Source organism: Phoenix dactylifera, chromosome 1 (genome assembly GCF_051530095.1).
Source record: "Phoenix dactylifera cultivar Ajwa chromosome 1, Ajwa_hap1_PhDact_Kaust_v1.1, whole genome shotgun sequence".
Taxonomy (NCBI): domain Eukaryota; kingdom Viridiplantae; phylum Streptophyta; class Magnoliopsida; order Arecales; family Arecaceae; genus Phoenix; species Phoenix dactylifera.
The window spans coordinates 64581633-64637133 of record NC_143190.1 but is presented as its reverse complement, the minus strand read 5'-3'; the positions used below and the strand labels follow the sequence as shown (position 1 = coordinate 64637133).

Here is a 55501-nt window from a genome sequence, read left to right as displayed (position 1 = left end):
ATCATATCCCAAGTGATCATAACTTCAAAGAGCTGATATATTTCTGTCATGATCCTAAATGATCTTAAACTTAAGCTTTGATACTAATTGTATCGCATTCCGAATCCGGGTGCTGGGTTTGGGATGTAACATTATCACTATCACCATAAAAACTGATGGAAAAATTAATGCACGAGGCCCACTGGGATTTACGCCTGCGTGCGCCTGAGCACTCCCTCACTGGCACCAACGGGTGCCAGCGTCGCGGAATTTAATTCCGCTGTCGCATTTGGATTTGGAAACGGCCGGGCGCTAAAGGAAGAATTAAATGCGTACGCGGCCGAATCTCGGGCCGCGTGCGTATTTGAAAAATAAAACGTTCGTTGGGCGTTTTTGGTATTGAGCCAGCGCCCGCATGCACATGTTGCAAACGTTCCGTGTGAAGGACGTGAATGCATCCGCGGAATGCATGGACGCATCCGCAAAATTACCATATTGCCCCCGTAAAAACTCCTATATAAATCCCTTGATTTCATCTCTTTTCTAATACAAAAAATTTGAGAAAAATAGTGAAAAAATTCTGGAAAAATTCTTCTTCCTCTTAGCCACTTCCGAATTTTGTTTTTACATTTTCATTCAGTTTATTTAGTTCTTTTCATTCCGCTCTTTGCTGGATCTGCAAGTCCGATCGGATTCGCTTTGACTTCTTCCGAGACGTGCCGAAGAAGAAGTTGTAGGGTCGTCGTATCTCCAAGAAGGATTGCCGGAAGATCCGTATATGGTGGTAAATACTTCTTTGGGACAGCGTCTACACGCTTCGACCTGTCTTCAATCAGGCTACTTTCTTCTACTTTTATTTTTAATTTAATATTAGTAGATTTGTAGGATTTGAAATTTTATGATATAAATTTATTAAATGCATAAATTTATTTTGTGCTAGATTAGATTTATTTTGCATTGAAATAAAATTATTTGGATGCCGAATAATATGCATGTATATTATTCCCTTTAAGATTTTCCATTAATTGAATTAATAGATTTATTTTTTATTTATATGATATATTGCTAACAATCCAAAGAAGTATTTGTTTTTATTTTTTGTTAGTAATATATAATTAATTAAATTTTTTATTACGATTATGGCATATTAGATTTTAATTGCAATAATTGTTTTTGCTAGCACATCATTAATAATAAATTATTCTAAAGAGGTAATAATTTGGTTAACCTCCAAGAGGTTTATTATACCTTCATTTGGACTCCTCAAGGAGTAATTTCTAGATCCCATTCAAACGAAAAATTCAAAAATTGGTTGATACATAATAATTAATCTATTGAATTGACTTATTAGATCTCAATCAATTATTTTAATAAAGGAATAAATTTTATAATTCATTGAATTGACATCTTAATTACAATAATTGATTTGCTACCACAAAATTACTAATCAGTTATTCTAATAAGAAAATAAATCAACTATAAAATATATAATTCATTGAATTGATAAATTAAATTTTAATTACAATAATTGTTTTGCTAGCATTAAATTTAGTGATCAATTATTACTAATTCGGAAAATTCAAACAAAAAATTCAAAAATTAGTTAATCCATTTAAATTTGCATTTAGGTTATTTTAAATATTGAATTTGTATGATTTCTGGTGATTATATCCACTAACTAATAGTGTCTAAGAAAAGCTTGTCAAAAAGGCATACGTGCCTAAGAAAGGCTGGTACTTAAGTGAGCCTAGTGCTCCACCACCGATCTGGAGCTGATCTGGCTATTAGTTTTTTTTGGATATATCAATTAGACATCCAAAGTTCAATATAAATATTAGTGCAATCTTTTGACATAAATTTTTTGCCTTCAATCAGGTTACTGTTTCTATTCTGTAACCCTGATCCTATGGCCTCAAACACTAGTGGCCACCTTAGTGCCAAACCTGAAAAATTTGATGGCCATAACTTTAGGAGGTGGCAGAACCAAATGCGGTTCTGGCTCACCACATTAGGGTTAATCTCAGCCATAGGTGAAAGTACTACCGAAGTTGATAACGGGTCCAACCCAACTACCTCTTCCAACACTGAACATTCTGCCTCCACTAGCACACCCTCTAGGACACCTGATGAGATAGATTATCATTGTATCCATAGAATCCTAGGTGCTCTTTCTGAGAGGCTGTATGATATCTATTACACAGCCAAGAGTGCTAAAGAACTCTGGGACACCTTAAATAGCAAATATGGTCTTGAAGATGCTGGGGTAAAGAGGTTCAAGGCCTCCGACTTTAATAATTTTAGGATGGTGGACTCAAAGCCTATGAATGACCAGATCCATGATTTTGAAACCCTGATCCACCAGCTTAGGGCTAATGGAATAAATTTGGATGAATCATTCCAGGTAGCCTGTCTGATAGATAAACTACCTACTTCCTGGTCTGATTTTGCTAAAACCCTGAGCCATACCCAAGGAGTTCTCACCCTAACCCAAGTCTTGAACTCCATTAGGATTGAAGAGCAGCATAGGCTCAGGAGTAATACCACTACTAGACCCAAGAATAATGCATATAATGTAGAGGCCCCTTCTAAAAAAAATCAGAATCGACCCTTCCGTAAGAATTTCAAAAAGAAACCCTACAACCCTAGAAACCCTAACCACCACTACAATGGAAAGCCTATTCAATCCCAGGAGCAGAAGAAGAAGAAAGAGGAAAGTGGTGCTCGTTTCTGTTATGTGTGTGGTCGGACCAACCATTTGTCTTCCCAGTGCTTCTATAAGAAGACTGCACCTCTTCAATCTAAGAAGAAGGGTCCACACACATTCAGTGCTCAAGTCAACATCGTGACTTCCGGCGCTGGCTCCTCTGAGACAGCTTTCAGGTCTGTTTCCTTCACTCCTGAAGGTAACATGACTTTACAAGCACTTGATTGGTGGATTGATACCGGAGTTGGTATTCATCTTTGTTCGGATCGCTCTTGGTTTTCTTCTTACCAGATCTCAAGTGGAGGAGCTGTGATAATGGCAAACAGCTCGGAGGCGCGTGTGCTAGGAGTAGGACGTGTGGACTTAAAGCTTACCTCTGTAAAAGTCCTGTCCCTGCACGGCGTCCAACATGTTTCAGTTGTTAGAAGAAATCTCATTAGTGGTTCCTTGCTTGTCCAGCAAGGCTTTCGTCTTGTTTTTGAGTCCAATAAGGTTATAATTTCTCATGGTGTAATATTTATTGGAAAAGGATTCCTTAGTGAAGGATTGTTCAAGTTGAATGTAATAGCTCCTTCAATAAATGAAAATCCTTTGATTATAAATATAGAACCTCCTTCTATTTGGCATGGTAGATTAGGTCATGTAAATTATAATTCAATTAAGCAACTTATGAACCTAAATATAATACCAAAAAGTGATCTTAAGAACCATGAGAAATGTCAAATTTGTGTAGAAGCCAAACTCCCTAGGAAGCCTTTTAAATCCGTTAATAGGGATTCAGATCTATTAGAGTTGATCCATAGTGATGTTTGTGACTCTGGTAGAACTTCTAGGGGAGGTAACAAATACTTTGTGACATTCATAGATGATTTATCCAAGTTCTGTTACATCTACCTAATTAAAACCAAGGATGAGGTCCTCAGCAAATTTAAAATTTTTAAGATCGAAGCTGGGAACCAACAGGAAAAGAAAATTAAAATCCTTAGATCAGATCGGGGAGGTGAATATACATCTAATGAGATAACTCAATTTTGTGAAGATCATGGAATCATTCATGAAGTGACTGCTCCATATTCTTCCCAATCAAATGGAGTAGCAGAAAGAAAGAATAGGACTCTAATGGATATGGTGAACTCCATGCTTATAAGCTCAGGAGTGCCAGAGAATTTGTGGAGGGAAGCTCTAGTTTCAGCCTGTTATATCCTTAATAGGATTCCCTCTAAAATAATGATCTGACCCCATATGGAGTTTGGAAACATAGAAAACCTAATCTTAGCTATTTGAAAGTGTGGGGGTGCTTGGCAAAAATGAAAATACCTGATTTTAAAAAAAGAAAATAGGACCTAAAACAGTGGATGCTATATTCATAGGTTATGCAGCCAATAGTAATGCCAATAGATTTCTAGTGATTAATTCAGAAGAAAGTGATATTAGTAATAACACCATCATAGAAGCCAGAGATGCAACATATTTTGAAGACACCTTTCCACTTAAAACTAGAGTAGATAGTGGTATAGCTAGTAGCTCTAGTAGAATAAGGACAAGTGAAGTAGAAGTAGAAGCAGAACCTAGAAGGAGTAAGAGATCTAAGGTAGAGAAAACATTTGGAGATGACTTCTATACTTTTTTTATAGAGGACTCTCCAACTACCTTTGAGGACGCAATGAAATCCTTGGATTTTTCTTTTTGGAGAGAAGCTGTGGATAATGAGATGCAATCAATTATCCAAAATCATACTTGGGAATTGACTGATCTTCCTCCTTGTTGTAAAACTATAGGGTGCAAATGGATCTTTAAGAAGAAACTTAGGCCTGATGGCTCTGTAGATAAATTTAAGGCTAGATTAGTTGCCAAGGATTTTACTCAAAGACCTGGGGTAGATTTCTTTGATATTTATGCACCTATAGCTAGGATTACTACTATTAGGGTCCTTATAGCATTAGCCTCCATTCATAGATTAGTGATTCATCAGATGGATGTTAAGACAGCTTTTCTAAATGGAGACTTAAATGAAAAAATTTATATGGACCAGCCAGAGGGATTTAAAACCTCAGGCCAAGAAAATAAAGTTTGCAGACTAGTCAGATCTCTTTATGGTCTTAAACAAGCACCCAAGCAATGGCACTTGAAATTTGATGAAACCATACTAACATTTGGATTTGAAATCAATAGTACAGACGAATGTGTATACCACAAGAGAGTTGGACACAAATTTGTGATCTTGTGCCTCTATGTAGATGATATACTGATCTTTGGAACAGATCTTCAGATAATTGATGAAGTAAAACAATTTTTAAGTCATAAGTTTGATATGAAAGACTTGGGACAAGCTGACTTAATTTTAAATACTAAAATAATTAGAAGTGCAAATAGTATTGAGTTATCCCAAAGTCATTATGTTGACAAGATACTCAATAAATTTAATTATTCTGATTGTCAGCCTATCTCTACTCCATTTGATCCCTCTACTCATCTTAAGAAGAACTTAGGAACTCCTGTCCTTCAAAGCCTATATGCTCAAATCATAGGCTCACTAGGATTCCTAACAAACTACACCAGGCCAGACATAGCATATGCTGTAAATAGACTTAGTAGATATACTATTAATCCAAATAGAGATCACTGGACAGCATTAGAGAGGATCCTCAGGTATCTTAAGCATACCAAGTCCTATAGTTTGCACTTTAGTGGGTTTCCTGCTGTTCTAGAAGGCTATAGTGATGCCAACTGGATCAGCGATACCCTATATGTTAAATCCACCACAGGATACGTCTTTCTCCTAGGAGGTGTTGCTGTGTCTTGGAAATCCACCAAACAAACCTTAATATCTAGGAGTACCATGGAGTCTGAACTGATAGCTTTAGACACCACTAGCACTGAGGCTGAGTGGCTCAGAGATCTACTTATAGACCTTCCTATAGATGAGTCACCTTTACCACCTGTCTCCTTACATTGTGATTGTAAATCTGCAATAGATAAATGCAACCAAGAAAATACTAATGTAAAAATGAACAGGCACTTAAAAGTACGTCATAAATCATTAAGATATAAATTGAAAAATAATGTTATTGCCTTAAATTTTGTAAAATCAGAAAACAATTTGGCTGATCAGCTTACAAAAGGTTTATCTTGGTTCTAGAGTCATCGAGGGGGATGGGGCTTAGCCCATAAAGATAGATCACCACGGTGGGAACCCAACCTTAAAAAGTTCAATGGGTAGAAACAAATCGGAGTGTAACTAAGAAGAGCACTATTTCATGTTTTCCTCATTCCTATGGCGCTAGTGCTCATAAAAGCAAGCGGTAGGATGAGTTCGTTTGTATAACTCTTAATGAGTCCGAGATCCAAGAGGCAGGAGCTTCCTTATTAGGACTCACCTATATGTGTAGTCGTGAGGCCGCGATTATGGAAAATGGACGATTCCCTAAAAAGCATATTAAAGATATCTGCGCATGGCCATAATAGCGCAACCTACTTAGAACCCAGATCGGGCTATATTATGTGTGCTGTTGATTTAATCTGAGCCATGGACCGAGGTTCAAGGTTAAGACCACCTTGGCTCCACAGATGTAATCAATTGTCACTAAGTGAAGGTTCAAACCGAAAGGTACCTACACCTATTACATAATATAAGATATCCAGCATTTTGTTTTGATTTTAAAATTATTTAAAAATTAATTTTTGTGGAGGATTGATGGAAAAATTAATGCACGGGGCCCACTGGGATTTACGCCCGCGTGCGCCTGAGCACTCCCTCGCTGACACCAACGGGTGCCAGCATCGCGAAATTTAATTCCGCTGTCGCATTTGGATTTGGAAACGGCCGGGCGCTAAAGGAAGAATTAAATGCGTACGCTGCCGAATCTCGGGCCGCGTGCGTGTTTGAAAAATAAAACGTTCGTTGGGCGTTTTTGGTATTGAGCCAACACCCGCGTGCGCACGTTGCAAACGTTCCGCGTGAAGGACGCGGACGCGTCTGCGGAATGCGGGGACGCGTCCGCAAAATTACCATATTTCCCCTGTAAAAACTCCTATATAAATCCCTTGATTTCATCTCTTTTCTAATACAAAAAATTTGAGAAAAATAGTGGAAAAATTCTGAAAAAATTCTTCTTCCTCTTAGCCACTTCCGAATTTTGTTTTTACATTTTCATTCAGTTTATTTAGTTCTTTTCATTCCGCTCTTTGCTGGATCTGCAAGTCCGATCGGGTTCGCTTTGACTTCTTCCAAGACGTGCCGAAGAAGAAGTTGTAGGGTCGTCATATCTCCGAGAAGGATTGCCGGGAGACCCGTATGTAGGGGCAAATACTTCTTTGGGACAGCGTCTACGCGCTTCGACCTGTCTTCAATCAGGCTACTTTCTTCTACTTTTATTTTTAATTTAATATTAGTAGATTTGTAGGATTTGAAATTTTATGATATAAATTTATTAAATGCATATATTTATTTTGTGCTAGATTAGATTTATTTTGCATTGAAATAAAATTATTTGGATGCCGAATAATATGCATGTATATTATTCCCTTTAAGATTTTTCCATTAATTGAATTAATAGATTTATTTTTTATTTATATGATATATTGCTAACAAACACAACCACCACTACAGTCATAATAATCACCACCATCACCGTTGCCATGATTATGGTGATGGTGGTGGAAAGTGGGTCGAAGTGGAAATTGGGAATGGAGATGTTGGAGAGGTATGGGATGGTAGTGTGTCCCCAACATTGTTTGAAGGATCTCAAGGGCGAGGAGAGGTGCAACGATGAGGCCGATCTTAGAGGTAAAGTTGGGAGAGGTTTCAGCTTTTGGGCTGTAAGTCCATGACAAATGGTATTAGAGTCGGATCTACTATACGTCACAATATTTATTAATTACATGAGTCCCTTACTAAGGGATACTAGGGTCGAAGAGAACCCAATAGGGTTGAGTAGAACCCAGGCCATGGGTAGGCCTCTTCTCTTTCAAGTAGGAGCCAACTATGAAGATGACGTTATAAGATTGGAAGGGGAAGATCATCATAGTCTCATATTAACAAATAAAAATGGTGTTACATGGGTTTATTAGCCTGGATTGGTCTTCCTTCGAACGACCTAGGCTTTTGAGTTATAAGTCAGTGATTAAGAGGTGCAATGTTTTTGGTGATGGTGTTGGCAGTGGTGACAAAGTGATGATAGATGGAGAGACCTTGTTGGATGTAGGGAGGGAAGCCATTAGTAGGGTTGGGTCGAGGCAACGATGGAGTGGAGGCAGGGGATGGGTGAGGCATGGGCGGCATTGGTGAGGAAGAGGAAGGGGGAGACAAGGACATGCGGATGGAGAAGGTGAGAGGGCCCCTCGCACTTTTCTTATTGGCTGGCAAGTCCCAGGATCATGCCACATGGACCATCCACGTCATTTCAAAGCGGTCGATTTGGTCATCATGCTTCATCACCGCCATGTTCTGCAGCTCCGAGTAGGTGAAGAGGGCGAAGGAGCCGGACCTGATTTGAAACTTTCGGAATGTTATGCATTTCAGGGGGGTATTTTAAAAATTTTGAAGATTTTAGATGCGCATGTGAGTCTTTGATTGAAGTCCAATACAGATTGAGAAAGTAAATTTATGGGCTAGTTTGGAATTTTTTAAAATAAAAAGGGGTAAGTATAACTGAATTTTTTTCTTTATAAACAAAAACAGATTTAAAAACTCCAACTGGCTCGGGACGCGGTTACATCGTCAGCAAGCAACGGCACCCAACAGCCAAACCCCGCAATGATCTCATCCGACGGCGCCGCGCTCCCAATCGACTTCATTTTTTTGTCTCCATTATCTTATTCTGTGCCTCTCTCCGGTACCACTAGTTGAAAGTGCGCCCAAGCTCGGCAGCTCCCAGATGGAATCACCGCCATTCATCCTGCCGCCTCTTGCCCGCCTCCGCTCACCCTCCTTCCATGTCGGAAACCGGCGACTGGAAGCCACCGGACGCCGACTCGGCCGCCCTCGGCCGGGAGCTCATGGACTTCGATCTCGACATCGACTGCTCTCCCTGGTCCTTCGACCCCTGCTTCTCCGTCTCCATCCCTCCCTCCTCCTTCCTCTCCTCCTCCCCTCTCCCTACCCTCCCTCAGCTCTCCTTCCCTCCTCCCCCTTCTCCTCTCTGGATCTTTGAGGACAGAGCCGCCGAGATGTCGAGTTCCCTCGCGGACTGCACCCGATTGTTCAACGGTGATTCTTGATTGACTTTTTTTTTAGCCGGGTTCTCTCGTTTTTTTGCTGGATTTTCCCCACATTTATTTGAGATCCACCGGTCGTGCTGCTTGTCTGTTTGGTTTGTTTTGATAATTTCTCTTTCTATAAGTTCTTTTGTGCAATGTTTGGTCAATGGATTCCGTGCTATTTTCGCTGCTGATCTACACAATCGGTTCGTTTCATTCCGTCTGTGATTATATTGGATTGCAAAGTTCTTGTTTTTGTTTCTTGAGACTCCACTGCTATGAAAAATCGTTGCAATTGAGAAATTTGTTAAGCCAGTTTGCTTCTGTTGCGATTAGTTTTATCGTTTTTGAGTTGATGAATTCTATTAGGCACTCGTAATATTTGCTGTTGTTCAAAGATGAAATGGTTGGTTGTAGTCCTGTGTAATCCAAGATTTTCTCTTGGTTGTTGTATTTATTAATGATTAAATGTTTTATTTTATCACAATCCTTTGGTGGTACGATTGGTTTGTGTGTGGGGTTTGTTCTCACAAGGTTGTGAGTTCGAGTCCTTCTTTTCGCGGTTTTTGTGTCACCCTTTCTTCCCGCAATTTTTAATGCGTCCACGCGAAGGATCACGACCGCGAGAATGCATCCACGCGAAGAGTCGCGCCCCACAGGCATAAGTTTCGTAGAGGTCTATAAATAGACGACTTCTACAGATTAGAATTTGAATTTTTTAGACAAAAAACAAAGGATTCCTAATTTCTTTTCTTTCTCTACTCTCTCTTCCTACCAGTTAAAATATTTCTTTCAAAATTGTTTAACGGGCTTGCTGCATATTGATTCTGGGTTCGAAGCCTTCTTTGATCCGTGCAAATCATCGAGGCAGAAGGCGGCGAAATCTACTTCAAGAAAAGTGACCAACATACCATGCCTCAGCATCTCGGGTTCCATTTTTCTACTTTTTTTTTTAATTTTTGTTTTAGCCTATTACTGCCTATTATTTATTGAAGTAGAATAGTTTAGTTTTATTTCTGCTTCAAATTTATTATCAACAATCTTGAAGTAGATTTTCCCTACGTATAATAGGCTAGTAATTAGAGTTACCCTAATGGCCAATGCAAGTGACCCGGTTCCTTCTGAAAAGTTTAATGGAACTAATTTTAAGCATTGGAGAGAGAAAATAGAAATCTTCTTAACCACGCTTGGATTATTTTCCATAATTTTTGACTCTCCTCCAAATGAGGATGAGAATGAACCGGCTAGGACTTGTAATTTAGAGGAATTTAAGAAGAAAAACTACTTGTTTAGGGGTAGGATTTTGTCCTATCTTTCTGATCCCCTTTTTGATGTCTATTGCACTCTGAAAACCTCTAAGGAGATTTGGGATGATTTTAATAAAAAAAATGGTATCCAAGATGCCGGAATGGACAAGTATACTGCTAGTCAATTCCTGTCTTATAAGATGGTAGACACCAAGCCCATAGTTGACCAAGCTCATGAGCTAACAGTGATTTATCATGAATTAGGCTTAAGGGGAATGGGTATAACTGAGAGCCTTCAAGTTGCTTGTACCATTGACAAGCTTCCACCTTCTTGGAAAGATTTTGGGTTGTCCCTAAAACATAAGACCGAGGAAATGAGCATGAAAACCCTACTATCTGCCATTAGGATCCAAGAGCAACATTTTGAGAAAGACAATGAGCAAATCATGAACCCTGACTAACTAACATGAACTTTGTAGAACGCCAGAATAAAACCTATAGGTTCAAAAACTCCAAATTTGAAAAGGGTGGAACTAAGAACAAAGAAAAATCCATGAAGCCAAAACACCAGATCAATAAGAATGATCGGAGGCCATTTTGCTACAATTGTGGAAAATCCGGTCATATGGCACGAGTATGCCGGATGAAGAAGAAGTATCAGAACTATGAACATGCACCTCCTCAACCTGCCAATTCACAAACCAACATGGTGTTATCCAGTACTGGTCCTACTAGTACTGATGATCGGTATGTAACTTTAAGTCCAAAGTTAAATTTGGCAATTCATTCTACCGATTGGTTAGTGGATACAGGTGCGAATGTTCATATGTGTACTGATCGTATCCTTTTTACTGTTTATCAGATCCGGAGCGGCTTAACAGTGACTATGGGGAATTCTACCTCGGTACGAGTACTTGGAACTGGGAAAGTACTTCTAAGACTTACATTTGGGAATGTGCTTCCTCTATTTAATGTGTACCATGTGCCCGAAGGAAGGAGGAATCTGATCAGTGGATCTCTTCTGATAAGGAGTGGCTATTCTTTGTTATTTCAATCTAAGAAAGTGATTATAACAAAGAATGGAACATTTGTAGGCAAAGGCTATGAGTGTGATGGCTTATATGTAATTAATAAAATGAATGATGTACCTTTGGATATTCCTTCTTATAGCAATAATAAAGTTATTCTTTCAGTATGTTCTTCATTTCTTTGGCATGCTAGATTAGGACATGTGAATAATAATACTATTAAAAGAATGATTAGTTCTGGTTTATTGCCTAATGTTTCATTAGATGAAAAAGAAAAGTGTCTAATTTGTGTTCAGTCTAAGCAACCTAGAAAACCATTTAAAATGGTAAATAGAATTTCCACCTTATTAGAATTAATTCATTTAGATGTATGTGAACTAAATGGAACTTTGACTAAAGGGGGAAGAAGGTATTTCATAACCTTCGTAGATGATTATTCTAAGTATTGTTAAGTTTATTTGATGAAAACTAAAGATGAAGTAATTGAGATATTTAAGTCTTATAAATCTTTAGTAGAAAATCAACTTGACAAGAGAATAAAGATTCTCAGGTTAGATAGAGGAGGAGAATACACCTCTAATGACTTGAATGAATTTTGTAGAGTTAATGAAATTCTACATGAAGTAACACCTCCCTATTCACCTCAGTCTAATGGAGCGGCTGAAAGAAAAAATAGGACTTTGCAAGATATGGTAAGATCTTTGCTTGCCAACTCAGGTTTACCTGAGGTTTGGTGGGGGGAAGCAATGCTTACTGGATGTTTCCTGCTTAATAGGGTTCCATTTAAAGGTTCTAATGAATCTCCTTATGAATTTTGGAAAGGAAGAAAACCTAACCTAAACTCCCTAAAAGTTTGGGGTTGTTTGGCTAAGGTTAATATTCCTTTAATTAAGAAAAGAAAATTAGGACCTAATACTTTTGATGCTATATTTCTTGGTTATTCTCTTAATAGTGTTACTTATAGATTCTTAGTCATTAGTTCTGACATTAATGGCATAGAACACTATAATTGAATCTAAAGATGCTTCTTTCTTTGAAGATATTTTTCTTTTTAAGAATAAAATAGAAAAGCATATAATAGATAGATCTAATAATGAATCTTGTAATTCACTTTCTAATGAAAATGAAAATGAACTTATTGATGTTAATGAACTTGGTAGAAGCAAAAGAATTAGAAAAAAAGAAAGATTTTAGATCTGATTTCTATACCTTTATGGTTGAAGATGATCCTAAAACATATAAAGATGCTATGAACTCATTAGATTCTATATTTTGGAAGGAAGCTATTAATAGTGAAATGAATTCACTTATGACTAATGAAACATGGTTTTTAACTGATTTACCACCTGGTAGTAAGGCTATAGGTTGTAAATGGATCTTTAAGAAGAAATTAAGACCTGATGGTTCAATTGTAAAATATAAAGCAAGATTAGTTGCTAAGGGCTTTACTCAGAAAGAAGGTATTGACTACTTTGATACGTATTCTCTTGTGACTAGGATAACCACTATCCGTACTTTAATTGCACTGGCTTCAATCCATAATTTGATAATCCATCAGATGGATGTCAAGACTGCCTTCCTCAATGGTAATTTAGAGGAAGAGATTTATATGGATCAGCCAGAGGGATATGTGGCTCAGGGACAGGAAAGAAAAGTTTGTAGGTTAGTCAAATCCCTTTATGGTTTAAAACAAGCTCCTAAGCAATGGTATAGAAAATTTGATGAAATAATTGTTTCTTATGGCTTTAAAGTAAATGAATCCGATAAATGCTTATATTCTAAGTTAGAAAATGATTCATGTGTTATCTTGTGTTTATATGTTGATGATATCTTAATATTTGGTACTGATATGAATATTGTAACTGATATCAAGAATTTTTTATCTAATAATTTTGATATGAAAGATTTAGGTCAGGCAGAGGTAATGCTTGGTAATAGGATTACCAGAATACCTAATGGTATAATCTTTGATCAATCACAATATATTGAGAAAATTTTGAAGAAATTTGATAAGTACAACTGTAAACCAGTGAGTACACCTTATGAGTATGGTTTGAATTTGAAGTGCAACAAAGGTGATCCAGTGGCCCAAGAAAAATATGCTCAGATTATTGGGACACTGATGTATATTGCAAATACAAGTAGACCTGACATTTCCTATGCTATAGGAAAGCTCAGTAGGTTTAATAGTTGCCCTAGTCTTAGTCACTGGAAAGCACTGGACAGATTACTTAGATTCTTGAGAGGTACCATGTCCTATGGTTTACATTACTCAAGATTTTTCGCTGTACTTGAAGGATACAGTGATGCTAGTTGGATCACTGATTCAGTGAACCGAAAAGGAACTAGTGGATACATATTCATGTTGGGTGGTGCAGCTGTTGCTTGGAGATCATCCAAACAAACTGTGATCACCAGATCCACTATGGAGGCTGAGATTGTAGCCTTAGATTCTGCATCTCAAGAAACAGAATGGTTTAAGAATCTTATGTCAGAAATTTCTATTATGGAAAAGCCTATGCCTGCTATCTCTTTGTTATGTGACAATGAAGCTGCAATTAATACTTGTAGAAATACTGAATATAACAAGAGAAACAGAAGACACATTAGTATGAGACATAAGACAATTAGATACCTAATTAAAAATGGTATCGTGACTTTGGAATTTGTTAGATCTGAAGGTAACCTAGCAGATCCTTTGACTAAAGGACTAGCTAGAAGCAAAGTTATAGAAACATCAAAGGGGATGGGACTGAAATCAATAAGGAATCATTGACAATGGCAACCCAACCTATTCTGACTGGAGATCCCAAGACGAAAGGTTCAACGGGAAAAACAAGTTGTTTAATGATTAGTTAGCACTATTATTAAAATGACTTTATGTCATTTGGTCTCTCCCTATGATGCGAGTGCTAAATACAGCAGAGGTATACGGAAGAGTTTAAAACTCTGAATGAGTCCGAGTCTATGACAAGGTGCTGTGCTGCGAGCACCCTTAGAGGATTCACCTATGTGAGTGTGACTGTGTGGCCGCAGTCTATGGGGATAAGGGTTTAACCCCTAGAGCGCTCATGAAACTAAGATATTGGTGCATGAGGCCGAAAAGCACCACCTATGATGAACCCAGTATTTGCATTTGTCATAGGTGAAGTATATGAAAATCTGAACCAAAGGATTTGGTTCAAAGCTTTTTAGCTATCACTATTCCTTTCAGATGAAAGTATACTTTCACTAGGTAAAGGTTCAAAGCCGCAAGCTACTTTTATTGAAGTCGTGACATGAAAAGCCCGGTATGACTATTTTTTATAAAATTTTGAAAATATTTTAATCAGGTGGGGGATTGTTGTATTTATTAATGATTAAATGTTTTATTTTATCACAATCCTTTGGTGGTACGATTGGTTTGTGTGTGGGGTTTGTTCTCACAAGGTTGTGAGTTCGAGTCCTTCTTCCCGCGGTTTTTGTGTCACCCTTTTTTCCCGCAATTTTTAATCAATCGCATGAAGCATTTGCTGCTTTTACGACCGTGCAAGCTTTGCACTAACGTAAAAGCAAGTGCTTTTACGACCGTGCAAAAGGGGGGGCGTGTTCTTGAGGGACGCGAACTCGCGTCCACGCGAAGGATTGCGACCGCGAGAACGCGTCCACGCTAAGGATCGCGACCGCGAGAACGCGTCCACACGAAGAGTCGCGCCCCACAAGCATAAGTTCCGTAGAGGTCTATAAATAGACGACCTCTACAGATTAGAATTTGAATTTTTTAGAAAAAAAACAAAGGATTTCTAATTCCTTTTCTTTCTCTACTCTCTCTTCCTACCAGTTAAAATATTTCTTTCAAAATTGTTTAACGGGCTTGCTGCATATTGATTCTGGGTTCGAAGCCTTCTTTGATCCGTGCAAATCATTGAGGCAGAAGGAACGAGAGGTTGTTGTATCTCAGGAGTAGAACGCTATCCAAGCCTAGTGCACTGTAAGGCGGCGAAATCTACTTCAAGAAAAGTGACCAACATACCACGCCTCAGCATCTCGGGTTCAATTTTTCTACTTTTTTTTTAATTTTTGTTTTAGCCTATTACTGCCTATTATTTATTGAAGTAGAATAGTTTAGTTTTATTTCTGCTTCAAATTTATTATCAACATTGGTTTCGCCGGCAATTATGAAATTTACACATCCAGTTGGTTTCCGTAAGCATTTTGTTCCTCTGGCAGTTGCTGTTTGCTTATAAGAATATTATAACATCTGCCTTTAATGTGCTCTTTGACTAGAGATTCTTCATGTTCATTGTTATTTTGTCTAGAACAGTATGGAAGCAGTGTTTTGCACTTGATGTGATTTTATTGATTATTATCCAATTTTGCTTTCAAATCTTATATGATCATCCATAAGAAAAGCGGCCTTGCTCTTTGATTCTCAGCTAATGTTGACGTGAGATACGGGAAGGTTAATGCGAACAATAGCCAAGCAAGGCAGCTTCCAATGCCAGCAGTGGAGGGGAATGCTGATGATTCCTGTGTGATAAAGGAGAGGATGACTCAGGCACTTAGGTACTTCAAGGAATCGACGGATCAGCATGTACTGGTTCAGGTCTGGGCACCCATGAAGAAGGGAGATCGATGTTTTCTCACAACATCGGGGCAACCCTTTGTTCTTGGTCCTCAAAGCACCAGGCTACTTCAGTACAGAACAGTTTCTCTGATGTACATATTTTCAGTTGATGAAGATGGTGAAGGATATTTGGGGCTCCCAGGTCGGGTTTTCAGGCATAGACAGCCGGAGTGGACACCCAATGTGCAGTATTATAGCAGCAAGGAGTATCCACGCCTTACCCATGCCCTCCATTACAATGTTCAAGGGACCTTGGCCTTGCCGGTTTTTGACCCTTCTGGCCAGTCTTGTATTGGTGTGATTGAGCTTATAATGACTTCACAGAAGATCAACTATGCTCGTGAGGTTGACAAAGTCTGCAAAGCTCTCCAGGTTAGTATTTTTTTTAACCCCTGCCTAATTTTCACTGCGTCGATGTCATGAGTTTATGCTGAAATTATGCAAGGACAGTTTTCCTGTAATGGTTTATTTGGTTGACTACTAGGACATCCATTATGTATGAGCATAAAATATCACTGCTTCATCACTATAAAAATAGAAGATAATTATGTATGAGCATAAAGAATCTTGTTTGTGATATGCTATTTGTTTTAGGTGTTGAGAACATATAAACTATTCTTGAAGCTATCCATTAGAACTGCATTGGTGAACATGCAAGCAAACACCAGCTTAGCACTTCAGCTGACCATGTTGCATTATAGCATGAAATAGAGTATCATGTGTCCAAATTGTCATAAGAAAAATAGGAATTCAGGGTGCTTTGGGTATGTAAAAGTAAGGCAGCCTGGGGCAACATGCAGGAACCTGCTGGTTTGTCTCACAAGTAGGTATTTGGGGTTGTAATGTTAGTTGTCCTAATAAAAAGCTGTCTTGGTTCTATTATGGTGAAAATCTTGGTATTCCATCCTGGACATAACAAGGACCCATCCTAGGAGATCCAGAAGCCATGCCTTAAGGAGTTGATTCGGTGTTTTCTTACCGATCCCTATATAAATGTGAAAGGGATGACATGATTTTATACATTGGTTACAAGGGCTTGCTGAGCTTCCTTTTGGCTGTCATGTTATCCCATTTTTGACTTTGGGAAGAAAAGGCAGGACTGCCTATGTTTGTCTCCCATAATCATTGATAAAGTATAACTAGGTTTTACATGTTACTTATGGCACTCTTTTCATATTTATAGCTGAGAAGACAAAAATGCTCAGATTTCAGCTTCATGGAGTCTAAACAAAATTTGTACTTCTGCTTAGGGGTGGCAATTTTTACCCGGATCAGCCTGAAAGAAATGAGTTTGGGATCTTCAGTGAAAGTTTTTAATATTCAAGTCAGGTTTGGGTTATAGAAAACCAACTTGGGTTGGGTTTGGTTTTGGCCTCCATGCTAGATGGGTCACCATGGCTGGACAAGATCTTAATGGTGGGCCATTGGCTAGTCAAGCCTGGATTGGATGATTAGGAAAGCTGTACAGTTAATGCTGAAGAAAAGGAACAGAAGATATTGAAGAGAAATATGATGTCTGGTCAAAGTATGCCATATTGTGCCGAACCAAATGGTACGAGACGTACTGTACCATACTGGTTCGGTGCTAGTATGCGGTACGAGGGGTGTACCAATACTCGGTATGGTGTACCGACATAGTAACTGGGTGGCACCGGTATGGAGCCCGCTACCAAGATGGCATACCTTGTGTCTAGGTTTTATCATGTTTTCCTTTTCTACTAGAATTTTTCCTCGCTCTTTATCACTTTATTTTGACTTTTCATGTTTATCTTTTAACATATACAATCAACAAGCGTAAGACTAATTGGATCTGCAGATAGCGTATAGATCTTTATGATATAAGTGGGTTGGACACAGTTTTATTCTTTTCAATCTGATTAGGATTGGGTTGTTATGGGTTTATTCTTTTTTAACCAGGTTCGACCCATTGACATGCCTACTCTTTGTTTCCTTTTTCTTCTATCAAGTTTAGTTCCATAAAAAATATTCTGCATTCTGTTTATTTAGGCAGCATTGCTCACACTGACTTGTTATGTTGCTCTGGTTGATTCCACTGAACTCTGTGAACAACACATTCTCATCATCCTGCAGGCAGTAAATCTGAGAAGTTCTGAAATCTTGGACCATCCAAATATTCAAGTGAGTCAGTATTCCGTTGCTAGTTTTAGTTAAATATCATTTCTTTTTTATTCATAAATTCATGAATATGATATTATGTCAAAATTAGATTTCTAATGAAGGACGCCAGTCAGCTCTTGCTGAAATTCTGGAAGTACTGACGGTTGTTTGTGAAGCACACAAACTGCCTCTAGCTCAGGCCTGGGTTCCATGCAAGTGTCGTACTATTCTAGCACATGGAGGTGGTTTGAAAAAAATTTGTTCAAGCTTTGATGGAAGTTGCATGGGACAAGTTTGCATGTCAACAACTGACGTTGCATTTTATGTTATTGATGCTCACATGTGGGGTTTTAGGGAAGCTTGTGTGGAACATCATTTACAAATCGGGCAAGGAGTGGCTGGCAGGGCATTTGCATTACGGAGGCCATGTTTTGCAGAAGATGTTACCAAGTTCTCTAAGAGTGAGTACCCCCTTGTACACTATGCACGGATGTTTGGATTGGTTGGCTGTCTTGCCATATGCCTACAAAGTACTCATTCGGGAGATGATGATTACGTATTGGAATTCTTCCTTCCACATGACTGCAAGAACCTAATTGAGCAACAGGCTTTATTGGACTCTATTTCAGCCTTGATGAAACAATGTTTTCGCAGCTTGAAAGTTGTTAGCGAATTAGAACTCCAAGAAGGAATATCTTTTGAAATTATCAGCATGTTTGCAAATGAGAATCATGGATTTGAACCTGATCATATCTGTAGTCAAATTTGTGATGCTCATCTTCATACATCCCCTGAAACTTACATCCTGGAGGGCCACGATGATTCACAGAATGAGGGAAATGTAACTTCTGACTCTCATGTGCTACATTTGCCTACACATGCAAATGCTGAAAAGGCCAGTAACATACATTTTGACTCAGGTGGTGGTGGGGCATCTACTGCTCGATTGAGCAACAAAAACAATGGAGCTCCAGAAAAGAGGAGGGGCAAAGCGGAGAAATCAATCAGTTTAGAAGTTCTCCAACAATACTTCTCCGGGAGTCTGAAAGATGCTGCAAAGAGTCTTGGAGGTAAGATCACTTGCTTAAACTGATGCCTGCAATCTTGCTTTTGTGTTCATACTTTTTTTTGTGCATGCAGGCAGTATATATGGATTTGTAGTAGCTGAAATAATTTGATTCTAGAAAAGGATTGTTAGAATGATCTATCCACTGTCATTTCTTGAATATCCTGATAAAATCTTCCCTCTGCTAACTGTTCTTCATACGTGCCATTACCGCCGCCGCCGCCGCTGTCGCTACCACCAGCACCTTTGAAAACTCGTACTCTTTCCGTTTTATCTTTCCTATTTAGTTATAAAGTTGCGTCCATCTGTAACCATTGGTTTTCTGGGTCACGTTGTAGTGCTCTTTCATTGCATCTTCCCTGTTTAATTATAAAGTTGTATCCATCTGTAACCGTGGGTTTTCTGGGTTCACAGTTTGTCCTACTACAATGAAGCGCGTCTGCCGGCAGCATGGGATTTCCAGATGGCCATCTCGCAAGATCAATAAGGTTAACCGCTCTCTTTCCAAACTGAAACGAGTGATCGAGTCAGTCCAAGGTGCAGAAGGGACATTTAATTTGACTTCTCTTGCATGCCCGCTTCCAGTTGCCGTTGGTTCCATATCTTGGCCAGTTAATTTGGATGCATCTAAAGAAAGCACGGATGCGGTGAAAGATAATGTTTCATCGCCACATAGAACACCAGAAAAAAACAATCAGCATGACAAACTTTTGGTTCAACAAGAACTTGGTCACAATGTTACCAGTCCAAAGCCGGAGGCTGGTAAAGATTCTCCTTGTTCAAAAACAAAACGTTCCTCAGAAGGGAGCATGGTGACCCCTGCTCCCCAGGGTTCATGTCATAAAAGTCCAGTAAATGAAACCTCTGTGGATAATGTATCTCCTCCCCCCAACTTGAAACAAGGAATAGTTGGTGATTCTTTGGAATTCACATTACAAGATACTGGTGGTCGAAGCCTGCCTCCTGTATGTCTGATGCCTGGTGTCAATGTGGCAAAGCCTCAACCACCGCTTGCTGGGATGATGATTGAAGATTCAGGAAGCTCAAAAGATTTGAAAAACCTCTGCAGTAATGCAGGGGAGGGTTGTCAAGATGAACATGCAATGGCTGCTAATCCATTAAATCCCATGGCCATGCAAGAAACGAAGACTGTTACTATCAAGGCAAGTCACAAAGAAGATATAATTAGATTTCGATTGCCATGCACTGCTGGCATCGTGGCATTGAAGGATGAAGTGGCAAAGAGGCTGAAACTTGAAGTGGGCACATTTGATATCAAGTATCTGGATGATGATCATGAGTGGGTCATGCTGGCTTGCAACGTAGACTTGGAAGAGTGCATAGAGATGTCAAGATTATCAGGTTCGCCGGTGATCAGGCTGGCAGTTCATGACATTGTGGCACACCTAGGAAGTTCTTATGGGAGTTCAGGAGATTGAGCAACAGAGCTCTGTTCGAGTGTACATTTTTGTTCTGTGAAGCATCTCAAGTTGCATTAATTTTTAAGGATTAGGTACATGCAATTTTAGTTTGATTAGCTAGTGAATTTTTCTAATGACTGCTTGTCTCGTATCATTCTGGGATGAAGATAATTTTTGATTCTCACGCAAACTGTCATTGTGTATAGATTATATTCATCTCCCAAAACAGCTAGGCTTAGGAACTGATTTTGTGCAAGACAGGTTTTACTGGAACGGGGATCTATTTTCATCAAACTTATTTTTTAAGTTTATGGGAAAGAAAAACAACTTAGAGCTTGTTGGACTGAAACTTCTATTGGATTCGTGGATTGAGCTAGTACAACGAGGAAAATTATAAAATTACAGGCTGGGCTAGATTTATATTCATAAATATTTAGAAATAGTTTTGAAGTATGCTAGCCCGAATCCTATAGAAAGAAAATATCAGCAGATTTTTTTTTTTTTTTGTGCTTATAGAATTTGCACTGGCCTATTCTAAAGCTATTCTTAATTTTACTGGTTATATTATTGGCCCAGTCTACGAATTCAATAGAATCTTCGACCTAATTATCAAAAGAGTTCCTTAAACAATCATTTGAGGTGTTTGTAATGCTTTGCCCCCCCCCCCCCCCCCAAAGATCAATTTTAATGCAATCAAATGAGGAATAAAAGGCCAATGAAAATAATTTGAGGGGGAGTGTAAGAAAATATAAAATATATAAATAAATTTACCTCATCCTATTAGCTTAAGCTTTTAGGATAAGTGGTGATTTCAACTTGGTATCAGAGCAGAGGTCCTGAGTTCGAAACCTGTCTCCACACTCTTTAACCCCATTATTAAAAAAATTTCACATGTTGTGCTCGCCCATTAAAGGAAAGTCCGACACATGTAGGACAAGTGGTGATTTCAACTATGTAAGATAAACTGAATAAGGAAAGAGCCTAAGAGTTTAAATATTTGCCTTTTTTTCATCCCACTCTGTTTGTATTGAATTTGTGTTTATAAAGTTATACATGAAACCGAACTCAGAAAGATCAGGAGTTTGTTCCAACTATCTAACTATCTAACATATATTTCAAACTCTAACGTTTCTTACAAAACTAACAAAGTTTCAAAAAAACTTCAATCATGCGAGGCTTCAGTGGAGACAAACGTGGAATTCCTCAGACTTGGTCAGCTTCTCCAGAATGTACTCTAACAGTTTTTACTGTGCAAAGAAATTTTATGAACAAGCTATAGATCATACAAGCTATAGAAATTTTATGTGATGGCTTGCTTAGTATTTATATGAGCAGTTTTCTTCGAATTCAGGAGGGGTTTTTATGGATATTTTTATGTGAAATGGATCATCTACTTTTACGTGAAATAGATCATCTTTTCAGTGCTGCTGGGGTGATATGTTGTGTCTGCAAATTGGATGGCCCATTTGGTGGCAAGCTTTATAACCACCAATTCTATGCAAGGCAATGATGAATAGAGTGGAATAGGGAGCCTAATGACATGAGCCTTTGCACCGTCATTTCCACCTAAGTCCACATCTTGCACAAAGATGGAACTCTTGGTCATTCTCACATGTTTGTTCTTTTTTTAAATTATCTTCTCATAGATAGACTACAACTTAATGGCTTGCCGTTGACAAGGGGTCAATTAGACAATGCTTCTGTTTTATTTTTTTTTTGAGTAAATTATAAAAATTCTCTTGAGACTTGAATTTATTACACTTATTTACACTAGTTTCTACAATCTACACTTATACATAGTTAGATTAACAACATTAATGAAACCATTTATCATATATAAAAAATTGAAATTATTCTTGGATGGAGAGGAGAATACATGCATTTTTTGGTGTATTTGGATGGCTGTTATGTCATTTAAGATTATTTTAATTATTTTTAAATTTTTTTTAATGTGGTATGTGAGTTTTATTTAAGATTAACTATTTGACTAAAGTTATGTTAAATTATGAATTAAAATATTAGATAGGATAAGTATAGATTTTTTAAACCATCTAATGCAAGCCTAATTTATGTAGAAAATTTATTGGAATTTATTCTATATTTTTCAACAAGCAAGTGCATTTCTGATGCTATTTTTTTAAAAAAGTCAAAAAAGATCAACGGTCTCCGTAGCCAACTTAATTTGAAATTAGCAGTGGACATGACTCGTCTCACGGTTCTGGGGTGGCAAAGTTACCCGTGGAGGAGAAGAAACCAGAATATTGCATTGTTTCTCGAAATACATCTGAACGTTCCTCAGATTTGCAGAAATCTAACAAAATTCTCCTCTCACATCGCTAGCTATCTAAGAACATATCCGCAGTCTTTAGATCATCTGATAATAATCCCCTGGATTTTCTCTGACAGAATGGCCGTGAATGATGTTAGCATCCGACGACATCGCACTGGCATCAACCACCAAATCGTTGGCATGATAGAATTGACTGCCGTGGGAAGTGTCCGTTAGAACCCTCAATAGCTGATCTCTTCGCTCTCGTTCATCAAGGAGTTGCTCTCGGGTTGCTCTGAGTCGCCCTTCAAGATCTTCCACGGACTTCTGCAAGTAAAAGATGGCACCCGTACATCCATAGACAGGGTGTTTAAGCCTAGCTTGGGCTTCGTACACCATGCTCTTCACAGCATCTTCCCTTCTGCTTTCCTCCAGCATCTGTTCACAATATTCAATCTTATCAGAAGCCTGAGTTGTTGGTTATAGTATATAAATGTTTATCCTTACAGAGAAAGTGCACTTGCTGGCTAGATCTTATTTAATAACAAAACAGAGAGAGAGAGAGAGAGAGAGAGAAATCCGACTTTCCTCATCGATCAAAGTTCCAGAATTCATGGCTGCAATTGATAGGTACAGAAACGCACTCACCTGAAGCATTTTGCTCACATTGCTAGCTCCAAAGACCTTGTGCACGACCCCGAATTTCTCAGGCTCGTCGGCAGGGAAGTACGGCGAGAGCATGCAGTCCCGACTGCATTTCCGGTGAAGTATCCGGCAGGCCGCGCAGGGGATATCCGTCTTTGCGATCGCCCGCAAATGTGGATCCATGCAGAAGGGAGAGGGATTAGAATCTCTACGAGGTGATGCAGGAATATTGTGTGTTTAAAGATTATATAAGCAACATGACAGGAGAAAGACAAGTCTTTGGTCATCAGATGTTGATGGGTAGCACATTTTTCTTGTAGCTCCAAATTCCAGAGGTGGAGATGTGAGGGAATCCGATGGGGCAGCCACTCGAAGACAGAGCTTGGTCTGTGGTGGACCCTGTACATGGTAAGGTACACTCCGCCAATCCCCCAAGAAGAGTTAGCGTTGGGAATTTTTTCACAGCTCGCCTAAGCTCGCCTAACCTACAGATTAGGCAACAAATTTGGCTTTAATGACTAGGATCAAGAAATCCATGGGAAACTAGCTTGCTCTGCTTTGCTGGATGCTGGTTGTCTCTCTGGAGTGGCATGCTACTGTCGTCCTCTCAAGTCTCAATTAATCTACTTATATATGAGTAATTTGGATTTATATAGTATTTTTTGATCTAAGGTGCATGATACAGCCACCAAGAGACTTGGCCGGCAGAACTCTTTCATTGTTAGGTTCTGGTCTGCCTCAACTACGTACATTGTAGCCTTAATCTATTTGTATGTTGTTATCCGCCCATAAAAAAAATTATTTAGTGCGTGATTCTTGAATTCTAAATGGTAGAGAATCGGAAATCTCCATGCACTGCCATGGTAATGCTTCTAAAAACTGGAAGCATGGAAGAAGTTTCTACTTGGGACCAGTTCAATATTGTTTAGGTGTTGTCATTGGTAGTTTGCGTATATATATATATAAAGGGAAAAGTCGTCATTCTGGCATTAGATTAGATTTCCTTGGCAACTCCTGGCACGATTGTTCTCTGGAGGTAAGAATAATCTACTCTTTGGATTGCCATTGGAGGGATATTGGAATGGATCCAAGCGCGTGGAAATAGTAAGAGGACTATTGGGGTCATCTGATAGAATATTGGTCATCCAGACACAGCCATCTACTTAGATTTTTCTACAGTTTTGTTTGGTGTTGTTTTTCCTTAAAGCATGCAGGTGGGTCGAGTCAATAGGATCCATCGATTTGGTTCAGCAATTTGATCCAATGGAATCCACTTAGGGAAATAGAGTTGCAATTTGACTGCTCTTTTTATAGAATTGAACCTAACCCCGCGTATGAAGATAGAATTGCAAATTGGACTTTTTTTAACTCCTTTCGTAGAATTGAAGATGGTCTGCATCAAACTACGGCCCGCAACTCGGATTTATGACCGGGAAATAGTTTGCAGTAGCTGCACTCATACCTGTTTGGCTTTTGCAGGCTAGCTTAAACTTTCTTTTAGAATCATATATGAGATGGCTAGCAATAACTTTCTAAATGCTAACTTTATCTTTCTTTTCCTCAATTATGTATATAGGAATATGTATATCAGAAATTGCTGGCTTACACATATGCAAATACAAGGTTTTTTATTAAGTAGCAAAATTTTTAGATAAAGAAAATCTAAAAGAAAGAAAATCTACATTATATATGACGATAAAAATTAAAGACAAAAATTTGTGTTTTTTTTTCTATTCTTTTCCAATAAATGGGGAATTTTCTTGAGCTCCAACCAATTAGAATATTTACTAAAGCAACTAGAAGGAAATATAATGCTACAACTCATTAGTCTAGTTCATATAACAAATTAGACATGGGTTGAGGTTGCATGATTTAAAAATCACTATTGTATATATGAAAGCACTGCCATGAGGAGTAAGGACCAAGAAAGCCCTCAGAACTCTTGTTAAGAAACATAAACCCTCATAATTAACTAAATAACATTACCTGCTAAAAAACATGTTGATGTGTTTACATAATCCATCAAGCGTACACCAAACAATTAATATATGATTTATAAATTTGCCTTCCTTTTTATAATAAGAATGATTGCACGATATTCCACAAACATCAACTATGAAATTAGCACAAATCTATGGGCTTTTAGTTCCACCAGAATTGAGATGCTATATACGGGCATAGTTTGGTGTTGGAAACTATATAGTAGCTTGGTCTAATGCACCCTGCCAACAAACCTATTATAGAGGACAAAGAGATGGGTCAAAGCCTTGACTTGATGGCTAGCATTCTATTTGTATCCAATTAGTTAGACCTAACCAAATGAAAATTCAATTTTTACAAATAAGGCACAAGTCACTGCATGATCCATTAGTTTGCCAGTTCTCCCGTCCTTCTTGTTGTCTACTAATGAACAGATGGGCAGTAGTGATGCCATGAAAACAAGATGGAAGGTAAATTGCACCTCCCATGTGAACTTGTCCATAGAGTAGCATTGCATTTGAATGATATGATGCCAGTCAAGGGCAGAGAACAAGACAAGATGGGGAAAAAAATAATAGAAGCGGAAGGTTTTTTTTGTATGCTGCTCAAACAACCAAGTTTCCATTAAAAAAAAAAAAAAGAAAGGCTAGTTGGAGTGTATTATTTAAATTTTTTGATTCTATATAAATAACTAAGATCTACTTGGCAAATAATCGATGTAGGACCAAACACACACTCGCATGAGTCATCACATAGTCCCACTAGCATTCTGGTCATACGAAGAATCAAAATCTATTCAAATTTAATCATAAATACCACCATCGGCTCATGGTCAGCCTAAATATATTTATGCTGCGGTGTTTTCTGGTTCATATAGGCTATTGATCGGATCTGCTCTAATACTATTTATAACAATTCAAGACTTTATCTAAGAAGGACAATATCCAAAATTTACCCAACAAATAGTAATCAATGTGAGACTAAATATATGCCCATACGATTATTTTTTTTTTATATAGTTATTTGGGTTCACAGTTTTTTTTTTTTTTTTGTGTAGTGCTGCAATCAACTATTACATTAGAACTAAAATTATTTTTGTTATTCGATCAGCGGTACGTGTCTTCCATGGTATTTGTCTTCTTCCATGGTGAGAACCCAATCGTAACGGTAGAAAGGTAACGATTAATAAGATTGGGATAAAAAAGTTTAGATTAATCTATAAGATAATGTTCTCAATCCCGTCACTTTTGTTGACCCCATTTGGCCACGTTCGTCCGTTAGGGTCCGTGGAGAAGAGTTCGCATCCTCTATTTTCCTTCACGCCTCTCACGTGCAATCATCAGTCAAGCATTCCGACTGGTTGCCAAGATTTATGCAACGTGAGACATGAGACTTCTGGTCTTCAACAACAATATGGAAATGCTGCACGTGCCAATAGCGGTACCGTTGGCATCGGGCAACCGGTGAACTGGCGTGACATGGGGAGGGTCTAGATTACCGTACATGATGATTGATCATCGACAACAATCAGGCGGTAATCTTACGGTGCTTTCACCGCCTTTCTATATCATTATCAGAAGCAACAACCACAACAACCACGATGACAATGACAAAGACAACGCAGCAACAACAATAACAAGAAGATGTTAGGGAAACCGATTTCTCATCGTGTTACATGGTCAGTCTACAAAGAGAGCATACGCCTTCACCATACCACTCCAATTATTGCCCACATGATTGATAGGTTAGTAGAGAGGCTTGTCTATCCCTACATCGTCTATTTTGGAGACGAATGGCTCTTCTTTATTTCTCTGACATATTTTCAGAATAAATGAGAGCCATTCATGTTAGTATAGAATTCTACGGTGCAAAAATCAAAACGCAGAGAATTTGAACTCAGCCCCTACATGTTTCACATGTACTGCACAAGTTCTCTATTGCCAATAGAAAGGAGTGGTGTAATAATGTTGTAAAGCATCACTCTTAACAAAAACAGTATCCACAATTGGCATCTTTACTATATTGTGGTTGCTAGTCTTACTAATATATAGTGGAGTTACAGCATACAAAACCGTTTCCCTATGAAAGTTGATAATGGAGATGTTTTTTTTAAAAAAAATAAAAATAAGGTTGAGCTTCCAAGCCTTTTTTTTTTTTTGAGAAAAAGAGTTAGAGTTGAACAAATATTTGTAGCATAATGACATCATGGAAATGTATTACCAAGTTTACATTCTTTCTACCTTTGATAATAAAAAAGAGATTTTTTTTTTCTAAATAAGATGAATAAGATTGATCTGAATATATTGAAATTATGAATTATGGAAAAAAGTAGGTTTTGAACTTAATTTCTTTTTTTTTTTTGGTACACGAATCTATTTTCCATTGGTTGATGAATTGAAAACTTTGCAGTACCTATCGACTTTGCATGCAATGCCTAGAATTGCATTCTTTCAAAGTAACTTTTACCTTCTATTCTATTTCAAAATTACTAAATGGACGCCTTCTACTCCAAGCCTTTAGGCACTTCTCATAAAAAGAAAGAAAAGATGGAGATAAGCTTTGGGAGAAGCCTTTTGAGTAGGGGTGCATATGTAAGCCCAACCCGACCGAGCTGAGCTCAGCTCGAATCTATAAAGCATAGCTCTAGATTGGCCCGTATATGTTTTGGGCCAGCTTGAGCTCAACTTGTTTCAGTCTTAAAGCTTCAGCCCAATCCATGCTGAAGCTCGATCACCTGGTTCATTAGCTTGCACTTGGATGGGGAAGGGAAGATACCGATAAAAGAGAGGAGATAGCAATGATGAGATCGTATTGGATTAGGAGGGATTGTTGAAGATGTGGAAGTGCTACTTAAGAAAAGGGACGAGACTGCCCATCACCCCATCCTTCAAATCAAGCTCTAACCCTAACTCAAAATCACTAAGAGAGCACAGCAGCATGGTTGTTGAAGAAAGGATGGATGCTGGATCGGAAGAGCGGGAATAAGGTGGTGGAGGAGGCATCGAGAATTGTGAGGGAACATCCAAAAGGAAGTGGAGTAAAGGTGCTGGGACTTTGAGAGGGGACAACGAGAGAACAAAAGGCTGTTAGTAAAGAAGTGTTGTTCTTGCAGGGCAGGAGTGGAGGTGTAGGCTTCGTTATCAGAGATTCGGATTTTAGGGTAATCATGGCCGGGGGCTGCCACTTATTTGACACCTTGATGCCAGCAGCGGAGTTGAGAGCGGCTTGGTTTGGATTGAGCTATATTCGACATACTTTGCTGGAGAAAGAGGTTCTCTTGGAGGGTGACTCTGCGACGGTCATTGGGTGGATTCTACAGGCCTTGGGTGGGGTTGGCGATTACCACCTACTGCTGAGAGACATCCGAGCCATGGTTTGTGATGAGATTGTGATTTTGGCGAGGCATGTGTTCAGAGAGGCTAATGGGGCTATAGATTGGGTTACTTCCTTTATTGCTGACCATTTAAGGAATCACCTATGGGTGGGCGAGTTGAGTTGCATAGTGCTCTCTATAATGTATTACTTTTTGATTTTTTTGGTTGTATTCGTATACGTTATGTATGATACTTTTATTTTAAAAAATAGAAAAAAAAAAAGAGGCGTTGTTTAGAAGAGGCTTCTTGCAGGGGGGACATGCAAGCGTCTGATCTCTCCCCAGGTATAGTTGAAGATTGTGAACATGTGTTGCTCCTTTGCCGGACAATGTTGGCCAAGGCTGAATTGTATGTGTGGCCTGAGTTTTCTTCCTATCATCTTTGCCGGCCTTGGATGAATTCATTTCCCAAGCCAAGGTAGAGAATGGGCTGAAAGCTCTTGCTGCCTATGTAGCCTAGCTCATTTAGATTGCAAGGAATTAATGAAAAACTGTTCCAGAGGAACACAATTAGATCTCAGGAAGTGATAATAAGTTGCTGTCATCCTTGAAAACCAGTTACCAATTACCCCAACAGTCGACCGAGACACTAGGATAACCTTCAACCACAACCATTTAATTCCTACCCCAACTTCTTGGAGTGCTGAAAGTTAATTTCGATGGCTCGATCAGATGCACGATTGCAAGGGCAGGATTTATTGTAAGAGATCACCAGGGAGCTCTTCTTCAGGTAGCAGGCATTAAAATTCCTTTACGTCCGGTGCCCATGGCAGAACTAATAGCTACTTGGCAAGATTTGTGCACTGTAGTGTTCCACTTTAGAGCTTCTCAAATATGGTCGGAGAGAGATTCTTTAATTGTGATCTCTTGGATTAAATCTGTTTCACTGTTTCTACCTCCTACTAACCCTTTGCTGAAGTATATACTACAGCTGAAATCTTCCATATGGGCTTTTAAACTGTCTCATATCTATAGGAAAGGTAATCAACCTGCAGATTGGCTAGTATCCAAGACACCGAAGGGAGTTTTATTTGGCATGGCAGAGCGCATCTGCCGGCCCAGTTTGGTCTTCTTCTTGTTGCTGATGCCAGGGGTCTAAATTTCTCCATTTGTAATTTCAGGAGCTCCACCTCAAGTTGGATGCTTAGTCAGTGGGAGAAAAAAGAGTGGACAAGTGAGGTGGTGAGTGACATGCAGCCTACCAAACAACTACCAACCTTTTTGTCCCAACAACATTTCTAGTATATAGTTACCTATATATTCTAAAGTGTTATTGACCAAGTTAGATGGGTAGAAATATAGTTACTAGACAGTAAACAACTTTTTGTTAAAATCTGTACTAACCAAAACTCTGTCGATAAAAATTTTATTACCAACAATAATTCGAAGCAGGACCTTAGAGCTTCTTGGGCCAAGGTAAAGGTTATTGTTCCATGATAGAGAACAAATATATGATTTTAATCTAATAATTATATAATAAATTAAATATATATTAAGTTGAAACTAAGTGAGCTATGCCCAGCTCAATCTTGATTCATTTAACAAGGAAGCACAAAAAAATTGGCTGCACTTAATTAACCAAGTTAATTAATTTCAAGTTAAATTTTGAGATGAGCACACTCTCGAACAAGTCGGTGGTGACGGGGACTGCATGCAAGGTCTCCTCAAAACCCATTTACCAGATCAAATTAGACCCGTTCATCAAAGGATTTTCTTTAGAAAATGTGCAAAGTTCACCATTCTAGAGGTTTCATTTAGGTAGATTATAGGCTGGTGCCAATATTTTATTTTTTGATTTTGTTGGTCGTATTCACGTATGTGAGCTGCCGTTATAAATAAATAAATAATTAATTAAATAAAAAAAAAAAGGAAAAAGAGAAGAAAAAGAGCCCCGAGAAACGAAGGAAGTTTCCGTCGAGAACCGTGGCCACACATGAAGCATCCACCGCCATATAATCTGCTCCCAATCCCTACCATATAAAAGGCGGTCTCCAACCCCGACCTCCCTTTGGCCCCTTTTTGCGATCCACGCCCACAGGAATCCTTCTCTCAAGGCGGAGAGAAGAAAAAAGAAACAAAGGAGTAAAGAAACCGATCTAGGGTTAGGGTTTAGAGGGCGAGCCAGAAGAAGAGAGAGATGCCGAAGAACAAGGGGAAGGGAGGGAAGAACCGGAAGAGGGGGAAGAACGAGGCGGACGACGAGAAGCGGGAGCTCGTGTTCAAGGAGGACGGGCAGGAGTACGCCCAGGTGCTCCGGATGCTCGGCAATGGGCGCTGCGAGGCCATGTGCATCGACGGCACCAAGCGCCTCTGCCATATCCGCGGCAAGATGCACAAGAAGGTCTGGATCGCCGCCGGCGACATCGTCCTCGTCGGCCTCCGCGACTACCAGGACGACAAGGCCGACGTCATCCTCAAGTACATGCCGGACGAGGCCCGCCTCTTGAAGGCCTATGGCGAGCTCCCCGACAGCACTCGCCTCAACGAGGGCATCGCTGGAGGCCTCGACGAGGAGGACGAGGGTGCTGGCGACGACTATATCGAGTTCGAGGACGAGGACATCGACAAGATCTAAGATTCTGGTGGTCCACCCATCGACCAGGGTTTGAACCATACATTACAATCAGCTATATCCTTCTTTCTGATGAAGTTCTTGTTTGAAGTCTATCTTTTCTTTTTTAATTTTTTGCCTTTCATTATAAGTAAGTGATGACAAGATGAGATCTTCTTACAAGGTAATGGATTTCTAGTTTTCAGGATGGCCGATGATGGATCTAAGAATTCCCATGTATAATTGTTTGAGTTTTATTCTTATGTTGATGGTGATGTGTCGTATATGGGATTCTAGGGTTGTTCCTTGTATCAATAGTCTGTCTTTAGTGATTTGAATAATGGTTATCAAGTAAAATTTCCGTTTTTCTGTCTTGATGTTGTTGAATTGAATGCATTCCAGAAACATAGATTATAGTTGTATTAAGTGTGAAAACTTTGATGTTTCCTGATCGTGGAAAGTTCAAAGTGGGAAATTTTTTGTTATCTGATTGTAGAAATTTCTTTTTTTTTTTTTGGTAAGAAGGAATCATCTTTTAGTCATTACTAGCAGTATCTAGTGTTTTAGCCAGAGTGTCAAACAGGACATATTATTGGAGGCCTTGGCATCAGATATCTAGGTTTGATGATCTTGACTTAGATTGCGTGAAATGAGATGATGAATCTTCGGCTATGATACAAAGATATTGTCATTGGAGGTTTTGGAATCTAAATCTGTTCTAAAGATGTAGAACTAATGGTCCAAAAATCAACTTAGAGCCATATACGCTGTGGGGCTGCCTATTGATACTGAAGGGTATTATTGTTGGAATGAACCAGTAAGTGCTCCAATATGGGTAGAGTTTCATAATTCTAAACATGCCAAAGAATGTATTGGAACACTACATCTTAAATTTATCTGGATCAGCAATGTGCCAATGATATCATCTTTGACTAGTTTCATGTTGGTTTAAAGAAGTTGGTAGATTATCCTGGTCTTCTTGGATGGTAGTTTGTATAACTCATTCCTTTATCTAAAGAGTATAATATATTACAAGGGTCTAACTGTGACCTGTGAGATAAAATATCTTTAGAGATAGAAATATTGTGTGACTATGAGCTCGAGGATGAGAAGTGTTTTGGAGCAAATGGCTTGGTATGATGGAGCTATATTTCTGATTTGGAACAAGGACTCTCCTGTATGGAGAAGGGATGAGGAATCTAAGTTTCATCACTATTTTCTAGGTGATGGAGTAAATTGCTGAAAAGCTTATTTGGGGCCTACTTTCTGCCTTTGGTGTTATAGTAGCTAGAAATGCCCTAATGTTTCATTGGAGAAATTTTTTTGAATTGAGAAGCATGCACCCTCAAAGACTCATATGATCCACTCCTTGTGCTTTGTGTGATGCATTGCCATCTTAGCTTTAGTTATGGCCAGAACTAATACGCAAATTTGAATTAAAAAAAGAGCACGATTCAATCACATTCGGAGAATAAGTATGTTTAAATTAGTAGAGAGTGAAAATGAGAAGAACTTGCAGTGACTGGAGTTTGGAATATGGTGAATATAAGGAAATAAAGGTATTGTCATGCATGCAAATGTTCTTCATAGCTTGTCCTGGCAGATTTTCCATCTAGTGTTTGTGGTCGAATCTGGAAAAATTGACATACATTAAGGGTGGAGAAGTTGACAGATAGCATATCTATTTTGGCTGTCTTTCTTTCATTTCATCGAAGTTAAGTGAAACGTCTATCTGTTTCAATAACCTTGATAATTATCTGAAAAATAGTTTTGAAGTATGCTGGCCCGAATCCTATAGGAAGAAAATATCAGCAGATCTTTTTTTTTTTTTTGCCTATGGGATTCGCACCGGTCTATTCTAAAGCTATTCTTGGGTACCTATGAATATAGGCCTATCGCAGCCTATAATTCTCTGATTTTGCTGGTTATACTGGCCCAGTGCACGAATTCAATAGAATCTTCGGCCAAATTATCAAAACAGTTCCTTAAACAAGCATTTGAGGTGTTTGTAATGCTTCTTTATTTTTCTGTAGATCAATTCTAATACAATCAAATGGAGGAATAAAAGGCCAATGAAAATAATTTGATGGCAGTTTTTACTGTGCAAAGAATAAAGCGTGCTTGTTTATGTTTTCGTGAAAAAATTTGGTTGGGCCGGAGTGGTCCGAAGTTACTTTTGCCAAAGCGGACTTAGGTCCACCCCATTATTTAGTCCGTGAAAGTGAGTTGCTGAAGTCACTTTTGGTCCTGAAACCCATTTCCCCCACTTTTTACCAATTTGTACTAAAAAAAAAAAAATCCATTTTCAGTGACTTTGGCCTGTCGTCAGAAGCTGCGAGCTTTTCCTCTTCCTTTTTCTTCTTGATTACGATCACCATGCCTCTCCTCTCCTGACCGTGGTGCCCCCACCTCCCAATCCCCCTCCTCCCTGCCTTCCTTCGATACTCGGTTTTCTGGTCTGTGGTCTCCACCCGTCTCACTGATGCCTTCCTTGGCCTCGATTGGCCTCGAGCTCCTTCTTGTCGACCGGATCTTAGTAGTGGATGATCCTAGTAGTTTGTGAAAAGATTCATGGATTCCTGCAGCATTGAAATCTGTGAAAGGCATTGCAAAGAAACTGATGTTTTACTGCCAGTAGTTATAAAACTCAACCTGTTTGATGATATGTTTTTTTGCTGATTGTTGGTGGAAACTTAACCGGTTCCCAACCGGTTATTCCGCGTAATGCCCCCGCTCTCTCGCCCACACATGTCTGCTCCCTCTCCGATCCCCGGCCTCAAAATCCCTTTCTTCTCTCACGGCGGCACCACTCTCGTGCCACACGTGGTCAACACCATTGGCGCCTTTCTGGTCCGCAGGATTCCTCCCCTCCCTCACGAAGAAGAAGGAGATCGCGAGCCACATTACCTCATTCATGCACGCTTTTGTGAACAGAGGTGGCGGTGAGGTCGAGGAAGACCTAGGTGCCTATGGGCAGCTGGTACGCACGATGCCGGCGATGGTGGATAGCAGACGCCACGGCAGCGGCGCCATGGCCATCTAGTGTTTATATTACTCAATATAAAAATGAGAAGAACTTGTGGTGACTGGAGTTTGGAATATGGAGAATATAAGGAAATAAAGGTGTTGTTATGCATGCAAATGTTCTTCATAGCTTGTCCCGGCAGATTTTTCATCTAGTGTTTGTGGTCGAATCTGGAAAAATTGACATACATTAAGGGTGGAGAAGTTGATAGATAGCATATCTATTTTGGCTGTCTTTCTTTCATTTCATCGAAGTTAAGTGAAACATCTATCTGTTGCAATAACCTTGATAATTAGCTGAGAAATAGAAAATAAATCCATCTGAGGAAAGAAATCTTTGTGTGGGTGAGCTGGTTTGGTTGTTCTTATGTTTTCCCTTGGTTTTCTATGCAGCAATGCGGAGTAAAATAGAAATAAGATAAATCTGATAGCATTTGCTAACTGGATTAATGGTTTGGTGCTTGATTTAACAGAATATAGGGGCAGGGTTGATCCTGTGATAGCTTTGTTACATTCTGCTGGTGTTATAAAATTTGAGGCCATTACCCAGTTATGGTCCTGGCAATTTGAGGTCCTGGGAGGGGTGAACTGGGAGTAGAACTAATCTTTGGCATTTTTTTTTTGCACAAATTGGCTGCCAATAGCTCCTAACTGGTTGATCAGATGTTCCTATATAAAAATTATTAGATGCCTATCCTTGAGGTGGTTGGTCAGATGATGTTAAAATTTTGCGTTAATATTGTTTCTTTGCTTATCCTTTGTTTTATATCCTCATCTACATCATGCATTTGCCCATTAGGAAGATATATGAACCTCTGGAGGTTGGTAGGAAATTCATGAGGGGAAATTATAGCAGATTTTTGAACTTGATCATGCAGGATAAAGAAGAAATATATTAAGTTAGTAATAGCTATTTCTGGTACATTGGTTGATGTATATTATGACTTTGGCAGCAGCCTGATGGTGCATGGTTGTAGATTCTGGATTATTTTGCTTCAATATGTACTTTAAATGTTTTGTTTATATTAGTTATATCATAAATAACAGAATTGCAGAGTAGCGATGGCTATACTTATTTTCTCTTGATGTATTTGCCTCTTAAATTTTCTTTGGTCTACTTAGGATATGTAGTTTGAGTTATAGGGTCTCATGATGAATTCTAAATTAGATTATAAACTTTTGTAGTGGGTGCACAAAAAATATCAGTTTAAAGATATTGCATTCTGTTTTTAGCCTTTCATTTGGTATGAGTTTGTCTTCCTTGGGTTCTTTTTTTTCCAAATTGTCTTTCTTAAATTTGAATTAATCTGTATTCCTGAAATATATACATAGTTCTGTAGGATCCTAAGGTGCTGAGTGGTTTTTCCAAGTCTATTTTTATGTGATTTGATGGTGAATGTAAGTATTCATCATTTGAATTTGGCAGGATGATGTGGTGTTTCTCCTGGTTTAATGTGATGTATCTATATATTGCTTTCACGCCAAGATTTAAGTATGAGAAACTTATATCTCCAAAGATAACTGTTTATCTTATATATTTGATTTGAGAATCCAGGGGATGTATGATCTTGAAGGAGCCTATTTGAATCTTTTTTTCTCTTGCACGATCATTCGTCAAGATATTTTCAGAGTTTTGAGTTGATGTAAGTTGCAAGAACAAGTTCTCTCGATTTGTTAAATCTGCATTATGGGTGGTGTATGCTTTTTGACTGTTACTTCTGATCAAACCAAGCTAGTGGCTTTGGTGTTGATCAATTTACTGTGCTCCCAGATTTGTTTATTTTGGCTGCAATGATGCACCACAAGCTTTCAGAAAATGATGGCATTCAGCTGCGGTGCATAATTGCAGACACCGTGCATACTATCTGCAAACATGAAATCCAATGTGGCTTCCATAGCATCCTAAAAGTATTGAAGTTCCATGTTTCTTGTAAGCATGGAAGAGATTTGGCACAGAGATTTGAAAGCATGAGCAGCTCAGTTCTGAACTCCTCCAGAATTAACGACGAACGAAACCGATGTCTTGGTTGAGATGGAAACCTAGCCGGTGTCGTAAACAAAAAAGACGGTATAAAACTACGACACGGAGAACAAAAAACCGAGACACGGTTAGCAACAAGAAAGTGGAAATTAGCGACCGGTGTCTGTGCTGCATCATGTGTTCTGGGTCTACGGGTGATGGCCATTCTGGGTTTCCTTGCGGGTCTCGTTGGTCTCTCCCATGGCGACCACCTCAACCAAACTCAGCTCTGCCTTGCTCCTCCGAGCTTCAATCTGTCTCCTTGTGGATTTGTGATACGTGGCGTGTAGAACCAGCTGAGCTACTGCAAATAACACTCCAAGGGCGTTGGGTATCTGGGGACGAGACAAAGAAACCCTGTTATGCTTATAGGCTAGGCTTAAAATAGATGAGTTTGTTGTTTTTGTCCCCGAATTGGGGGGTCGCTGTTTGCACCGCCAAGAACGTAATTTGTTTCAGTAGTAGCGTTGTCAACTTGTCTTTGTTCTTGGACTGAACTGATGGAGCGAGCCAGTACCCCCAAATTGGTTGGTTCTTGGTGCACGAGAGAGAGGGAAGGACGAGCACTTACAGTGATGAAAAGGTCGAAACGAATGAGAGCATAGGTGGTCCAACAAGCGCCATTGAAGAAAGAGGCAATTGAGAGGAAAAGAGGCATGTACTCCACGCTCTTTGTCTGAATCACCAGTCTCTGCACCCATCAAAAAACACAACCCAGCCCTCATTCACAGAAAATCAATGTCCCAAAAAAAAGAAAGAAGATTAACTAAAAGAATGGCTCACATTTTTGTTGGTACAAGAAATAGTGGCCTATATTTCTTGACACTAGGTTGGGCAAACATCCTAATGTGTATGCATGTGCGCAAGCATCAGTTCCATGCAAACTATAGACATCTTAAGCAGTTGCTGTGCCATAAATTAAAGCTATAAACATAACCGAAACATAAAGGGAAGCGCTAGTGAAAGCACTTCAGTGCCACACTGCCACTAGCAGAATTAGAAACTCACTCCCCTACCTGAAATCGCATGGGATATAAGCCTTGCAATTAAACCACTAACTAAAACCAAGTTTCAGAGTCTCTTGACCCTATTCCACCTAATTGGTAACTGTACCTAGCCCTGGCGCGACATGCATGTATATGAACACAAACACAGAGAAAAGCTGCGTTCTATGATTAAATTGACACCAAAGAGACTGCCGTTCCCTTTTATCTTATAGAAGGATGATGGTGGTGCTATGAACTATATTACCAACCGTTTAACTACCCAAACATACCATGACCGATAACGGAGCGGCGTACATCATGGTGCCGAAGAAGACGCAGAGAATTCCAACGATCAAAGTGCGGCGGTCGTAGTCGGGGGCGGCCTCAATGACGGAGAGAGCCACGGCGGCCACGAAGGCGATCTCGGCGAGGAGAATAAGGAGCACGCGAAGCCTTCGAGGCCCTTCGGAATAGAGGATGAAGAGGAACACATAGAAGAACTCTATAAGGGATCCGGACCCATTGATGGTCAGGACCAGAGTGCTGCCGGGGTGCACTAGAGGCAGCCCGTACACCACCCAAAACATGCAGTTGAGAAGGGTGGCAAGATATGGGGCCGGGGAGAATTGTTCCACTGAACCCTTCTTCCATATCCTATAAAAGGTTGGCCTGAGAAAGAGAGAGAGAGAGAGAGAGAGAGGCTAACTTAATTAATTAGTTCTTTCGTAGACCTAGAAAACTAAATTAATATCTTAGTCTGTGAAGCTTTGAGTAATTAATTCGTGCTTACACTGGAGACAAGAACAAGCCTAGTGCTATAACATTTCCTGCACCAGAAAAAAAAGGGTCAATACAGCATTAATAGAGTGTGTGTGTGTGTATCCAGACAAAACAGAGGACCATAATCTGAGATTTTATTTCTTTTGGTGCTATGAGTTGCTAGAATACTTGGATTGCAACAGTGAATAGTCATACTTTGAATCATATTTTCGCAAACTTGTGATGAGAATTATCATCATTTGTAATTTAAGTCACTTTCCACCAATAAATATTATTAGAATTGCATTTTGCTTGATTACTCCGAGTTGTAAATCAACATAATTCAAATTCGTAAAAGGAATAAAAAGTCCAAAGAAAGCAGTGCCAACATAATCATAGTAGTAAAAGAGAGGACTGTACTATAAATATTTCAGGGAAACGACCGTTGTGAAGTAGAGAATAATGTCTTGACTGACCTAAAATCCCCACCGCAGTGCGGATGGCGTCTGCCGAGACCATGGCTGCGAGAGAAACCTGCAACAGTTGTGAGTCCGCAGGGTATGATGATGGCTTTAGGAGTGAGGGGTGGGGGTGTTTATATAGAGAAGTTTCATTTGGCTTCGGCCTCTCCCTCCCACTTTTTGGTCATAACGTTCTACCAGAAGCTTTGAAATCCGGTTGGTTAAAAGTATGACATCTTATGGCCCACTCTTTTCTCCTCTCCAAAACTTTGCTCATTTCCCAATAGAAATCATTTTCCATCTGTGGTGCATGAGAAATGCATCTAGGAAATTAGCCTCTTCTCAGCGTGCTAAATGTTACAGGACCTGTCCTTGGTCAATTTAAGCAGCGGTCCTCATCCATCTCGCTGCTGTGCTATAATGAGAATGGTGGTGTTCTAATGGCCTGTTTCACCATGTTATTCATCGTCATTCTGGTGATGTAAGTTGAGAAGTACAATGATTTCCATAATCTTAAAACAGCAGTGTCGTTTTCGGAGGGATTAATGACTCACTAATTTTGCTGAATCACATGTCCTAGATTTACTGCAGGACTTTATAAAAGTACTGAAACGCGACAATAATTGATTGTAAGATCTTACCATCAGATTAACCCGGAATGAGTTGATCCATCTAGGGTCCATTTACCATTTGAATTGGATTTCTTTTAAAAATAATTTTTCAGAAAAGATCGATGAATTAAAGTTATCCATCAATTTACTCGCTTCTGTTGGAGCAAGAATGAAATCTAAAACATATTGTGAACTAACTTATTAGGAGATTGAAACACCAAAGAGGCAATATAGAGTAATTCATCCACTTTTTGTGTGAGCTTCCTTTCTCCACGCTTCATGCAGGTTTCGTGCCTCGTAATTTAGTGCCTCGGTTCTTGGCATTTGTAAGCATTCAAGTCATGAACTCACTTTTGGAAACGACAATTTATGAAACCCCTTAAAATGTTTAACGATTCAACGCCTGATCACAGCGCATAATTGGTAAAAGTTAAAGCTAATGATGTTTTTGTTTTTTGAGGGAAAATGTGGACTCAATTGGAGCTTTCTTTGTGTTCACATATGTTGAGATGGACTAAGCTAGATGCTAGCACTAAGTGGAGAAATTGGTAAGAGAACTACCTATTAATCCTCTTAGGTCTCTAATTATATTAATCACAGTGCTATATATTGTTCCCTACTAGACAATGAACTTGACCAAACCACAACATCAAATCATTTCAAGGTAGCTAATTATATTGACCATGCCATATGTGACGACCCGTGCGGGTGTGTGCTTAGTCTCACATCTGTTATTCGCTGTGGAGATCTTGGATATTTATGCAGGACGAAGGAACTCAAAACAATACCTTCCGACTAGATATTTTGGACGAGGTCCTGCGTTGTTACAAATGATATCAGAGCGGACCTGGCCTATAACTTATATAGACTATGGAACACTGTAGCACGGATCCACTAGAACTGACCACAGGCTGATCATGGTGCTTATGATTAGATTTGAATATATTTGAACTCTCAGTCTGACGAGAACATCAGGACTTAAACGAGGGGTTGATTTGTTTTAGAAGCATTGCTTCAATTTAGATGCTTAGGAGGTAAATATAGCAATCGGTGTCAGTGTCTAAGGAAGGACATGTTTTCTTGTTTGGTGATCATATCCTTCTCTTATTTTTTTTCCCTCCGAGGCAATTGTTAGGCGCCATGTCTTATTGCTCGAGACTAAGACCTTTTCCTATCCGATAGACTGAGGAGAGGGGTGTCATTTGGTGGACCCAAGTCTTGCTAGATACTTTCAATCCTTTTAGTTTGGTTACGAAGAAAGAAAAAAAGAAGAAAAAAGAAAAGATCATCACATATCTTTATGGCCACTTTATCTTCGACGTCGATCTGCATAATGTTGGGATTCATGAAAGGTCAACATCTTGAGAAAAGTTTAAACGATGCATCTCCTGACAAAGCATTAGACGCCAGAAAAGCCAGGATACTTTGTAAACCCCAACAAGGTGGAAAGAGCGACATGGTAGAAGAAAGCAAATTTACCAAGAGTTCATGGCCGGATGACTTATGATGACGAGAGTTATGCAACAGATCATGAAGTAACCTTTACTCTCAAAGAGAAGGAATAAAAAAAACACTATATATGAGATCAAATACTCTGGAAACTTGGATGATGGGATCAAATATTATTTATCAAAACTTGGGCATGCAAGACCCCCTATTATATATTTTTCCATACTATTAACATGAGAAGAAAGAGGAAGAAAGATACTAAAGAATAAAAGAAAAAATTAAGGTTTTTAAATCCTGGATTCCATAGTCAGAACATGAGCTTGGTAACCCTCCTCTTCTTTTTCTTCTTCTTTTTTTCTAATGCACATCGAACATTCTTTTTGCTTGTTATAAGTAAACGGATTAGGATTTCATGAAATCTTCATGGTCGTGTTAGAACGAGAAGCTGATGTATAGCGGAAACAACCAAGAAGCCTCTCATTCCTTCCGTGTATGCTTGTGATTTATATGTCACATCCGGCCACTTAGCACAGCGGATCATCGCGACGTTGACGCAGTGCGGATCCTTGGCGATAGGATACGTGATGTCTTGTTAAAAATGTTACGTGGCCGGCCACGACTGGGTGCCATTTTCGATGCATATTTCTTTCACGAATTTCGTACTTCAAACCTCCCACGTAATTCTAGTGGAACGGCAAAAGAAACAATTCCTTCAGTAATGCTTGGAAAGGAATTATGCTAGCCTGAGGAGCCTTGCTGCTCTCAGCCCATGCAATGCACTATGGTGAGTGGAGGGGGCCCTCTTTGTTGGTTCCCTGACCAAAGGTATCATCTGATAAGGTTTCCATGTGGGAGGGGAGGACTTTTCTTTGTCATGCTTTTGTTTGTACCCGTATCATTTTATTGGGCATCCATTTCTGCTTGCTAGTTTGTTTGATTCTCTCATAATTGTCTTGAAAGGAACTACGCATGCATAAGTCCCAATACTGATCTAGAATTTTCACTTTGGGAGGTGTAAATGTGACTCGGATTCAACTACAATATCGCTAAACCCGTAAAATAGATCTCACGCAAGCTCAGCTTGGATTAGCTCGCAGACTAATGCATATATACGTACATACTATCATCCTATAATTATTAAATATTTATAATGCAATTTAGATTATGTAGAATAGAATATATTATAACTATAAGATTAAATTTAATCAAGATTTTCAACCCAAACTATATAGACAAAAGTATCAAATTAATGATCCTAAATTCTTACTAGATCTCTTAAATATGTTGTTGCTTGTGAACAACTCGAGCATTCATCGAAATTAAACAAACTAGCTCAAGCTTTTGGGGCGAATATAAAATGAATTGGGCTAGAGATAGGCCTGGCTTTCTTTGTGCTCTGCTTATCCACACCTTTTCTATAAAGTATAAATCATGCTCATCTAGGGTTAATAACTTTTGATGATGGGCACGTCCTCTAAATTTTAAAGTGCCTGCATTATTACTAGATCTCTTTCCTAAATTTTAGTAACATGTTTCAATATTCGGTGCCAATAGATCACTTACTTGGGATGTGAAATGTGGTATGTGGCGACTTGATCTAACCATGCAATAATTCTTATTACGGGTGTTGGCATTGAAGTGGGATGAGTGAAATAAAACAGTTGGGTGCGACTGTACGTACAGTTAACCATCCATTTTTAAGTTTAATGAAAGAAAGGTGTTTTTGTGAGAGAATATTACTTGTCCTGATCCTGCTTATCTATATCCATATACATAGAAACTTTTGGGAGGGTACCTAGATCAAATGAATGATGAGTTCCCTTGTCTACATTAAAAAGAAAGAAAGAAAGAAAGCTGCCGGTATCATCTTCTCCCTTAGCAGCAGTTATCTGTTCATCCTTTCTCTTGTGTTTACATCAATTAGAGGAATGGGTGCCATATGTGATCAAATGAACCGATAAATTAAGTTGATAGCAGTCTAGGGGAATATACTACAAAGATGTTTCACACCAAAAATATGAACTAACTACCAATTAGTCAGGGTCCACCTACAGCAACAAAATGAGAAGAATGCGAAAAGGTGAAAGAAAAGTGTGCCAGCCTGCACCATTGAAGTTGCCATACTTGAGATACTAAAAAATTGCCATCTTTTTGAGAATGATGCTAAAGATGGCTCACAGGCCAACAGTATAGTTGGTAATTAAAGGACAAAATGAATAAGCCCAGTAGCATTATTCAGAAACAACTCTCATTATAAGGTGTTCATAAAGGTTACTATATGAGCCGAGATAGGCCCCCTTTTATATAGCCACCACCCCAAGCACTAGTTTCTCCTTCAAATCTAACAGATGAGGTCCAGAACCATATATACATTCAGACCTAATGAGTTGCGGGCTGGTGCTGCAGGCCAGTTTGATCATTCTGGAGGACGATTCGACTACGGTTATCGGCAAAATTCGGGGGAGTGGGAGAGGTGCGAGGGGTGAGAGCACGGACCACCTCCTGATCCGGGACATAAGGATGATGATGAGGGATGGGGTGGCCTTTCAGGCCAAGCATGTATTCAGAAAAGTCAATGGAAAGGCCGATTGGGTGGCTGCCTACGCGGCCCACCACTCAGGATAGATCCTCTGGTCAGGAGAGGGAGAGCTGCCACAAGCATTTCGTGAGGTAGTGTTTTTTGATTTTATTGGGTGTATTCATACACGCACTGAAACCCGCCACAACAATATATATATATATATATATATATATATATATATATATATATATATATACATATATACATATATACATATACATATATACATATATACATATATACATATATACATATATACATATATACTATATATATATATACATATATACTATATATATATATATATACATATATACTATATATATATATATATACATATATACTATATATATATATATATACATATATACTATATATATATATATACATATATACTATATATATATATATATATATATATATAGTTTTCACGACCTTATGAACATAATCATGTTTAAAACGAAAGAAGAGAGAAAAAAAAAAAGGTTACAAATGTAGTAATTAGAGCACGTAATTGGCAAAAAGGTGCTTCAGCTATTCTTCTGCTGCTGTAGGAGCAGGAGGATGGATGACGCAATAGCAGTCTCTTCTTTTCTTCTTCTACTTCTTGTTTGGAGAGAGAAAGAAGGCCTCTTTTAGAGTCCAACTGAAGTGGGAGAACGACCCCCCACCGACCCATGGTGCGGTCTGTCACGCGTTTGGTTCGTGTCCCCTGTCCCAAATAACACGAACGATCACAAGAGATGCCACATGGAGTGCTTCGCAACCGAAGAAATTAACGCGGCCAAATCTACCAAGTTACCTACCTGATTGAGCCCTCTCCTCAGAGTTGTGAGCCAAATTTGAGTGAGCTCTTTATTTTTTTTTTTCTCAGGAAAACAATTAGCTTTTCTTTAGCTATTGTGCATACTGATTATGACTCTTAAGCTGCTCCAGATCTGTCAGGCTTCGTCGACATTGGAGTTCATATCGAAATCGACTTCGTTGGCTCTGACCAAAAAGTATTTCATATTGATAGGCTAACTTTCGGCATGCTTTTTTCTTTTTTTTAAAAAAGAAAAGATAAAGCAGATGATTTAAATTAAACGAGAACAGATGCATCCGTAGAAGTAAGAAAATAAAATATTACAAAACTAGATAGAAAGATCAACCGATCATGCCCATAGGGTAGAATATATACAATCCAATCTAGAGCACTGTTTGCTTATCTATATATATGCGAGCCCTCAAAAGATTATAGTGGTCGTAATAATCTCTGATAAATCTGTAAAAAAGAGGATGAAGCCTATGCTCAACAGGGTATTTTGTGCTTCAAAACTCAGTTTGGATGCTGAGTAGTCATCAAGGAGGTAGGTGGGCAGGTTAGCAGCCACTTCCAAATTAATGGGTTAGAATTATTTACTGGTTGGTCGACATTTTTAGAGGTAGTAAGATATGTTATGAGGGAAAAAAATAAAAAAAATAAAGAGAGGAGAGAACTTTTGTTTTAAATGCTTGCTTTACATTCGTCTGTAGTTAATTTTGTTTTACCTTTTTCCATGAAAGGAAGTTAACCAGCGCTATCTTAGATTGTTCTTTGAGACATTGGCCAATTAAGTTTAACATGATATTTTGGTCTCTTGTTTGGCTCGTTAAAATACTATCACGTCACTTTGTGATCGCATAAACAATGAGAGTGTTGAACATCATCTTATCAAGTGTCTCCATATAAGTTCCTATTAACATTTTAGATATTCAATATTTCAAACTCAACCTAAGTGCAACCCTCTTTCATTTGAAGGAGATTTTGTCTTGAACCTAGCTAGGACGGAGGTGTCTCCAAAATTCCAATAGTTCTTTCCTTTGTGTACATTTGTGCATCTCAAATTGACTTGATGAATCCAGCTCGATCCTGTAAGTTCCTCTCAACAAACTTGATTCAGTAACGCAATTAAGTTGGCTTGGCAGGATTGAACTTGGGTAAATTTCGGATGAAAGTATAGCAACCTGCACCACGATCTATCTTGAATTATTATATCTAATCCTCTCGTAAAATCATCTTTAGTAAGATTAATCGAGAATTGTGCTTATACTGTTTGAGATAATGCTGCAAACTGTGGTATTCATATGATCCATTTCGTTGTCGCTGATCAAAGATCTTCTGTCTGTGTTCAATCCATGAACATTTTGATGAGATATCATAGAAACCTAGAACCTGCGTCCATCTTGTGAAGGAAAAGCCAGACAATGATAGTTGGGGTGAAGACCTAGCTATTGTCTAAAGCTTGCCGACTAACATTCTTGGCTCTCTCATCCCTTGACACGCCTCTCATTTGTTCACCACAATTGGAAAGCTCATCTCATTTTTTTCCAAGCACCTTCACTTAACTTTACGGTCATCATTTGTTGGATTCTCTGGATAAAGGAACAGGCCAAGAAGTCTTCCAGTAGTTGCTCCCCTTTGCTTCTGGTCAAAAAGAAGCTCAAAATTCTGAACACCACGCGCAACTGCCCCATCGTTATCCTTAGGCCATGATGCGAGCTACAAGCCAAAACTCTCGTGCATAAACTTTATTCTTGTTTGCCTTCGCAACGTATGCACGGGTTATGAATAATTTCTCTTAGGTTGGATGTCGACCAAAGGATAAGATGTGTGCAATTAATCAGGGTGCATATTGTCTTGGTTGGATCATGCTTTTGCCTAATATAGAATGGATCAGGTTAAACCATTCGAGTGCAACCGGCACTGTTCTAGCTAGATACATATGTGATTTGCAAGACTGTTAGGTCTGGTGAACTCAGTTTTGGCATCAAGTTAGGCATTCGATGCGATTTAAGGCGGACCGATGAAACTATATAGTTTAGAACTTGTCTACCACACTGACCTCATCAATAACAAACTGGTTTAAGATGAATCAATTAGCTCATAATGCAAGAATTGTTAGACTTCACCTTTTGCATTGCCTTATTTAACATGTATATAAGAAATTCTCTATAAATGTTAAATTTCATGCAACTTATCCAATCAAGAATATTTTTTAATGGGCACATGTTGTTATATGCATTGCCATTTGTATAATTTCGGATTGGTGGCTTACTTTCTATTTGTCCATACATTTAGATGCATTCATTTTAGCAATATGTGGTATTATACTGCATGTTTTATTCCATGATTGTGATGCTGGCCAGCGAATAAAATGGCTTCATCTACCAAAAATAAACCTGATCACTTTTTCATGTGCTGCACCAAACAAATACCTTATGACAACACATACTACTTTTGGACGAGAGGATGGAATATCTTTTGATCAAGAAGAATACAAATGCATGAGCAGACAAGATATCATTAATTGTAGTGTATATCCCTATCCACTATCCCATCGCATCCTACCTAGGCTAGACCTAGGCCTTTCGAAAGATGGAAACCACTTAGAATTCAAACCTGGCTGCAAGAAATGTCACCACCAAAGGAATTTCATTGTTTTGAAGGGTTGCAACTAGTGTTTTTTTCATTCTCTTTCGGAAACAAGGGGCAAAAATAATGCCTAAACTCTAAACTATAATAAAAGTAAGAGGGCTAATTTGTTATTTCTTCCCTGACCCCTAGAATGTTTATATCAGCATGGATTGTATAAAAATGTAACTTAATATTCAAACAAACATCTAGAATTTCTAGAGCTTCTTGTAAGGCTTGCTGAAAGACTCGTTATCGGACCTGATTAATCTCTCTTTATTGTTGAAAATGAAGAGTTTTATTTTTATGATTTTCTAATTATTCTATATAAGCACCAATAAATTTTTGTTGAGAAACAAATTTAGATGTTAGATCTTATAAAATCAATCTTAATTATAATTCTAGTCGGTCTTTCAGGATAAGCCTCATTTTCAAATTCACAAGTAGCGGATGCTACAATATCCCATCCCAAACAAAATTTAGAATACCAATAAATCTTGGTCGACCTATACTTGCTACCTCACAAGGTAAACCTTCATCTATAAATTCACAGGGGGCAAGTGATCCTTGGTGACTGGATGCTACAATTCATCCTTCATTGTGATAATGCCATCCTTCCAATAGGTCCCACTAGATGTGCCACAAACTCTTCTCCTATCCTTCCCAATCTCCTGAGCTACACAATGATGTTGATCAGAATGTCGTGTTCATGAACTATTTTACAGGCTCCAAATTCTCCGCTAGTTCCCCATAAATTCTTACTCTTAGGATTGATTTGGTTTGCAGAAAAGGAAAAAAAAATTGGAATATTTTTTTTTGGAAAGTTGATATTTGGTTATATGATATCTAAAAAAGTGATTTTTGCATTTTTGATTGACCATAAGAAAATGATATACTTCAGAGTAGCTTATGTTTGGTTGAGCATTTACTTTTCTGAAAAAGTTATGTATAATACTTGTTATGCTCTTAATCAAAGAAAAAACTTTACCATATTCTATCTAAAAGCTTAAAGGCACTTTGAAAACAAAATACCCCAATTTCTAGCTGGTGAGAATTAGATTTTTCATGACCCACATAGATTTTTTTCCATGAAATGGGAGAATCTTATTCTAATGAAAAAAATTACTTTTTCATTTTTTTTCTTTGAAAACTCTAACCAAACATAAAGTATTGCTTCATTTTCCTATTGACCATACTTTTCTTCATTTTCTTCTCACGAACCAAATAATGTAAACATCTGTAAATAGGATCATAAAACAACCATGAAGGGTGGCGTACCTGGATTCATGGATTTTCTAAATGATCAAGCTTCGTTTCTCCCTCTTGGCCCCTATTCAAACACCCAGTGATGGATTCCGATTTTTGTGTTCATATTATGGGCAGAGGTTGAGACCCCTTCGAATATCCTGCCATCAAGGATATTATGCTTCCACTTCTCTAGGAGTCAGTTACAGTAATCATCTTGTAACTAACCACGTTATGGTCATATGGGTCAAAACCCAACATTCTCCCACTTGGCCCATATGACCATACTTTGGTTAGAATGATATAAACATTAGGCGCGCATCATTCTAATCCACAGTCAGTTGGGTCATCATAATACCATAATTAAACAACTTACTAATGCGAGTCAAAGTAGTTTCATATCAACATAATGACATAGTTCCTTCCAAGTACTACAATACTAGCAAATTATTTAACCATAATCCATAAATGAGAAGTGTCTATAATGGTCAAATATTATGTCTTTGTCAGAGACAATTCCTGTGATCATACATTCAAACTCATACATGTACATATATTTGAATAACAGAAAAATAAGAAACATAATCAATTATATCTAAGTGTCAAAGAAATAAACATAATACAATCCTCAATTAACATCATGGATTACAACTAAGACCCATCTTTTTAACATGCTCTTTAAAAGTCTTCAGCTATAAACCTTTTGTCAAAGGATCTACAATCATGAGCTCTGTCCTCATATTTTCTATAGACACATTTTGTTTCTGAACTTCCTCCTTGACAACAAAATATTTAAGCTCAATGTGCTTGGCACCATTAGAATATTTGTCGTTCCTAGAGAAATGGACGGCTGTAGTATTGTCACAAAAGATTCTCAGCGGCGTGGCAATAGAGTCGACAATCCCAAGTCCCGAGATGAAGTTACACAGCCACAAACTAGGAACCGTGGCCTCAAAGCATCCCACAAATTCTGCTTCCATGGTGGACGAAACAATGCTTGTCTGTTTGGCACTTTTTCATGAGATTGCTCCTCCAGCTAATAGGAACAAATAGCCAAACGTTGATTTTCTACTATTCACACATTTAACAAAGTCTGAATCCGAATAGCCAATTACCTCAAGGCTATCTGACTTTCTATATGTAAGCATGTAATTCTTTGTTCCTTACAAGTATCTCATCACCTTCTTTGCAGTAATCCAGTGATCCATCCCTAGATTACTTTGGTATCTGCCTAGCATTCCAACTACAAAACTGATGTCTGGTCTGGTACAGGTCTGAGCATACATCAAGCTACCAACTGCAGAAGCATAAGGTATATTTTCCATCTGCTTATGTTCCAATTCATTCTGTGGGCATTGCATGAGACTAAATTTATCCCCTTTCTAAATTGGAACAACACTGGCTGAACAATTCTCCACACTAAATATATCCACGTGATCGATCACGAAATATTTCAATGCCTATCACATAGGTTGCCTCATTCATATCTTTCATTTTAAAGTTCTTTGAGAGAAGAACCTTAGTTTCATACAATAAGCCAAAATCACTACTGGCAAGCAATATATCATCAACATATAGGACCAGAAAGATAAACTTGCTTCATTGATCTTCAGGTATATACACTGATCAACAGTGTTTTTCTTAAAACCGAAGAAAGTGATGGTATTATTGAACTTGCGATACCATTGTCAAGAAGCTTGTTTAAGACCATATATTGACTTCTTTAATTTGCAAACCATGTGTTCTTTTTCCTTTAATGGAAAACCTTCGGGCTGGTCCATATAGACTTCTTCATCTAAACTCTCATTCAGAAAAGCAGTTTTCACGTCCATTTGGTGCAACTCTAAATCATAATGTGCAACCAAAGCCATAATGATTCTAAATGAGTCCTTTTTAGATACAGGAGAAAAGGTCTCTTTATAATCAATGCCTCCTTTCTGAGTGAAACCTTTGGCCACCAGTCTGGCTTTATGTCGTTCAACATTGCCCTTTGAGTCGAGCTTGGTCTTAAAGACCCACTTACACCCAACTGTCTTACAATCTTCAGGCAAATCAACAACATCCCAGACTTCATTCTGATCCATTGATTTTAACTCATCTTTCATGGCATCAATCCATGTAGTAGAATCAATTTTTTCTATGGCTTGTTTAAAAGAAACCGGATCTTTTCTTGTCCCTATATCAAAATCAAATTCTTGTAGATAAACCATATAATCATTTGGAATGGCAGATCTTCTTTCTCTTTGAGATCTCCTTAATGTCATCCCTTGTGGTTTTTTTACAACTTGTTCAGTGGTGATAACTTCATTATGGAGTGTTTGATCATTAATTTGTTGTTCATTGTTATTAAACTGTGTGACAACTGTAGGAACAACAATTTTCTTAGAAGTCATGGGTAAAGGGACTTGCACCCTAACTTCTTGAATTTTCACATTTTGTGGTTTATCACTCCCACTGGTTTCACCATTTTCAATGAATTTGACATCACCGGTCTCTATAATTCTCGTACTATGGTTAGGACAGTAAATCCTATACCCTTTGGATTTTTCGAAATAACCTATAAAGTATCCACTAATCGTTCTAAAATTCAATTTCTTTTCATGTGGATTATAAAGTTTGACCTCCGCTGGACAACCCCAAACATGCAGGTGTCTTAAACTCGGTTTTCTTCCTGTCCATAACTCAAAAGGAGTTTTTGGAACTGCCTTACTAGGAAGCCGGTTTAATATATATACAACGGTCTTAAGGGCTTCCATCCACAATGATATGGGTAATGGAAAATTATTTAACACACTCCTAACCATATCCATAAGTGTACGATTACGCCTTTCAGCTACTCCATTCTGCTGTGGCATTCCTAGCATAGTGTATTGAGCACGTATGCCATGCTTTTCTAAGAGTTTAGCAAATGGGCCGGGGTGTTATCCTGTTTCATCATACCTACCATAATATTCATCACCTCTATCAGACCTGACAATTTTTACTTTTCTATCTAATTGTCTTTCAACCTCAGTAATGTATACCTCTAGGACATCCACTGCCTGAGATTTTTCATGCAACAAATAGACATAACTATAACGTGAAAAATCATCAATAAAGGTGATAAAGTACTTCTCTCCACCAAATGATGGGGAGTCAAAAGGCTCACAAATGTCTATATGGATAATTTCAAGAAGTTCTTCACTTCTTGTGGCAACTTTCTTTGTGTGTTTGGTTTGCTTTTCCTTAATGCAGTCTACATATATACCGAGATCAGTAAAGTCTAAGTTTGACAAAATTCTATCCTTTACTAATCTCTCTAATCGTTTTTTGGATATATGACCCAATCTTTTATGCCACAAGTTAGAAGATCTTTCATTTATCAGGTTTCGTTTAATTCCAACATTACGATGCAAGATCATAAGAGTTTCAGAAAAGTGATTATCAAGATTTACTTTATATAAGCCATCACACAAGACACCAGAACCAAGGAAGACATTGTCTTTGAAAAGATGCAAACTACCATTCCCAATTTTAAAGAAATATCCTTCAACATCAAGTTTAGAAACAGAAATTAAATTTCTAGAAATAGAAGGAACATAAAGAGTCTGAAGTAAATCTAAATTACAACCAGTATTTAAAAACAAACGATAGGTTTCAACAGCTGTTACAGGAACTCTAACCCCATTCTCCAAAACGATAAAACTCTCATTTGGATCTTGCATCTGGGTCGTAAGGAATCCCTGCATCGTATTTGAAACATGAACATTAGAACCTGAGTCAAACCACCAAGTATTAGAAGAAACTTCAGTAAGGTTTGATTCAAAACATACATAAGCCAAAGGCTCACCTTTCTTTTCAAACCATGCCTTGCGTTTATGGCAGTCCTTCTGATAGTGTCCCATTTTTTTGCAAAAATGGCATCTATCTTTGTTTTGTTTCTTCTTATGAACCTCGGTATCATGATGAGGTTCTTTCCCCTTGGATGGTCCACTTCATGCCCTTTCTTGGCTTCTTCCATCTCTTCTTGGCTCCATGACTTACAAGATTGACAGAATGATGTCTTTATTGCTTAAGTCTTGTCTCCTCTTGAACAAGCATACTGGTCAATTCATTCACATTCCACTTATCCTTAATAGTGTTATAGTGAATTTGAAATGATCCAAATTGAGGAGGCAAGGAGTTCAAAATAAGTTGAACTAAAAAGGATTCATTCACATCCATCCCAAGAGCCTTCAGCTTAGCAGCTATATTTGTCATTTCAAGGATATGCTCATGCATCCCCACAAGTACCATCAAATTTCATGGTGGTAAGCTTAGCCATTAATGTCCCAGCCAGAGACTTATCAACAGATCGGAAACATTCTTCTACAGTTTTCAATAATGCTTAAGCACTGTCACATTCAGAAAGCGTTGACTTGATATTGTTCTCTATACTTATTCGCATAAATATAATGCTCAGTCTGTTCGGTCTTTCCCAAGTCTTATAAAAAGTCTTTTCTTCCGAGCTGCTCAAATCAGTAATGTCAGCCGATTTTTCAGATCGGAGTGCTAAATCAAGATCCATAACACCTAGGTGAAACTGGACTTGTTCATTCTACTCTGAGAAATTAGTTCCATTAAAGATCGTAACAGATGAAGCTTGCGAATGAAGCGAAACAGAAATAGATACTGCAATAAGAAAATAAACAATAAGAAAATACTTACAACATTAACACTTTGAGTTAGCAATAATGATGAATAACATAAACAGTGTTACCATAATACATCTTTGGGTAGTAATTATGAAACACTAAATTACTATTATGGTAATTCCTAGTTCACCTAGGAATAATTAATGATATAGGTCCAAAATTCAAATAGGTCTGTTGCCTTTGAGCATCCAATACCTATTAAATCAAGGATACTCATTAATTATCCTAACTCAGCAAATCAATCATTTTAAAGTGGTGCACCTTTGGGCCAATCCATAATATCTTATGATTGAAAAAACTGTAAGTCATAATTTGCAAAGTCACTATCTTAATACCTGGGATTAGAGTATTTGATGACTTGATGTCTATTAAACATTCTAGTTGGGTTACTTTGGCAACTACCATACTATTTCATAATATAGACTTCAAATTAAAATAATGACATTGCACATAATTGACAATTCATAATATGAAATTAAAATAAAACTTGTATTTAATATCTTACTAATCTACACAATCAGTACATGTGTCATATTATACTATCAAGTATACTAAAATGTAAAATAAATGACAGAAAATTTTATCACATCACCCTACAAGGATCTCTGCATAAATAATATGCTTTACAGAAACTAAATTAACATATTTTGAGGACCTCTGCATAAATGATATGCTTTACAGGGACTAAATTAAAATATTTTGATTCTTATAGCCCTGGAAGGATGTCAGCATAAATAAAATGTTTCACAGGGGCTTAACAGAAACAATTTCATCTTTTAATAGCCCTCTAAGGACTTCAGTATAAATAAAATATTTCACAGGAACTTAACAGAAACATTTTCTTTCTTTAACAGCCCTGCAAGGATTGTATGCATAAGTTTAACATTTAACAGGGACTGAAAGAACATAATTCCTCCTTCTAACAGCCTTAGAAGGACTGTCTGCATAAATAAACTATTCAGAGGGGCTTAACCAAAAATTCTCCTTTTATTGGCCAAACGAATTCGAGTTTCGGGTTGAAACCTAAAAACCCGAACCCGTTATGCCCTTTTTTTTTTAAAAATGCAGTGGGTTAACGATTACGGGTTCGGGTCGAAACCCAAAACCTAGACCCGTTATGTATAAATTAATTTTTTTTTTTAAATGAGAAGAGGAGACGGGCTGACCCGTCTTCTTCCTCTTTTAGCGGCAGGCTAGGGTTCAACCGAACCCAGCTCGCCTGCCTCCGATCGCCGGGCGGCGAGCGCGCCACCTCCCTCCGGTGGACTCGCCGCCCGATGTCGAGCCCACCAGCAGTCGCACGCCAGCAGAGGTAATGCCGGTGGGTTGGGGTTCCGCCGAACCCAACCCATTAGCCCTTAGGAGCTGCGGGCGGCGATCATGCCGCCGGACGAAGTGCCGCCCGACGGCGCCACCCGGATGGACCTGCCGCCGGATGAAACGTCACTCGGGCAGTCGCGCCACCCGCACTAACTCCAGTGAGATTTATCTTCTATATTTATTTATTTATTTTTTAATCGGTTGGGAGGGAGACCATGGCCGGCGGCTACGCCGGATCCTTTGTTGGCTCTCGGCACCATATGCCGGCTAGATCCTGCATCGGCTCTCGGAATCATCAAAAAAAAAAAACCCAGCCAGGGACAATGCAATGGTCGACTCTCGGCGCAGTATCCCGGCGTCCCAGTGATGACTGGTCAAAATGGCGATGATCAGATCGCCTCTATGCTGGCCAAAGCAACCATTGCCTTGTCCCTGCGGCCATGGAAGACTGTCCATGGCATAATGGATTGTCAAAAAATAGGTCTCCACTGTGATCTAATTCTACCCTTTTACTATGATCTGGTTCTAGGATGAACCAGACTCTGATACCACATGTAAACATCTGTAAATAGGATCATAAAACAACCATGAAGGGTGGCGTACCTGGATCCATAGATTTTCTGAATGATCAAGCTTCGTTTCTCCCTCTTGGCCCCTGTTCAAACACCCGGTGATGGATTCCGATTTTTGTGTTCACATTATGGGCAGAGGGTGAGACCCCTTTGAATATCCTGCCATCAAGGATATTAAGCTTCCACTTTTCTAGGAGTCAGTTATAGTAATCATCCTGTAGCTAACCACGTTATAGTCATGTGGGTCAAAACCCAACAAATAAGTCCTTAGATTCCCCATTAATATTACTTACGCCACCCTTCCTTGGGCTCCACTCAGCCTACTTGCCAACTTCCACCATCTTTGTCAATCCTCTAAAGCATCTTTCCTGCCTTGTGTAACCCACTCCGACTCTTGCCTATGCGAACTTTAATCATTTTATGGCCATCAAAATATCGTTTCAAGTCTCAGATTTGATTTCATGTGCAGCTTCGATGTTAACAGAACATGAAATTCACTTGTCTGATCATATGCTTTAACAGGAGGCTGTCTTTTTCAGCCGAATAATGCTATGCAAAGCTTGTTGTATGCACATAAAAAGTTACTTGTCAAATGGCTCAGGGGGTTAGTGTCACTAGCACAAGTTAGTGCGAATCAAAGTGAGAGATCGAATGACAAGAACAATGTTTTATGCTATTTCATATAAGAATCTTTGCTTTATGAACAAGGGAGCATTTATCTTCTCGTTCTTCAAAAAGATTTGATGTGCTGTTACAAATATTTTATTTGTTTTTGCCCTTTATAAGTTAATGTCATATCTTCTCCACATCAACATCCAATGTCGAACTTTAATTTTTCTATGAAAAGAAGAATACGAAATGTCATGCAAGCATACTCAAGAAAGCATTTGATACTCTAAAATTTTAAATCTTTTCAACTTCCTTTTGCACTACTGCAGTTCATATTCTAGATTGTTTGAAACAATGAAAACAAGAAGTGCCATGTACCATAGTTTCCGAGGTTACCAAATTGCTTTTCATAGATTCCATCCTTGATTTGTATGAGCCTTTCTTGCTTTAATTTCTTTGAAGAAAAAAAATCAACTTGGCTTGCTCCTAGTGCTCTGATGTCTGCAAATGCATCTTAGCCTAATTCAACATAGATGATTAGTTGTTTTCTTAAGCTTAATCCAATGACCTTAG

The 55501-nt window shown here is 38.5% G+C and overlaps 4 protein-coding genes across 8 annotated transcripts; 2 read left to right on the top strand and 2 right to left on the bottom strand.

Moving 5' to 3' along the window:
* Positions 1-8454: 8454 nt before the first annotated feature.
* Positions 8455-20661, top strand: LOC103697057 (protein NLP3-like). 4 transcript variants are annotated; one of them, XM_039128563.3, is made up of 6 exons: positions 8455-8891; positions 10991-11032; positions 15572-16134; positions 17854-17901; positions 17990-18950; positions 19361-20661. In XM_039128563.3, the coding sequence occupies exons 1-6, from the start codon at positions 8618-8620 to the stop codon at positions 20383-20385; spliced, it is 2913 nt and encodes a 970-aa protein (XP_038984491.2). In that variant the 5' UTR covers positions 8455-8617; the 3' UTR covers positions 20386-20661. The 4 variants fall into 4 exon arrangements, with proteins under 4 accessions (XP_038984491.2, XP_008777047.3, XP_088565693.2 ...); XM_088709567.2 differs by lacking the exons at positions 8455-8891; positions 10991-11032 and adding exons at positions 8898-9557; positions 9660-9810; XM_039128564.3 differs by lacking the exon at positions 8455-8891 and adding an exon at positions 8898-10875.
* A 1871-nt stretch (positions 20662-22532) lies between these two features.
* Positions 22533-23544, bottom strand: LOC103697055 (LOB domain-containing protein 24-like). Its single transcript, XM_089926554.1, has 2 exons — positions 23285-23544; positions 22533-23074 (listed from the first exon to the last, which is right to left on the bottom strand). Exons 1-2 carry the CDS (start codon positions 23462-23464, stop codon positions 22733-22735), a joined length of 522 nt encoding a protein of 173 aa, XP_089782680.1. The 5' UTR covers positions 23465-23544; the 3' UTR covers positions 22533-22732.
* A 6996-nt stretch (positions 23545-30540) lies between these two features.
* LOC103697054 (eukaryotic translation initiation factor 1A-like) lies at positions 30541-31554 on the top strand. Its single transcript, XM_039128566.3, has one exon. The coding sequence runs from the start codon at positions 30772-30774 to the stop codon at positions 31207-31209; it is 438 nt and encodes a 145-aa protein (XP_038984494.1). The 5' UTR covers positions 30541-30771; the 3' UTR covers positions 31210-31554.
* A 4529-nt stretch (positions 31555-36083) lies between these two features.
* On the bottom strand, positions 36084-38582 carry LOC103697053 (bidirectional sugar transporter SWEET4-like). 2 transcript variants are annotated; one of them, XM_008778822.6, is made up of 5 exons: positions 38451-38581; positions 38006-38042; positions 37506-37884; positions 36801-36920; positions 36084-36564 (listed from the first exon to the last, which is right to left on the bottom strand). In XM_008778822.6, the coding sequence occupies exons 1-5, from the start codon at positions 38491-38493 to the stop codon at positions 36379-36381; spliced, it is 765 nt and encodes a 254-aa protein (XP_008777044.3). In that variant the 5' UTR covers positions 38494-38581; the 3' UTR covers positions 36084-36378. The 2 variants fall into 2 exon arrangements, with proteins under 2 accessions (XP_008777044.3, XP_088565682.1); XM_088709556.2 differs by having other exon boundaries at positions 36472-36920; positions 38451-38582.
* Positions 38583-55501: the final 16919 nt, after the last annotated feature.

Coding starts and splice junctions, on each gene's coding strand:
- LOC103697057 (XM_039128563.3), top strand. CDS start 8,618: ATGTCGGAAACCGGCGACTGGAAGCCACCGGACGCCGACTCGGCCGCC. Junction 8,892..10,990: donor CTGCACCCGATTGTTCAACG/GTGATTCTTGAT, acceptor ACTGTTTATCAG/ATCCGGAGCGGCTTAACAGT. Junction 11,033..15,571: donor CTATGGGGAATTCTACCTCG/GTACGAGTACTT, acceptor TTTGATTCTCAG/CTAATGTTGACGTGAGATAC.
- LOC103697055 (XM_089926554.1), bottom strand. CDS start 23,464: ATGGATCCACATTTGCGGGCGATCGCAAAGACGGATATCCCCTGCGCG. Junction 23,075..23,284: donor ATGTGAGCAAAATGCTTCAG/GTGAGTGCGTTT, acceptor TATTGTGAACAG/ATGCTGGAGGAAAGCAGAAG.
- LOC103697054 (XM_039128566.3), top strand. CDS start 30,772: ATGCCGAAGAACAAGGGGAAGGGAGGGAAGAACCGGAAGAGGGGGAAG.
- LOC103697053 (XM_088709556.2), bottom strand. CDS start 38,493: ATGGTCTCGGCAGACGCCATCCGCACTGCGGTGGGGATTTTAG. Junction 38,043..38,450: donor CACTGCGGTGGGGATTTTAG/GTCAGTCAAGAC, acceptor TTTCTGGTGCAG/GAAATGTTATAGCACTAGGC. Junction 36,921..37,505: donor CCGCTCCGTTATCGGTCATG/GTATGTTTGGGT, acceptor TGATGGGTGCAG/AGACTGGTGATTCAGACAAA.